This window comes from Hippocampus zosterae, chromosome 2 (assembly GCF_025434085.1).
Source record: "Hippocampus zosterae strain Florida chromosome 2, ASM2543408v3, whole genome shotgun sequence".
NCBI lineage: Eukaryota > Metazoa > Chordata > Actinopteri > Syngnathiformes > Syngnathidae > Hippocampus > Hippocampus zosterae.
In genome coordinates, this window is record NC_067452.1 from 32303334 (window position 1) to 32375422 (window position 72089).

Here is a 72089-nt window from a genome sequence, read left to right on the forward strand (position 1 = left end):
GCCAGCCAATCGCAGGGCACACAGAGACAAACAACCATCCACGCTCACACTCACACGTCAGGACAATTTAGAGTGTTCAATCAGCCTGCTATGCATGTTTTTGGAATGTGGGAGGAAATGTGGGAGTACCCGGAGAAAACCAACACAGGCACGGGAAGAACATGCAAATTTCACACAGGAAGGCCAGAGCCAGGATCGAACCCACGACCTCTGCACTGTGAGGTCGACGTGTTTAACCACTGGAACACCGGGCCGTCTATTATTATTCTTAACACGTGCATATATTGTTTTCGCTTCGTTTGTTATTACAATTTCACTTTTTTTTCACATATACGTAATATGTTATAAGTTCTTTCTTCCCAAACTTGGAACAGCAAATCAGGAAAACTACTCTAGAAGAGGCTAGCACCAATTGCCAATGCACTGAAATGACCCAAACGCATGGAAATGCAGAGTTGAAAGGAATTTTGTCATCGGTGATGTGGCATGACTCCTTCTTGTGAGGGGCTCCACGTCGGCCCTCAGATTACTTCGAAGCATTGTGCATCAAACACATTGTGTGTGCTAAATTAATCTATTTGCGTATATGTTGCTAGAACTTGCAATCCCCGGGTGTGCCAAGGTTAGTAAATCAGCTTCCACATTTGTTTGTGTGAGCATCATGAATTGTACGCGGAAAACGTTTAGTGCATCAGGCCCTATATATTTAGAATAGTAATGGTTAAAATGCACTAACACGGGAACGTAACACACAGGATGTGAGACCACTTACAAATATTTGAAGACAGAGATGCCACCAATGACGTCAACATATCGGCGCTGACATTTAACGAAAGGGTAATTGCCGGAAGACAGAACTCACCAATCATTGCATTTTACCAGTGTTATGGAAGAAGTTCCATTGTGCAAATGCATAACACTGACAGCAATTTGTCTTGAGAGGCATGAAATGATAAGTGGTACGCATGCATTCTCTCATTCCTCTGCCAATTTTCCAACCTATGTTCTCTTGTGTTAAAGGAATTTTGTTTGTTTGTGTGTCTGTCTTTGTGTTTGTGTGTGTGTGTGTGTGTGTGTGTGTGTGTTTACATCTGATATCAAATTTGCCGCAGTGAAAAACCCTGTTGTGAAAAATTTCTTGCTGCAAACATGATTTCGTTGTAGAGGAGTTTCACTGTATAGCAATAATGCAACCAAAGCTGTAGCTTTGTGTCCAACAGGTGACGCCTGTGATGCAAGCTTTTTTTTTTTTTTAGCTTTAACACTTATAGTTGCTGGCTCTAAATGAGCATTTGCCTGACGGAATCGTCATCAGGCACTGTTATCATGCTCTTACTGTTGTCTCTCTTCTTCATGCTTATTATTTCTGTGTTACATTCTTTGCGCATTCACTGTCAGTGTAGATCCAACTTGAAAAAAAAAGGTCTGATATTACCAGTTCATTTTGTTATATTTGTGTTCACACGTGTAGTTTTATGCCCACACAATGAATTTGGTTTCAGGTATGCTTTGTCACGTTGAGCTCAAAGCGACAGAGTAATCGCTTCGTGCGCAACAAACTGGGGATAAGTGGATCACCGAAATAGCAGACATAGAAAGTAACTTTGTCACGAAAATGATATTTATTACAACACAACCCCCCCCCCCCCCCCCGTCTAAACGGATAACAGAAAACGCTGCTCAAAAAGAGGACCAGTAAATAATAATTATTAAAAAAACGGCAAGGAGAAAGTTTAGGCAAAATACGATAATTACACACGAGAGGATGTCTAGGAACGCGACAATTATCAATAGTCTTTAAGGCAGTGTTTAACCGAGAAGGAATAGGCAATAGCAACGGCACGGCGTGGAATACTCCGGCAGTGAGTTGACTGCCGGAGCGCCTAAATTTAGCAGGTGCAATCGCCTACAAATGGGTGGCAGGTGTGCAGGCGGCAAGCAAGAACGCCTGCCCCCTGCTGTCATATACGGAACATGACATGCTTGGTGGAATAATACAGATGAACTTTCACATTTTGAATACATTCTCACAAATTCCCTACAGGAAACAATGGAAATGGGAGTTATCTCCGATACCGAGCGCCCACCCGGCACCCCGTAAAATTTTACACCTCTAAACGAAGGTTTAAAATGTAAAAGCCCCGACACATGATGAGGAACAAAAAACATGGTGTGTGTTTTCTGACCTTGCTGTGTGTGATGACCAACAAAGTTTTTTTTTTGTGTCAAAAGCCAAAGAACAAGCAAATCGCTGGCTAATGTCTGGCTTGATGCTATCTATGACTGCAGCCAATATTTTAGAAAAAAGCAAAGCACAGCCACAGTTTTCCTCATATAATTTCCAAACTGTATGACCTCTGGACAATTTCCTTGTACTTATATTTAGGTTAATAATATTCCTACTTTGGCTACTGGTTCGAAAATAAGGAAGTGCTGTTGTGTATTGCACTATTAAATCACCCAATTATCAACATCTATCCTATTCCATTCTGCCTCATTGGACACAATCCAACAAACTTGCGGTGAATTCTGAATGGGTTTGGTATGTTGAGAGGTTTGAAGTTGTTGATGACGGCGGTGAGAAAGATGTGACACAAGCGCGGAGAATCAATGTCCAACACGACTGTGTGATCCCCGTGTGTGGCCTCAGCTCTGTTCGAACGAGCAAGGGAATGACCGCGGTGTTCCTTTTAGATGTTCTTGCAGTACTCGCGCATTTTGACTGTGGCTGGGGAAATCAGTGTGAGGGCTGCATTCATCCAAGTAATGGTCCAGTCATGTGTGAGCGCGAGTGGGCCAACGATTGGCCTGACTATTTGCTTTTCCAGCTGTTTCCAAGACTCAAGGAGAGAACGTGTTTTGTGTACGTGAGTGTTTGTAGGGTAGAGAGCAGGGGGGGGGGCATTGAAGTGGGATGGAGTGAGCCAGAATATAGTGATGAAGAGTGTTTCACAGAAGCTATTTGTGCTCACTTTAAAGCCGGGGTGTCTACTTTTCCTATTATAATGAAGTTTATTTACACTAGGGAAACCACATATACGCAGGCTCAGGAAAGGATGAGAAGCTTGTCGTCCTGTGTGTGTGTGTGTGTGTGCGCACGCGCACGGGCATGCTCTGCACATAGACCCGCCCATATGCCTGGCTGCCCCTCATATAGTCTGATCCGCCGCTCAGACACAAAGCCACAAGGGATGGCCTAGATTCCAACACATGCACACACAGGCTGCAGGCTGCAAAGACACACAGGATCACGCAATCTAAGACTTGACGGGTAAATGTATAGTGCGGATGTTGAAACCATTTGCACCTTTTAGTGTATATGGTATACTCACTGCACTGTGTACTGAGAAAAGTCTGAGACTGGGTGGCTTTGAAAAATTCAGTGATTTCAGAATTTTGCATTCGAATTGCCGGTCGATAGGGTTTGCCATTGAGTGGTATCATTTCGCTCGCAATGTATCCATTTTTTTCTTGGATTTAAATGGACACTGTTTTTTTTTCATTCTATTACTTACATTCACACTGCATGTTGGTATGATTTTCTTCTGCTGAACTATTTTTATTTTGGAAGAAATGGCTCAGGCGTGTTAAGTTGTAGCTCCACCCCACACCTTTCGGTTGGTTTCTGTCAGAGATTTTCTCGGACAAAGTTAAAGAAACGACTTGGCACACAGGAAAATTGTCTTCAATATCGGCGGGAGCGGACCTCTGAGAGCGAACGACGGTTGTTACTCCGCGATCACACTCGGCTCCCTCTCCGCCGGTTCGAACTTTTATTGCAAAATACAAGAAAGACCCTGCCCCAGAGATTAGCATACCGCGCCCCCCGGTCCGGCCCCTCGGTAGTGATCTGATCTTCCCGAATACACAAGTCACAGACTTTGCTGATGACCAATGTCCACCTGGGCGCGACAGCTGTTCCCAAATTGCCTTTTGGTATTCAACAACTCTTTGTTCCCAATTTGTTTATTCCCACTCTGTGATTGAATCTAGCCTTCGCCCCCCTTGCTTTGACGTGATTACTCAAGAAAAAGGCCCTCCACCCAAACGGCCGACACCTCTGCGCTGAGCATGTCCAGACATGCCCAAATTAACCGAAACTTTAAACGTGATACAATTTTGTTCATAGATTTCTCTATCAGCTTTTTGTACATTCTGAAATATAAAAATCAATTTCTCACTCAATCAGTCTTTTGAGCATTTTTTAAATACTGCAAATAAATGCACTCAAAATGACAATATTTCATGAGATTTGTGAATTCCATAGAGATCTAATTTGAAAATATCACACTGATTGTGAAATGAACTTGCATCCTGGATCCAGACGTTATCGCCAAGTGACGTGCGTGCGGCTTATCTACGGCAACTTTGAAGGAGTGTGAAGTGAGATGCTACTTCAAATCTATGTCACGGTTTGACTGCAAACTCTGTTTTTAAATTTTAAAACATTTACGCAGTGTCTCCCAAGTCTGGATAAAACATAAATGGATGGCATGCATCAGGAAGGGCATCCGTGGTAAAAACAAATCATGTAAATGACTTGCTGTAGCGACCGATGATGGGACAAGACCAAAGTTGTACCAACAACAACTCCATATATCCACAGACTATATCATATAAATTAAAGTGATTTAATCAAATTTGCTTGATGCTTTTTGGACACAAAAATAGTGTCCAGGAGATAATTTTATATGTATATATTGGCGTACGGGAGACGGTGGTTCGAATCCCGCTTGGGGCAAAAAAATGAGCACATAACACATCCAGTGTGGGTCCTTGGGCAACATCCTTCACACTAATGCCTACCTCATACAATGATGAGAGACAATAAAACGAATGACATGCCGGCTCAGACGTCGCCCGGCCAAACAAGGTCTGCGTCAGGTGCTGGGGAACTAGAGCACCTTGATGAAAAATGGGCTACTGGAAGAAAGCGGAGATGAGCGAGATGCGACAGCATGGCTCTGTTGGAATGCTACTACTCAAGCAATCCTAGTCAGAGGGGTTACATGCAGAGAATGTGGGCTAAATGGTTACTTCGAAACCCACAGTCGCTGTTGACCGCGAAACAACTAGTAGCTCAGTGTTCCAACATCCACAAACGGCAACTGCTGTCACAACTTGAGATTGATGAGGTACAACGTGCCATGGTGAAGGGCCCCAGGCTGCCAGATCAGAGGAGGAGGTCACACCAGAGATTGGGAGGCGAGCCCCAATGAATGCAGATGATGAGATTGGGAAGGTATGGCTTGTTTAAAACAGCCCAAAAGGCCTTCGTGTATGGCTTGTTTATAACAGCCCTCCAAAATGGCTGCCGATAGTACATTGTGGGTAATTGCTAAAAGGAAGGAGCCCTCTATAGGCTACTACACCCTACCATCACTTTCCAGCATTTGCCTGCATGGAGAGTGAATGCTGGAAATGGCATGCATTATGTATGGGTAGAATCATTAATAAATTATTTGTGCAATGTCGTTTCAAAATACGTTAAATTAACCAGAATTCAACAATGCTAATTAAAACACAAATCTCAAATGCACACTTATTTCTTTTAGACTGCAGAAAGTAATTATTTGTCTCGATGTGTCCGTTTAAAGCCTGCATGTTTGGCATTAAATAATGTGTGTTGTGATCCTTTTTGTCTCCTTTTGATTGTTTAACCTGAACAGGCAGCACGTGACGTCACGACACACCCCTATATGGCAGGGAGACAGCTGGCGACAACATCCAAGATTGAACGGGGTTTCGACCAATGGGAGAAGAGCTCATTCTCCAATGAAGAACCGTGATTGGACGCTGGGGGATGATAGATATGTATAGATATGTCGTGAGGCTCGACACAAGGGGCGGGACATTGAAGAAGTGCTTGTCCAGCTACATTGAGACGTACGAGAAGACTGGACTAATGTTCCGTTTCGTCAAGAAAAATGTAAGTTGTTTAACACGCATCAGCGTTATTTGCAATGTCCAAAGAGGGGGTTTAACACCGAATCCGCACTGGCATTTAGGTTTTTTCTCCTTTCGCTTCTCTTTTGAAGTAGCTTTCGGGGCCAGGCAAAAGTGTGCTAGCTGCTGTCAGCGCTCTCTTCATGCTATATTTTGACACGCCGCTCCGGGCATAATGCATGCTGTCAGCCAGGGTGGCCATTTCACTGCCCCGCCGCTCTCGCTCTATGGAGACGTAACATTCTAGCGGACGGCACTGTTGTGATTTGTTGTTATTGCTAGCCCCGCGCCGCGCGCGAACGTCCGTCCGTCGTCGCGCGCACGCCTGCGTAGCGCCAAATTCTCACTATTGAGAGAGCGGGGAGAAATGCTTTTTTTTGTCCTCGAAGACGTGTTTCAGGCAGAGTGAAGTCCTCTCGTGAACGCTACGAGCCTTCTTTTGAATTCGACTCTGGAGTTCGACCACTACCCCGCGTGATATTATGGCAAAGGTGAAGTGTTGCGTCATGTGCAACTACGTTCCCTTCGGCGTCTAATAACACTTGTGCGCGCGCGCGCGTGTGCGGTTATGTCACGTTTTCTATGATGTTTTTGCATGCATGTTACAATCTCGGGATCCAAGGGGCGTCATCGGGGCTAACATGACTCTACCCCGGACCCACACTCCTCTCCCGCCCCCGGTGACTGACCGTTACTCTGCCTGATTCACTCCCACTTTTCTTCTCTGTTGACAGTTTGGTTTTATACCGAGGAAAAGTTTTTCACTGGGGAGAATTCCTTAAGCCATTGCCCACAACTGGCTTGGAAAATTTGGCCACCACAACATTTTTGCCGCCACCTCTTCTTTCTCCTCCTCCTCCATCTGCTACCGCTGCACAAAGTGAAGGCTGATATGCTACATCAGGTAAGCGAAATCTCGCACGCACACAAACAATCTGAGTTTATAGTGCACGCTACTTCGGCCCACATGGTCCGAACAGCAGCATCACGCAGCCTCCCCTTTTCATTGTATCCACGCTCAAGCGAGAACCGCGCGTGGTATTTCGCATTGCAGATCCACACTCGCACAATTTCCAGCACACACTCTGCTTGCAGTGTTTTGTGTGCGCCTAGTGTTTTTATTGTGTTGCTTCCCTCTACATACCATACTTGTGTGTGTGTGTGCGTGTGTGTGTGTGTGTGTGTGTGTGCGCGCGTGCACGCACATGGTGCGTGGCCGCAATTGTGATTTGAACGTGTGAAGAAAATAAAGAGGTGCTGCTGCCGTTGGCAGAAGCTGCAATTTGACAGGCACATTGTGAGCGCAGAAGGTTGACGTTTCCCTTATTAGGTGAATTCTATTTTCAGACTTCTGATTGAATTGTTACCATGGTCAGATGCTGATGTTTACTATTAACTGGACATCAACGTTTAAAACCAGGTCCGGCAAAGTATTTCCTACCCAGCATTTACTTATTTGAAAATCCTGTAGCACTTGTTGCACGAATTCTGCTGTTTTCCCTAAAACTGATTTATTATAAAACGTATATTTTAGCATCTTCTGCGTATAGCACATTAAATAATTGACCTTTTTAAAAATAGAGCTGTGGGAAAAATTAAGAGACATCGATCCCCCCCAAATTGACTTTTTTTGACCATTTTTCATTTTCTGCAATTAATGGCTAATTTCATTAGTTCATAAAACACAACAAAATGTTTTTTTTTAATTCCCATAAATTGCAGAATCAGAGAAACAGATAATTTTGCGGTGGTCTATCAATATTTGACCGAGCTGTATATTAGGAAAATTTAACAACTTTCAAGAATCATAGTCAGCACTGGACTTCTTGAAAAGCTTTTTGTTTAATGTATTTGTCTGAGTTCATGTCTTTGTTCACCTGTCACTGGTGGGTTACGCGTTATGATTACATCTGTCATCGAGATGATCATTACATCACTAAGCACAAAAAGTCATCTGGTCTTAGCCCCTCCCCTCAGCCCCTCCCCTCAGCCCCTCCCCTCAGCCCCCCCAGACATTTTATGACATTTTCTGTTTTTTGTGAATAATGCATGAATCTCAATGACAAAATTCAGACACTGAATGGGACATTGCAGTTTGGTGGTGATCCAAAGTGGGATTAGTTGGCTTTGTTGCAAGTCTGATGTTCTCCTCGTCGTCATTGTAAGTTATAACAATGCTAAGACGTGACAAGGTGAACCAATGTTGTTTTGTAACAGGACGCACCAAAGTTGACCGCAATTGAGCACAATTTATGCCATAAGAAATCAGGAAAATTCTTCATTGCAAGGTCAAACTGTCATCATCGTTAAAAAGTGCACAGGTAATTTGAATGATACCATTACCTCTCATCCATCTGTAAAAAGAAGTTAACCACTCACAATTAATTCTTAACCGGTCTTCTGGCAGGTATGACAGAAGCTCAGCGGGATCACATGTTTGAGCCTTCTTCGCTGTCATACAAGTCAAAAAGAAGCTAGTCACGGCCTACGTTCCATCTGTCTTTTATCATTATTGGTGACTTACTTTCAGTCCTGTTGTACTGTGAGGCCAAAGATGTGTACCTCTTGTTGCTAAGCTACTTGCATGCTATGCTTGTCATCCCAGTTTTCCTCCTTGCCATCGCTATTGCCATTCTCTGGTGCCATCACAAAGGAGTCCAGAGACAACTCTTAATCACTGTGGCGGTAATCTCTTCAATGCAGTCAGATAGATATGCCAAAAATCTAGCTGGATGGTGCCTCACTTCACGATTTTTTTATAGTCAAGATTGTTCCCACGCATCTGTTAATACATGTACAGTGGATACAAGAACACCGCAGAGACAGTTTTAGTGCTGACTGTCAAAGTTTTAACAGTTCTTTGATTTCTTATGGTCACCAACAGAGCCGGAAAAGAGGAGGGGGGGGGCAGTCTTTTTTTTTTTTCTGTCGACAATTGTTCTCTTTGTCCCGGCAGTGTAATGCAATGATGCAATTCATAATCACGAGAAGGTCAAATAACTTTTGTACTTGGAGGACACTGGTCGAAGCATGACTTAGATTTGTTCTTGGTTTTACTGTTTGGTGCTTTCTACCGCGTTTATTACCGATTTGTCTTACTGTTTAATGTGCATGTTAAATTGCTCCATGTACAGCACTTTGTATGCTGTTTGAAAGTGCTCTATAAATACTGTTGACTTGACTTGACTTATTCAGTAGCGCAACCAAAGTAACTGATGCGTTCAGTCATCTCGACACAGCCAATCAAGTTTGTTCAAAAGATATTTTTGACAGTAGCAGCTGCATAATGTGTCCTTTTGTATCGTCATCTGATGTTCTGTTTTCCACCTCATTCTTCTGGGCGGAAAGTTTGGGGAGAAATGAGATGACTCGCTCGCAGTTCTCTATGATGTGAAATGTACAAAGTGGTCAGATAAAAAGTCGGGAAACTGAAACGGGAGCTGATTGACACGAGTACAGTCGTTTGCACAAGAAAGATCGTCATGCATGTCGTGCTTTAACGTGTCTAATTATAAAAAGGTGTAGCCTACTTTTTTTTTTTCTTCCCCGTAAATCACTTGATCAAACGGATTTCAAAATGCCAAACCACAGAGAGAAATTTCTTCCCTGTCGTTCTGATTCGTCGTTAGTGTGGGTGTGAACATGGACACACTTGCACATTTGGGTGCATTTGCATGATAATTAGTTCCCCCCCACTTAAACAATGACACCGCGTTGGTTTGTTGGAGCTCGACAGAGCGTGGAAAGCCAAATTGGTTCACAGTGAGTTCACTGTTGAACCAGAACTGAACACCAGCCCAACCCACGCTGAGGTTGCTTGAATGGAAAAGATTTGTGTTGCTCAGGAACTTTGGGCTTTGCGCAGCTCCAGGCAGGTTGTAAAATGATGGCAGATCGCTTTGATATTATTCCTACTTGCCAACAGTGTGTTGTGCACACATGCACAAATTCACGTCCTGGTGGGTGTGGCTATAACCAGAATTGGAAATGCAACTTCACATGGCAAAGTGTCTAGCTGCTCAGTACAATATGAGTGAAACATCTATGAATTAAACAACTTTCATATACAGTATTTTTTTCTCCCCCCCCCCCCCAAAAAAAAATCTTATACTGACATATGACAGCTGTTATACACGACACATTCCACAAGGTGGTTGACGCCCACTGTTTGTCAATCCCATATTGACGGAAGTCAAAGGTTGTTTCAAAATCTCTTGTGAGGATTGATGAATCAGATCAATCTTCAAAGTCCCGTGCCATTGGGAGAAAAAGAAATGTACTGTTAAAAATATTTAATTTGGATGCCCTTTGCAAGATGATAATGTTGGGAAATGGTAAGGATGGCCTTTTTTCAGCTATTTCCCATTGGTCACAAATGTCTGACTTTGAAAGAGCGTTTTTGTTTTGAACATTAACCCTTTCATGCACCCTATAACCTGATAACATGACAAGCTGTCCACTGTCCCTGAGAGGGTTAAAAAAACACCCATTCATTCATCTTCTGATCTGCTTATCCTCACAAGAGTTGTGGGGGCGTGCTGGAGACGAGCAGTAGGGTGGGGACACCCCAAACCGGTTGCCAGCCAATCGCAGGGCACACCTAGACAAACAACCATCCGCACTCACACTAGGGACAATTTAGAGTGTTCCATTAACCTTCCACGCATGTTTTTAGAATTTGGGAGGAATCCCGAGTACCCGGAGAAAACCCACGCAGGAATGGGGAGAACATGCAAACTCAACACAGGAAGGCCGCAGCCGGAATCGGACCCTGCACCTCTGCACAGTGAGGCAGACGCACTAACCAGTGGACCACTGAGCCGCCCTGGTTCAAAAACATTCAGGATGTAATTAAGCTTCACTGTGTTTGGGTGTTCCCCTTGATTCAATATCGAAAACGGCTTTTATCCGATTAATTCATTCCCAATGTGTGGGTGTCTTTTAGCCACCAAGTCTTAAGTTCACACTGCAGGGCAAGATGCTTATTTAGGATTTTGTTGTTGTTGAATCCAATCTTTTTTGTAATTGTTGTCATTACAAAAACTTTGATGTGACTTCTAATATGAAAAGAATGTGTCCGTGAAGTGAAAGGTATGTACACAAAACACGTCGTCACGTGGTGCAGTGTTTACGCTAAACAAGTAAATATAGGCAGCATGTTGGGGCTCATCTCGGATGGACGGAGTGGCGATGATGAGTGAGGCCGGAGTAGGTAGAATTATTGCAGAGGAGATGAGACAATGCTTCTCGAGCTCCTCATTTAATGTCGATGAAAGATGATATCACGTCCTTGCTGCGCGTAACAAGTGCACCGTCTGCGTAGATGAATTAACACCACCACCACAAATGTCCACTTTGGTCCTTTTGTTTCAAGTGGGATGAACTTGAAGTCAAATGTAAAAATGAATGCGGATACTCTTCACAACTTTGCGGATGCACACCCTATTACTACAAAAACTAAAGTTGTTTTTCGAGTACTCGCCCGTGAGGAGCAAATATTTGTTTGGCTTTTGTGTGACATTTTGATCGTATGAGTGCGCCCTAAGTATCCATACAGCAGTTGCATTGGGTCCTTATCTGATTTATATCCACGTACAAAAAAGGCCTGGGTCTGATTTAAAAGATAAATAAATGTATCTATAAATAAATCCGAATCGTATTGTTTACTATTCACTTCGCATAGGGCATGGGGTGTCGGGTAGGGGGGGGGTGTCAAATCTTAAACATGTCACAGATACGGGCCACAAAATCAGAATTGCTCTGCGGTGTCAACAAAGTCCAAATGAGTCTCTTTGTTGTATCGGCTATGTTGAACTTCAGCAGGCTGCTGGTGTAATTTTGGCTGGCTACAATCCATTCTGAGGAGCAGCGCACTGACCGGGTCTGGAGGAGAAATTTCCTCCTCCCCGTGGTGACGTCCGACTACCTCGAGGTTGTCAAGTGAGCACCCAGAATCAGACTGACGGTGTGAAGTTGCCGTCTCCTGCTGGTTCTCAGTTTTACTCAGATTTTTTTTTTCATTGTTTAATCTACCTCCATGGTGATGCTGCGCGACTTGCGGGTACTGAGCACTGTGTGTGTGTATGTGTAGCTATGTCGACTAAAACCCAGAAATGTGTCTGCAGTGAAAGCTTGCGCTAGCTTTTTCAGAGAATGTGCCCTCCGAGTATGGCAGCTGATGCAAAGTTTTAGCTTTAGACATAGATGTGTCCTCGCTATTCGAAATTTTCCTGAGTTGCGCGGGTGTGTGGCAACCGCGAAATGGGCAGGCGCTTGGATAAAGAGCCTCGAATGGACGTCGCACTGATGCTGAAGAACTTCAATTGTGCTGATTTCGCAGTCCTTTGCCTTTTCAATTGCTATAGCACGCAAAAAGCAAATCACAAAGACGTTGAAATTAATAAACCACGTTATAGATTCATTTTGACCTCTGATATGCTTAAAACTGGAGAAAAAAATGCGAATTATTAACAGGTGAGGATGTTGATTTGCTAAAATTTAGCTCTCAATAAGCCCAGTTTTGCAGGCGAGTGATGAACACGTCCTAGTTTTTGCTGTTCTGTAGTGATGGCCATCCTTCCTTGTCACAATCCATGCATGCTGAGTCATTGGCGAGGAATCTTCTTTTTTTTTTTTTAATTCGCTATTTTGCAAGTCACACAAAGTCCAAAGGCTGGCTGGCGAAATCGACGGAAAATGTGCTTATACTGCGCACCCTCCCCTACCCCTCCCGTCCCTCTACAGGCATTCATTGAGCTATTGTATGTGCAAAGGTTCACTTACACCATTCGGCCATTTCCCAGTTCTGACAGACTAGATATTCCAACAAATATGACAAAAAACATCATTTTCGATTGTCGCAAAGCGGAACTATTAACTAAAGGACATCTTTGTTTCAGTTTGTGGGTTGTGGCTTTTTCGGCAGATTAAAACGCTTCGAGCGGAAACGGGAGACCAGCGATCAAGTTTAGCGCGAAGGTAAAAGGGGAAGCGGTCAGACTTTAAATGGCAGATGATTGTAAAAGCTGTGGTTACAAATAAACCACGATCATTACGTACAGCTGTGGCTATTCCTAGTCCCTACAATACATAGAAAAAAAAAAAGAGTTGGCAAGTTTTCAGTTACTTGCAATTTATTTTATTCATGGTCCATGTGCTTCACAGCAAGGTAGACACGTTATTTTAAGTCACAAGCGTCAAAGTCAAGGCCCGGGCGCCAGATCTGGCCCGCCACATCATTTTCTGCGGCCCGCGAAAGCAAATCAAGCATGTCAAGTTCCAAGTTTCAAATTGTCATATGAAATCCACAATAACAGTCATTATTCTTGACTTCTGATTTTAAAACTAGTTCTTCATCAATTTGTTGTCCGCTGCGTATGTAATATGTGGAGGGGATGAAACATTTATGTTTTGCCAAAATTCATTACCAAGGGAAACCATAACTACAATGAGTTTGCTTTTGTGGGCCACATCAAGTGGTGTGGCGGGCCAGAACTGGCCCCCCGGCCTTGAGTTTCACACCGGAGCTATAACTCTGGATTTATTAATTTGTTTAATCATTGATGAACCTGTAATTTTAATGAATTGATTAATCTGATTAAAAAAAAAGACGTTCTTCTCCCTTCATTTTTCAAAAACAACCAGTAAAAGTGGATTTATCCCATTGGCTGCAAATATTCTTGCAAGAATGTATTTTAGTGTTGTGTTCGTTCTAACTTTTTTTTGCGGAAGCGATAACTCACTGGTCCAAGTTCTCCTCGAAAGGGATTACTGTACTTATATTACTTAAAATAGTTATACGTAACAATAGGGATGCAGTTGGGAAAATTAGACTCACCCGCTTACCAGAACAATTATGGACAAGAGGTGTTAGAAACGTCGAATGAATTCACCGACCACACACTTTTGCACAAATATCCACCAGTAATTATTGGCCAGTGATCAATTAGAGCAAGTTAAAACAAATTCTTGTGATTAATGATGTGATTTGTTTGGTGCAGTGTGTACGCTATCGTTGAAACTCGTGTGCACACCAAACAGGTGGACAAAGACTGCTTGAGTGTGACCTTCCAACCTGATTTTTTTTTTTTCTGTTGGTTTGGTCAGCTGACTGAAAAATAAATACATAAAAATTAAAAAAAATAGAGCGCTAAACATGTTGGACAAAAAAAAGTATAAAGTGTGTGTATGAAATTGTTTTAGTCTGGGCCTGACCAAACATTGGCATTCGATTAAAATCTTTCCTTAATTTTTTTTTCACACTCTTTTCCACTTAATTATTTCAACAGAATGTTGGGAAAATGCATATACGTAACCCAGGCACATGTGCTGTGAGCACATGCAGTTTTTCAAGCCTTTCAGGAACCGGCCATCTTGAGTGTAATCAATAAGGAAATAAAGAATCCAATATTATTCATTGCAGTCACATGTTCTTGCTAAATCCTCTCTGAAAAGTGTCTAATGGATTCCTTATGGGAGGCAATTGTATGGTAACATCATAAATGTAGCTGAGACTCTGGTGTTGTGGCTGGTGGGATTAGGTCTCCTTTCAAGCGCCGTAAGGGGCTTGGCCAGATAAACTAAAGTAGCGGCCCACCTAACCATTTAAGTACACGGCCTGCCATGCATGAAGGGCTTCCAGAATCTTCAGCTTTAACCTTGAACAGACTTGCGGTGGTGCACAATGCCAAAGACCATGCATACGGACGGTCCAGAGCAGCTTTAACGGAAGAGCTCCAGTTGGGGGATCAGTTCCCACGAGGCCAAGAATGCGTTCATCACAAAAACCTCTTTAGCATGCTGAACAGGATATGCAGTGCTTCCTTAAAGCACCGTTGCGGTGTTGTGCCAAGGTGTTGGATTTCATCTGCAATTTGACATTTATCACATTTGATATTGAAGCCTTTGTTGTTTTGTTTTTTCATATCCATTTATAAGCATCAAATAAGTTTCTCCACAAAATGGCCAACTGCTTTCCAAAATTTGAGAAAATAAATGTTACTTGGCTTTACAATATGGAATGCGTGACATTGTAAATCATACTTGATGTCTGACATGTTGTTGCCTGATATGTGGAATGACACTCATCTAAAAATCTTCAAATTTTTTTCTTTTCTTTTTTGCCAGGGAGGGTTGGGGTGGGGGGTCTTATTAAATTCCTTTGACCAGATGAGAATCTAGCTGGGGACTTTCTGTACTAAGGCCATCTATTCTGCCCAACATGGCAGTTGATTTTTTTTTTTTTTAATGTGCATTTGACTGCTGCACGGCTCACTTGGTTTATTTGTGCTGCTACTCATTATGCGCGCGCTTGCACTCAACTTTGCAGGTTTTTGAGTCTGAATAACAGAACTTCATGGAAAATTTCTGTCAGGGGAACTCGGTTTCTCTTGAACAATTGGGGGCATGATGATACTTGTTTGACAGACTTGACCGATAAAATGCATAGAAAAACATTGCATCTGTTGTCGTGTCTGTTGGCATGCATTTACCTGACGGGTTGCCGAGTGATTCCTACGATTCTGGCTGTGAGTGGGAGCTGTGGTCCACAGCTGTTTGTATTTTTTAATGTTCTCCTGGCATTCAGTTAATGTCTGAAAGCTGTATCTGCAACTGTCTCTCCTTACCCACAACCAAGGGCATTACGGTACGTAAATATACTAGAAAAACCTCTCAATGGTTGCTTAAAAAAATGGATATACTGTTTGTTCAAATGAAGAATGGCTAACCTGAGCTGGAGTCCTAGTTCCTGACTCACTAGGCCACAGTTTTTAAATGCGCACGCCACACGCAACTATTATTTTGGATACGCTGCCATTTTATAATGTCTGTGAAAGCTGTTCTAGATCACCCAAGCAGTTAATTCTGGTGTTAAATGGTATGTCAATATTAGGTTAGCTTAGTAAGGAGACCAGGAAACAAGTCCAAAGTTAACAGATGCACGTTGCACACGTCACGGTGATAATTTGTTTTCAGGGAATAACTGAATCTTCCTTTTCTCCGTCAAAGATACAAATATATAATCAATGTACAGTCAAACCTCGGTTTTCGAACGTCTCTGTTCTCGACCAAATTGATTTTCGACCAAAAATTTTGAGTTTTTTTATGCCTCGGATTACGACCGAAAATTGGATCTCGATCAAACTCGGTGCACTTGAATACGCCACTTGACTCCTCTCGCCTTCCTTACACGAGGAAGTGACGCTTCCTCGTGAGCAGACGTGTTCAATCAAGATGTTTTGTTTTATTATTATTACTTTTTTTTTTAAAGAGCGTGGTTTCGGTTTTCGAACAAATCGGTTTTCGAACAGCCTTCCGGAACGGATTATGGTCGAAAACCGAAGTATTTACAATTAATTATTTACTTTTTGCCTACCGACACTCATGTCTGCCTTTATATGGCACAAAATACAATCCAGAGGACCCAGGGTAGCCTTGTAAGTCCCAAGACTTGTGAAAATAATATGATTAAAAAAAAAAAATAGAAGTGGAAGAAATACTGCATTTTCAAATCAAAGAACAATCTTTTTTTAATGATTTCATTCTCAATCAAAATAATCATGATTATTTTTTTCCATAATCGTCAATCCCTGAGTTAAATTATATCCACTGCGCACGAGAACAGAGAGTAACTCGAGTAACCTCCTGATGTTTCCTAACACCTGAAAAATGTGAACACTGTGATTCCCTTTAGTGGCCCCCTGAGAATGTACTTTTCACATTTCTAGATATTGAAAGGAACTGGCAGGGAGAAAACCGCAGGCAGGACAAAAAAAACAATCAAATGACATTCAGCCGTCTCTCTTTCCTAATGCCGAGCTCAGACTACACGATTGTAGCCCGATTTGGACCTCTTAGTCTTTGTGTCAGTGTGTTGAGGCCCAGTGTAAGGGTTTTTGCTGAGCAGTAAAACCCTCCTTCCTGAACACCACCGCCCCCGCCCTCCATTCCATTCCATTCCTCTCTTCCCCCCCCCCCCCCCCCCCTGATGCTACTGTAGCATAGAGAGGGTGAGGGAGACGAGCCCACTGAGGTGATTGGTTCAAACTCAGCAGGCCTCCCGCATGAGGCTCCACCCATCGCTTCCTTGGACAATTAGACAACCACAAGGGATAGAGATGTCTGATCGCTCATCTGCGTGTGCAAACACTTAAGTATACACTGTAGGTTTATTTGGATCATAACCTTAGCCCCTCTCTGTGTTGTGGCTTCATTCATCCTGTACAAGGGCCGGCAGGGACGATCAATTATTAGATGCGTTGTGATGCAGTGGTAAATTCTGAATGCGTACATCAATAATCAAACATTGAAAGACAGAAGTGCAGCGCTCACTTTACAGTCAGTGTGGTGCCCACAGAGCTGTGGTACGATGAGCAATCATACCGTCTACAATATTCTGGTAGTCTTTAATTGTTATTATTTGTTTTCTTTTTTACATCATGAAGAAATGTAATCACACTGATTTTATGATACTCCGGTCGCTTATTTGCATTTTAGAGACTGTTGTCACAATACACAGATTTAGACTTTGATAGGTACTAATCCTAATCAAAATAATAGTCTAAGGATACTAAGAATACCTTTTGCAAAAATGAAAAATTTAAAACATGTAAACACTACATTAAGCCATTTTGGGTGGCTGATTGCCGTGTTGTGATGGTTCTGTCAGAACCAGCACTGACACTTCATAGTCATGATATATATGATAATTAGTTTCAATTATTATTTCATGTTCAGAATCTTTATGTATCCTTTAAACCTTTAAGAAAATATGACTTCTGTGTTGTCGCTTTTTGCATGTTTTTTTTCTCCTTTTTTTGTAATATATCTTTCAGACCATTCCTAATAGAAGGCCATGTCATAAGAAAAAATGACACTTATGAGACAAATGATGATTGATCATTTTACGTGAATGAAACGCAAAAGTATTGCCCAATAAATATTGAAAGAGAAAGAACAGGTTGAGTTGATCAGATTTTTGGAAGAAATGTGTACAGTACTGGCCAAGTCCAACTTCCTGTTAGGAACAAGTGAAGAAAAATTTTCATTCATTTTCAAACACTACAACAAATTTTATGGAAATATGGCTGACGGACTGTTTGACAGTCATGTAGAGCAATTGTTCCCAACATTTTTTGCTCCACGGACCGATTTAATCTCAGAAATATTTTCAGGGACCGGCCTTTTAAGGCCGGATAAATTCAACAAAAAATTATGATATGACCTGCATGAAAACTGGTATTTTCGAAACATAAATACGAATCATGACACGAGGAACGTCCTATCTGGCCGCAAGACTCTCTGGTCGCTATGGTAATGTCTGAATGTGCCTTCAAAATAGGACACATCATAAATAAAAAGTGCGTGAAAAATACGACTCACCATCGCCGCATATTATGCAGAGTAGGCTTGGTGCGTGGGAATCTCCCGTTGGAATAAATCTGTATCTTAAAAAGGACTCCTTATACCGTTTTATTGAATGTAGCCTTCTTTTTCTTGGAAGGCTCCTCTTCTGTCTCCTGGCTGGGCCTTTTCCCCTTCCTAAAGAAACTTTCCAAAGATGTTTGTTTTTCACTCATTTTGCTAGCTCTGGGGTTTCATTTTAGCGGTAACCTATCACGTGGCCGACAAACGCGTCAAGAGTGACATATTGTAGACCACATGTGTGAAACTCAAGGGCCGGGGGCCAGATCTGGCCCACAACATTATTTTATGTGGCCCGTGAAGGCAAATCATGTCCATTGTGACTTCATGTTTCCTCCCAATTGTCTTCACGACACTGACTTAAGAGATACTGGAAGGTTTTTTTTTGTTCAGAATCCCCTTTTAAAATAAACTGAAACAACGTTGAACAAACAATTCATTGGTTTCAGATTTCAAAAAGTGGAAATAAAAACTACCAACAACAAAGCAAGACATAAGTCTTCATCAACAGGCACGTTCAGTTGCTTTATCGCCTGTGTCCAAAATGTGACTTCCCTTTATGTTCAAGTTGCTTTCAAGATCATTTGCTATGCATATACACTGACACTGTGTTGGAAGTAGGACAAGTGCAGTGAGCGGACACGCGGATGCTTCAAAATGACGTATGTGGCGTGGAACAAAGTGTTCACACTGCCAACGGTCGTAAATTTATTCAAGGCTGTCAGTTAGTCGTCTGATGATTAACAATTGGAAAGTTTTTGAAATGTTTTTTTTTTTTTACTCAACCCCTCAAGCAATGTCAATGTCCTTCTTTGTTTCACACTTACTCAACTCAACTGTATTTATTGAGCACTTTCAAACAGCCATTGCTGATAAAAATGTGATTCAATTCAGCGAATGAAACTGTCGTTTTTTGAAATGGTGGAAAAAGAAACAGAACTGACACTCCTTATGTGCCTTATTGAAAAGTTGGCTAGTGTTATAAATACAGATGTGCCCATAGTTGCTTAAGAATCACAAGTTGTCCGATTTGAAACTGTCTCTGGTCACTTTTGTGCCCTTGGCTTTTGTGTGCGTGTGTGTTCGGGTTGTTGTTTTTTTAGCAACAACAGGTGGCGATGCACAATAGTTGATCCTCATTTGCACGCACATGCGAGCGTGAGAACTCCGCTTTCTTTTATGGGCTTGAACGAGAATACATTTTTTGAGAGCCTGAGTGTTTCACATTCACAATTACTGCTAAATGTTAGCCCGCCGTCTTACACCCTTCTACAGGATGTTGCTTTACAAAACGGTCCACCCTGCGGTTGGACACTGAAATATACGGCTCACCAAACTAGTGGTTCGTTGTGGTACCACGGTCGATCTCAATCTGTTTAACTCATTCACTCCCAAAGACGTTTTTAATCGTCTTTTCAGACTTAGTCTAGAATTGGCTTTTACTGTTGTGTTCATATTGTATTTAATTGAAAGATGTTTGTTGTTTTTTTTTTCTCTTTCTCCTTTCTTCTTTCTACATACATTCTTGCTGCTGGAGGCTGTAAATTTCCCCATTGTGGGACAAATAAAGGTTATCTTAACTTAACTTACTGAATGAGTTAATTCTCCCCTTTGTCTTATTCCAGTATATTTTTAGAGAATGGTCCCTCTTTTCAATTTCACGACCTATAAGGCCTTAGCCATTCCAAGTTCAAACATACAGGAAATTGTCCCTTGTGAGGTATTTGCATGCACGTTTGATTTTCATCTACGTGAGTGATGCCTTGATTCCTAGGTGCCTTTGTGCAGCATTGGTGTCAAAAGTCTGCCATCATGCGGCTGCGCTCGTTTGAACAAGCTGCCGCACCTTATCTAGCATGTGGGAAATTGGAGATTATAGTTGGTGCGTGAAAGAGCCCTGTTGGGGTGCTCTAAATCAGTGTTTTTCATACTTTTTTGAGCCAAGGCACACTTCTTTCATTGAAAAAAATCTTGCGGCACACGACTAGCTGAAAATGTGAACCCCCCCACCCCCCCACTTATTTTAACAAGTAACGTGTTGTATTGTTACTATAACCGTTTTTAACATTGAAGAATTACGTTATAACGGCTTGAATTGGAATCAAATGGAATGGAATCAGTATTTTAGCATCTTTCATTTTAGGCCAAACAAAAAAGATAACATGAAATTTCAGCATAGGGTAGGTAGGTTGGACAAAGTATTTTATTTTTATTTTTTTCCCCCCATCAAAAATGTAAACAAAATAACCATCAAACATAAAACATAGAGACATTGAACCCCCCCCCCCCCCCCCCCCCCCCCACCCCTGCTCGCCAGCCAGGACTAGAGTTGCGTAGAGTCCGTAGACTAGGCGGACGGTGCGTCGACGAGCGTGCGGACGCGCGGGTTGGCGGGGTGGGCGTTGGGGGAACGCCGATGGGCGCCTGACCGGGGGTGGGGGGGACGGGGAGCGGCCAGCCGCACGACACGCACCGACCGACCGACCCCGCGCCCGACACCGTCCCCTACTCCCCAACGCCGCCGCCGCACCACCGCCTATTTAGTTTTCTCCCTGCTCCAGACTTGGAGGGGGGGGGGGGCGCCTCCGCCGTCCTCCTCCGCCCTTGGTTTTTACTCGGCCTGTGGTGTTCATCAAATAGTTCGCAGAATTTTTTTCGATACATCAATGGATGCTATCTTCTTAACTGTAACACAGAAAACGCGGTTTAAACTGTCGTCGGAGATCGCGGCCGCCGCCATGATTCAATGTTGTTGACAGACGACGGGGCAAGCGACGCACGCGCTCAACTCGAATATCGCGAGAGTTTGCACCGATGTAAATCCTCTACACAAAAATGTAGAGGGTTGTTTAGGAAAAAAATGTCGACCGGAAACACAACTTTTTTTTTCTCCGCCTTATTGTTTCACCGTCATCCCAAATTCGCTTGTCTCTGGTTGAAACACAAGGCAATTGGCTAGCTGTTACTCCTCCCTAGCGGTATGGGAGGGTACGACATGATTACTTTCTGGGCGAAAGACCGCACAGGCATACAAATTGGATATTACTGTATACCGCGGCACACCTGACAGTAGTGCGGCGGCACAAGGGTTGAAAAACACTGCTCTAAATGACAGGATGGCAACCAGTCGAAAGTGGAAATGTTATGCAATCAAGTTTCAAGCCAACGCCCTCGCAATCTTATGAGTCAGGTTGACACTATAAGTCGGTGGTTTGCTGCACGATTTGTCCCTTTAGCCTGAGTGGCTGGATGTGTTTAAAGGCTGAGAAGTCAAACAACATGACCCCCTGCAGTGCTCCGTGCCAGTCGGTAGATAACAGCATCATCTTCGCCACGTGACGATGAGTCCTGCGGTGCTTCCTCATGTGTCCTGAGATGGCTGAGAGCTGCTCCATTAATGATGGTAATGATGATGGTGGTGAGGGCTGTCGCACAGAAATCTTTTTCCAATCGATTATCCAAGCGATTTATTCCATCGATTACTTGGGTCATCGAACATCACACACGCGCGCCACACAATTAACAATTTTATTTTATTTTTTCACATTGAAACGTATCTGCTACAAAATTAAATTTCAGACATTAAAGTTGTCACAGAACCTGAGAAGTTATTCAAACACAACCCCCCCCAAAAGTGAGGCAGAACATTCAGTCGACAGGCTGTTAAAGTATTTTGTTGTTGTGTTGTCAGAATAGCAACATTTTGCCTTCGAGACCACACCTGTATGAAATCCCTTTGATACTGGCACTAAAATGATACCACGAAAAAAAAAAAATTAAAACATCAGTAAAAAGCGGTGCTTCAAACCTCGGATTAATTCCAAAAAATGATCATAAGGCTACTAATTAGAATCATTTTGATGAAAATGAAAAAATAAATAAAATGTTAACATTTTTCACACATTGCTGATATTTTTATGTTTATATCCAATCCCGTCCAAAAGTATCACTGTCGAGTTTCTATCCACTGTAAATCCTTTGTAAATCGTTCTATTGTCCGTCTATCACCACCGTGTTGCCGTGAATACCAGTGACAGCCGGTTGACTGTGTAAAATTGCTGATGTTTGAATAAATGTGTCTGCGTTTTTGCAACTGTCTGTATTCAGAGAGGCGGCCCGGTAGTACAGTGGTTAGCACGTCGGATTCACAGTGCAGAGGTACCGGGTTCGATTCCAGCTCCGGCCTCCCTTTGTGGAGTTTGCATGTTCTCCCCGGGCCTGCGTGGGTTTTCTCCGGGTGCTCCGGTTTCCTCCCACATTCCAAAAACATGCATGGCAGGCTGATTGAACGCTCTAAATTGTCGATGCAGGCGTGCGTGGTTGTCTGTCTCTGTGTGCCCTGCGATTGGCTGGCAACCTATTCGGGGTGTCCCCTTACTACTGCCCGAAGACAGATGGGATAGGCTCCAACACCCCCCAGCGACCCTAATGTGGATGAAGCGGTTCGGAAGATGAATGAATGTATTCAGAGAAACCAGCGGGGCTGGCTGGGTGTTGTTGTCTGATCAATTTATTCGTTAACACAAGGAATTCTGTAATTCTGTGCAAACATACTGATTATGCGAAAGGCTCTAACCACCGTGGAGACTGTCTTCAATTTGGCTTCTGGGGAAACGTGTACAGAGGAAGTAGTAAATTAATTATTCATTCATTCATTCATTCATCTTCCTAACCGCTTGATCCTCACTAGGGTCGCGGTGGGTGCTGGAGCCTATCCCAGCTGTCTCCGGGCAGTAGGCGGGGGACACCCTGAATCGGTTGCCAGCCAATCGCAGGGCACACAGAGACGAACAACCATTCGCACTCACACTCACACCTAGGGACAATTTAGAGTGTTCAATCAGCCTGCCATGCATGAAACCGGAGCACCCGGAGAAAACCCACGCAGGCCCGGGGAGAACATGCAAACTCCACACAGGGAGGCCGGAGCTGGAATCGAACCCGGTACCTCTGCACTGTGAATCCCACGTGCTAACCACTGGACTACCGGGCCGCATAAATTAATTATTCTTCTTTAAAAAAAAAACTTTTTTTCTTATGTAAGAAAAAAATACCAGACCTGCTGAGACCGCTCATCTTGCACATTTGAATGAGCGTGATGATCGTATTCCTTAAACTCCTGCTTTTCTCTGTCAATACGCTTGCACAAAGTGAACGATCAGCAAGCTAAACTTTGGTTGTATCCTCGGAGTGCTGAAACATGTTTTGACAGTAGATAACTATTTGCCAACTGTCACCATGGAATGTAACGACGTTATTTGCGATATTGCAGCCCATCTAAAAAAAACATGACTTTTCACCCCCTTCAGCCAAACACGGTATTATTAACACACACACACACACACACACAGACTGCAAATTTCCCAAGTGTGGGACAAATACAGGTTATCTTATCTTATAAAGGATACTTTTTTAAATTGTGCATATAATGAACAAGCCAGTAATGGCCAAGCGGGCATTTCATAACTAATTGACACATTGAGTCGGGTGTCTTATCCTCCATGGCAGAGCGGCTCTGTCGTACCCCTGAGACTGATTCACCGAACCCATAATGGTTCGAGCGAATCCAGGTTAAGAACCACTGATATATCCACACGCCAACATAACTCGGTGTACCCAGTCCCCTGGATTCCATGTTTTTGTGGCTGCACTGGTCACTATGCATTGGAAGCTGTCGCTTGGAATCCAATTCCGTTTTCGAATGTGGTGGTGACCCAATCCACTTGTTCAAAAAGAAAAATAAACGTTTTCATGTTTACCAGATGTGGATGTGTAATGGCTTCCGCAGAGATTTACAAACCTTTTCCTGTTTGTTTTGAACATGTGTTTGTGTTGTAATGGTGAAAGTTTGGTCTGCGAAGGTTGTCGTGTGGTTCTTTGGTTACCAAGAGGTTTTGGCACTCTTCACTGGTTTTTCAAATTCTCGGCCTTCATATCTGGACCATACAATTATAAAACATGAGTATAAGCACCATTTTGTGTGATATATATAACTATTTTTTTCAAAAGACGGCCAAACCTATGGAACACATTTCATTTCTGATCAGACGAGTCTGCAGTCAATTCACCACAAATGACGAAAAATAGTTAAGGCTGTTACTTTCCGTATTATTTTCCCTTTTTGGAGAGGCCAGGGAGGTATACCACCAGTGATTTAGATTTGCATTGTATCAACATGATTAGACTGTGTGTTCTTCACAGTTCTCCCCCACATTTCAAATGTGTTAGATCAATATACTGTAATGCATTCCCTACATTTTTTTTTTTTGGTTTTGCACATCCGAACGTACAATGTTTGTGAAACGGACTAGATAAATTCCCCATAGAAAATTGGTGGATGAAGCATGAAGTGGCACAGACGAGCACAAAGCAGAGATTATCAAACCGGCAGAGGTTGGAGTCATGTGGTTAGCGGGCTTCGCTACAGGCTCGGGGGTCATTTTTTAACGCGTGTGCACACAGATGCTCAGGCACACAAACTGCAATTTGTAATCGGGCTGAATTTTGGAAAATAATCTAATTGGAATCCCCTCCCCTCCCAACTATTGCCATTAAGATTTTAAAATGATATTTTTTCTTTTCAAGGTGTTTTCTAATGTATTTTCACCAAGCCAAAGCAATGATTTAGTCGTTATTACAATAAATGGTACCTAGTCATGTAAATGGATGTTTTTAATATTTCAGCCAGTCCAGGCAAATATCTCCGAACAGAAGGCTGAGCTTGTTTGTGCATATCCTGTCGTTGGTCAGGTTGGCTGTTGTTGTTTTCAGGATGTTCTGTATCTGGTAACTCGACTGGCGCGAGAGAGGCTGAATGATGGAGATTCAGAGCAAGATGAGTCATTTTTTCTGGTAGACACTGTTGTTTTCCACTAAGCCTGTTATTTTCTCTCATACAAGGATGCCAGGTAGTGGGTAGTGGTTTTTTTTTTTTCAACATACAGTCTAATTTTATAATTCAGGAAACTGTGGTGAAAGTTGAGTAAAGACTCCTGATGAAGCCGTTCAAGTAGTCCTCTGGATAAGACGACTTTTAAATGCATGTGTGGATTAATCTGGAGAATGAATCTGTTTTACCTGCTCAATAAAAGTGTTTCAGATTTTAAATGGGTAAAGAACCAAAAAAAAAAAAAAACAAGAATCTCTAGTGGAAAATTATATAGTCTTGTTAAACGTAAATGTCTTTATTCATGTGGTGGCTTTTCAACTTACCGGTAATTGGGCAATGCTATTTGGGTAGTTCCAACTATTGCTGTGAATCATTTTTTGATTTTATTTTTTAGCATGTTTGCAATTGGGCGGACCCGGTGGTCCAGTGGTTAGCGCGTCTACCTCACAGTGCTGAGGTACTGGGTTCAATTCCAGCTCCAGCCTCCTTGTGTGGAGTTCTCCCCAGGGCTACGTGGGTTTTCTGTGGGTACTCCAGTTTCCTCCCACATTCCAAAAACATGCATGGCATGGCAGGCTTATTGAACACTCTAAATTGTCCATTGATGTGAGTGTGAGTGCAGATGGTTGTTCGTCTGTGCGTGCCCTGCGATTGGCTGGCAACCGGTTCAGGGTGTCCCCCGCCTACTGCCCGAAGACAGCTGGGATAGGCTCCAGCCCCGCCTGTGAGGATAAGCGGATCGGAAGATGGATGTTTGCAATTGATTATTTTGTCTTTGTCAACCACTAAAGCGCTCACACGGACATGTGGAAAAGATACTCAAAGGAATTAATGTCTGCCTTTTAAAAGACATTCTTAAGGCAGAGTTGCATGCCGGGTGCGTTTTATCCTCATATTAGACGTGTCTTTGAATACACGCACGCCCCCTCAATGCTCTGCGTTTGAACATACATATTTTCCTTCACATGCAAATCTTGGGCAAGGCTAAGAAATGACTCGCATGAACGTAAGTCACACAAATACGACACCCATTAGATGCATCCAGACCATTAGATGAATAACATGATTTAAGAAAACCGATTCCTTGCAGAATGAAAATTTGTAGCATTGTGCTGCAGTTTTAGGTTGGGGTAAAACAAGGCTGAACGATATAGACAATTTGAATTCATGCTTGTGGAGCACGTGTTTTGATAAATGGCCACATCATTCTTCAAGCTTTTATGGCTCGAGTGGGAAGTGTTGTTTTCTTGTTGGGCTGAGTGGAGCCTTTTACTTCCTCAGGTTCCGCTGACACTGCATCCTTTTGTTGGCTTAGCGCTAGTAGAGGGTTTTGTGGATCATCCAGAGTTCCACACCCTCAGTGAAAATTCACCAAAAACATGTCACTTGTTTTTTTTCTTGTTATTTCTGCTTTGGTGCTGTGACACCTGATCATCCAACCTGGAGGGTCAATATTTTTATTTCTTCTTTAATTATTTATCGACACCATTTGGATCAGACTCTCAAAAAAGGCTAGTTTTCTTATTAAGAGCCTCAAAGGGCTTCAAATGCCCATATTTTTCACCAAAACCCATGATCTAGGCTTCCATTAGGGCAAGAAAATTCAAAAAAATAAATTTTAGGCAACCCCACCCAAATAAAACACCCCCCCCCCAAAAAAAATGCTGTACAATGCTATTATTATTATTATTTTTTTTTAACGACGGGATTGTCCTTTTCTTGAGACAAACTCCAGGGAAGCTGTTGTCCTTAAGTCCTAATAGGAATCCTCCATGCTGATGCCTCTGGAGAAGCGGTCCGCCTCAGGTGTTGTCCCTCTTGGTTGATGTTAAATCAACACAGCAAAGCCCCCAGAAAAGGGGAGAAGTGGCAATAAAACAGGCCAAAATCCATATCAGTAGTTGAGGCAGGACGAGAAATGAGTTGTCTATGAGGTGTGGTTTAACCCAGTGCGAGAGCGTAGAAATAAGTCCAAATTAAGATTTGAAACATTTCTGCAAGCATGAGATGCTCTAATTTCCACTGGCAGGACATTCCCCAGTGCTTGAGTTTGAATAGAGAATGCTCTTGAACTGCCTGACTTCGTTTTAGCTCTTGGAGTCACCAGAAGACCAGCAACATGTTTGGCTCAGAATGAAACATAAGGCTCCACGATGTCAGCAAAATAGGAAGGTGCTAATCATCCCTAGCTGGTCATTGTGACACTTCTAAAAATGTTAATTCAATAAGAAGAGCAATTTGTAGAGACAAGACCAAGTTTGCTTGCAAACATCTGAATAACTACATTGGCTGATGTCAAGCCAGTAAGTGTTGTACAAGTCACACCTGAAGGTGATGTCACCATGCATCGGGTTCTCTGCACGCGGTCTGCCATGACACTGTGGGAATGTGGTCACACTTGCAGCAATAGGCCAAGGTTTGGTGAGTTCTGTGTAAAAAGCAAGGGTAGCTAAATGCATTTTCTGAAGCGCCAATTTTGTGGGATTGCTGTGTAAACTGACTTGTAATTGAATTTTATTGTTTTTTTTTTTTTTTAACAACCACAATCCTTCCCTAAGTCCTCCCAGGCCATTAAACTCCTCTCTTATCAGTTGTGGCTTTGTGCTGGATGTGTGCCGTTTGTTATTTGCCTGCTACCCTGTTTATCAGGTTAATAATTCACCCACATGCTTCACCTTGTTTGCCCTTTGGCCCGATTCCATGTAAACAACAAATATCGCGACAGTGCTTTTTTTTGGTTTGTTTTTTTTGTGATAACGTATGTTACCAGCTTTAGATTTATTTTATAAAAAAAAAAGAGAGAGATGGACATTTTTGGTGTGGGATTAGTAGGTTGGCTGTTCCCTTTATATGGAAAAGTATAATATAGAGCAGTGGTCCTCAACTAGAAATGCTGTCGGTCCACTTTTTTTTTAAATTAATTTTTTTATAAGACCTTGGTCCGGTCCCATGCACGGCGGTCATGGGGAGCACGGCTATATGGCCATTTAGTATGGTCAAGCCAAGCTTATACAAATCAACACTCCTCACAACCAACCAAGAATGGGGTGCATGAAAATAACAATTATTCACTTTATCAGTACACAGCAAATAATGAGAAGTATTGTGTTGAGGCAGAGGAACTCTTTTATTTTGTTAAGTTGTGTCTGCTAAATAATAGAAATAGCCCTTTTAGGGAAATAAGACATTTTTACTTTAACTGTTAAACAGTAGTTGTCTTTTTTCCCTTACTTTAACAAAAGCAAAACAAAATACTCATTTTACCAAATATAATACTAAACATGAAAACAAAAATATTATTTTCATTTGTACAATTCCCCTTTTCACATCCCCTCTGAAATCACTGAAAAATATATCAGAAGAGGAGTTAAGAACCATTTTAAATACTGACACAAGGGAGCACAGGAATGTGCAGTGCTGTTCTTCCACTAAAGGTGAATGCAATGTCTGAGGCATGCAAATATTATTTGAGGACGTCATCGGGATGTTCATTTACCATGTTGCGGTGTTCTGCTGTTAAACAGCTGCAGAGATCCCCGGGTAGACGGGAGCAAAACTGCACACAATCGAAACCTCCCGTGATTCGTCTTTTCTAATTGTCTGTGTGTGGCTCTCCTGTGCTGAAGCTGTGAACACATTGTGGCGTCGCGCATGCGTCTGTTTCCTGACACAATCATCCATTTTGAATGCGTGACGGTGATGTAATGGCACACCTTAAGTTCAGAGGAGCCAATCAGCGCATCGTTATCGATGCCCTGCTCAGCCTGCTCATCTCCAGTTCGTCAAACATTATACACACACAGTCGCGCTGCTGCGTCTTCTGCAATACATCTGTTCGTGCCCGCAAATAATACAACGGATAATTTTAACAAGCGATCATGGTAATGCGCAGATTATAGCCCAAAAATAGAAAATGTATAACGTAAAAATCACTTTATAATTTATTATTTTATACAATTTGCCGAGGGTCCGGACAGAGGAGGCCGGCGACCCGGACAGAGGATTTGGCAGTCCGGTCGTGGATCGCGGTCCGCCAGTTGAGGAAGAGGGATATAGAGGCTATCATGGATTCGGTCTTTCTTTTTAAAAAACATTTATGCATGTGTATAATTATAAATTCATTACACATACTTAATGCAGCTATCTATTAGTTCCATTAGGTGAGCGCACAAAGAAAAATCAAGGTGTCCAATTTATCGAGGCATTTGAATCACTCTTTAATTTGGTGATACTTGATTCTGAGCCTAGACAGCCTGCATAGAGTGCTGAATTTTTTTTTTCTCATCCAGAATGTAGCGAATCATTCTCATATTCCATAAGAAAAAGTTACGAGATGTATATTTTAAGAATAGTGGAGCAGCCAGCTAAAATTTTAAATCAAGCGCGCCTCAGCATCAAGAGAAGGATACCACTTGTCGTGTTGCTGTTCATACCCAGTCATAGTTTAGAAGGTCAGAGTTGAGTCTATGTACAGGGGACGGAGGCATCCTTATGCAGAATGATAAATCTTGATTAACCTGGTTTTGTGATGTTCCCATTTCAGTTTTGATTTGATTCACTGACTATGTTATAAATGCAATCAAAATCGTTATTTTTTTCTTTCTAGATGAGCTACAAGTTATGATTGTTGATATGGCGAAAGGAAATGCTGAATGGCACACCTCACACTCACTTACACACTCGCTCACGCTTCCTCTTCATTTCCATCCCCTACTTAAAAAACTGTTGTTTAAAAACTGGATTGCCAGGATAAGGCGAACACGGGAGGCCCGGCAGGCCATGCAAAGTAAACTGACACAGTCAAACCAAACCGTTGAAACTTTTTTTTAAAAGCAGTTGAGAGGTTTGTATGTGTGTGAGTGCCAACTCTCCCTGCGGCAAGCAAAGTGACTGACAAGAGTTGGAACAAAGCAGCATGACTGACTGCTGGTGACATGAAAATGAGAAGTTCGGGGGTAGATATATCTGATATGTCTGTTTTATTAATTGAGCGATAAATTGACATAGTAAGTATCGTCAGAGGTGTAATTACGATCATCTGTAGCAAAGAACAGGTGCTGACAATCGAGTAACCACACTTGCAGATTGTTAAAATAGGGAAAAGGCGACTCAGGCTTTTGTATTGCGTGTCGGTGTGCACCACACTGAGCACAGAGAAAAGAGCAAAGAATTGTCCGAGGATTTGAGAAACAAAAGGACGACGATTGTTGCGTCTTCAAAGCGTACTAATTATGCCTACCAAGAAAACTGCAAAGTCTGTCCATCCAAAACAATGCACGTTATACAATCGTGTATTTTCTCTCCTGCTTGGAATTGTGTATTTGCATATTTTACGATCTGTTGAATTCTGAAGCCCGCACACTGTGGAATCCCTAAAAATAGCAGCCAATATTGCGCTGAGGCATTCCTGGTCGCTGACACATATGAAATATCTGTTTGTCTACCTACGATCTATCTTTGTCATATGGCTTGGCAACTTCCACTGCGTACAATTCAATAGACTTTTAAACAACCAATGTTCTGCACTTGAACTTGAACGTGCTGTGAAGTGAGTTCAAAAACATCTTGTTAATTTAACTAACTCGGTCAGGGATGGTGAACGTAATTTTTCAACAGTGCTACTGGGGGGCCCATATAGGACCATGCAAACACTTACTAATCAGATGTATAACAAAAATTCTGTTCAAAATATGGACAGAAAACAAAAAACAACCCTCCCCCCCTTTTTGGACCATCTCTCTTACCAGCAGAAATCACGACTGTCATGTTGAAACCAACTCAATAAATTGTGGTGACTGTAAATGTGTGACGTGGAGGTGGAAAGAACAGTTACGATGACACAAAATACCCTCAGTTCCACTTGCGGTTTTCTACTTTGATTGAAACAGATTTGACTTGCTGGGTGAGAGACTACTTTTACCAGACGCTCGTTTTTAAGCAAAGTAAAATTTTAAATCAAAGGTGAAAAACTACAACAGAAATATAGAGCACCCTCCAGTTGTACGATTAGGAATCCCCCCATTTTTTTAATCCCTAAAGAGCTAAAACTGGAAGCTTGAGCGGCCATTGTGTCTGATTCCAGATGAGACTTCCGCAAATCTCGTGAATATCTCCAGGATTCTAGTTTTTTCTTTGACTTTTTGGATGAACATGCCCCCAACACTTCCTGTAGCCATACCCAACCCCACCCTCTGGAACTCTACTTCAACACATCCGCAACTGTACTGACCTCCAATCCTTCAAATCATTTCTTAAAATTCATCTGTTCCACAATGCTTTTAACACCTTTTAATCGCTTTGACCCGGTTTTGCTTTGTATTTCTTCTTTGAAATCTGTTTGTTTTTGAAGTGTGTAAATTTTGCTTTAAGAGGTCCGTTTTTAATCATGTGTTGCTCAGTTTTTTTTGCAAAGTGTCTATGAGTATGATGAGAAGTGCTTTCAAATAAAATGCATTATTATTATTGTTATATAAAATGCTACACGGTCACATACAAGCACCTTGTTCCCTCTTCCATGTCCCTCAGGTTACTTCAAAGTATGAATCATTGCAGGCTAGTTTTATTATATAGAGTTGACCATTATTTAACAGAGATAACACACACTCGTAAAATTCTGCGCACCCCAAAGATCACCTTTCAGAAGCTGATTGTTCTTTTTACTTACCGTATTTTTCGACTTATACGTCGCTCCGGATTATAAATCGCACCAGCCAAAAAATGCATTATTAGAAGGAAAAAAAACATAAATCGCACTGGGGAAATTTATTTGATAAAATCTAACACCAAAAACATAAATGTCATCTTGAAAGGCAATTTAAAATAAAAATAAAATTGGAGAACAACAGGCTGAATAAGTGTACGATATGCTAATGTTACATGATGCTTAAACAATGAACTTTGAATGTGCCTGGGATGTTCACGTAATATATCAAGAGTTAGCGGCTATAGCACAAAGAACATGCTAACAAATTTACCAAACCATCAGCGTCACTCCAAATCACGAAATCCATTGAAATCTTCATGCTCGGTGTCACTTTTAAACAATTCCGCCAACTCCGGAGGGAGAAGTTGCAGCGCTTTGTCTTCTACGTCGCTTACGTCAGAGTCATTGTCAGTTGTTTTTCTCAGTTACCACCAATGTGGAAAGTATCAACACAGGCCGAGAGCACCCTCTTGCGGTTTAATGTGAAAATAACATGTGATGTGTACAATGTGTTAATTATTTCACACATAAGTCGCTCCAGAGTATAAGTTGCACCCCGGCCAAACTATGAAAAAAACTGACTTGCAATCCGGAAAATACGGTAATGTATAACACGTTATTTGCTGTTATCCATGCTGAAAAGTTGAAGTATTATCTCCATAGTAATTTGAGAGGTTGGGATTTCATTTGTTTATTATTTTTATTATTTTTGGTGTGTAAAAAGAAGTTGTCTAACCTTGCTAACAGTTTCGATCATCCTTACACAAGCCTCTGCCGGAGTTTGTCCAAACAGAGAAAAGAAGGTACTTCAAAGTCGGCTCATGGATGTTGTATTTTTACAAAACGGAACATCAGATTTATGATAGCTGCAGCACAAAATACAAGACGGTAACCTCGAGGGGGCACAGGTAAGGTTGGAACAGAAAAGCAGATGTGTGCTATTTGCGCCAAAATTAGCTCTCCCGCGCCTCATGTACTCCCAACTAATGAAAGGTAATGCAGGTTAATTGTTTATCCACAAGTTCACTTCTCCCACCTCCTCACCATTTGCTCCTCTGTCTTTGTCCTCGTTTGACATGCATCAGTGGAGGCTCTGATGCATTTCAGCTGCATCCTGCAGCCACGTGAATGTTGGGCACGCACGTTCATCGCATGAATCCCCCTCCTCTCTTCGCCCTCATTTGCTTGTCCTCTCCTCACATGACTCCTCTCTCTCGCTCTCTCTCTCTCTCACAAATTTTTTATGATGTTGTCAACGGTGCGCCAAGATCGTTTTCTGTGACCACGACTGTACCGATGTTTTGACTCACGTTTTGACTCAACGATGTCTTTTTATGTCAATTCAAGGAACGTTCTGAATTCAAACTCGGAAAAACAAAGGTTGTGGCGAATTTGGTCAGTCGCTTTTTGCCCTTGGTTGAAGGCCCAACTTGGTGAATAAGCTGAATTACCCAATATTCATGTTAATTTCCTTACATCCTACTTTTAATTTCTTCCAAATGCTGTCCTCATTTGGTAAATTCAGATGAATAAAATTGACTGTCTTTCACGGCTGTGCAGTGAATCAAAGTGTAATTGTGATTTGGATTGTGGCTTTTTTCGGATCTGGAAAAAAAATTATAATCACAGAAAAACAAATTGCAAAAGTGTGTGTTCCCCACATTTTGAAAGTACCCTGACAGCACCATGTCACTTGAGCAGCAAGCGCGCGACTTCGTTTTGTTTTATTTTGCTGTCCTTGAGTGTTTTAAACAGTTTGACATCCCAGTTGGAGTTTCCTGTGTGACTAAGCACACAGTAAAAAGAATTACAGACATTTTATATTTAAAGACAAGACTCTCTCCATTTTAAAAACATCGCCAATGTCAGTCAATAGGGGTGTTCACACGGCACACATTTGCTCCGGTGCTGCACCGATGTATTTTGTCACGATATATCTTACACCGGAGCATATTTTGTGGAGTGTTCACATGTATAAAGCCGCTGAGCGTGTTGGCACCGGTGCAGCGCCGCTACAGCCCCACTTGGGTTCACACGGCAGTTTCTGCAGCGGAATAAAACAATAGGAAACAAAGAGCTGTCGTGTTGGTTCTTTTTTAAAACATATACAACTCAAGCAACTACTGTACAGGCACGTTCTTCTCCTTCTCGGTCTCCGTGCCTTCTGCTCGAGAGGCATTCAATGACCGCCTGGAAAACGTAAATCAACGATGATTTCAATGACACTCAGAAAAGCAAACATATAATGCGCCAAACAGAAAATCAAGAGAGTAAATCACAAAATAAATTCAATGCGGGGGGGGGGGGGGGGTGAACACACAACAGAGGAACAAACTACTCTAACAACTCCGAGACAGTCCAGTCTCCTACAAAAGGAAAGATGATGTTTGGGGACTGGGGACTACCCCCCCCCCCTCCCCCGTTCTAGTTGACATGGTATAACCCAAGAGAGGCAAGATGCCGCTTGCTACTGTCATTGCCAGTTGCCATTCTACTATTATTGCCAGCCATCATGTCTTGTGTCGTTATTAAACAAACAGATGACGGAAGTACAAAGAGCATGAAAGCAACACATTCTAGCCGTACGTAATCAACTCTTCTCATGCGTCGCGAAGGCTACTCCCCCCGCCGCAAATGACCATTTTCTCCGGAGCAAATTTGACCCACCTCAGTGAGGTGGTTTAAAAATTTGTAAGCTGTTTTCAGGGGCTACACTGGTGTAACTTTGCACGTGTGAACGTTCTACTGGGGTAGCACCGTTGTAGCACCGGAGCAAATGTTGCCGTGTGAACACCCCTAATGTAAAATCCCATTGACATGCTAACGGGAAATAACCTTTGATTTCCGGGCATTATATACCTGAAAATAAAATTCACGCACGAACACTGTAGTAGTAATGCATGCATACAGGTCATTAAACAAGAGTCGGAGGCAAATATTCTTTCCAATCTGTAAAAAAAAATATATATATATATATATATATATTATATATTAATAGAATTCAAGCACAAGTTTCTTACTTTTCTTATGTTATTTGTGTGTACTCCACGTATGTGCGCCACCACACTTTGCCAAAGAGGCCAACTTGTCGGCATTTATTTTTATTCTTAGTTTTTTTTTAAATTGATGTAATTATTTTATTCTTAATTCACTTTGTCACAAATTTATTTTCTGGTTGTTCGTTAAAGTTGTATTCAAAGTTGAGTTTGCAAGGCGTTTTTATTGCCCTACCAACACACATTTCCGCGTGGTATGGCACGAAATACGATACCAGAGATTCCAGGTTAGTCCATTAAGTCCCAAGCCATGTGAAAATAAAAATAGAACCACAGAATAAGATAAAATACATATTTTAGAGATGAGGAAAATCCCTATTCACATGGTGAAAATGTGTAATTATTCAATACAGCAAAGTTGTGGCGGCAGCAGAATGAAAATGCCAGAGGCGTGACTTCCACATGACATTTTAACATCATTTTGTACTTATCAAAGAGAATAGGGTGTTCAAAATGCACCGATGAACAACAACATGTACAATGGTAGTTTTGATTAGTTGAGTTGTGGTCGCTGAATAAATACTGAATTAACTTATTCAATCCCAGCCACTTTTACTGGAGCAACCCCCTCAATCCCAGTATTTTACTGGATTTTGACTGATCTTGCAAGGCCCACAGAATATTTGGTTCTAATACTATTTAAACATGGAGCCTACCAATATAAAGTTTGGACTCTCTTCTTTCAGCAGAAAAAAATGTTCTCTCTTTTTCCATTCTTCAGCAATCGGCATTACAAAATGGCCAAGTTTCATGAAAATGTCGATTCCTGGGCAAAAATCGGAGAAAAAGAGCTTTTTGTAAAAGCATGCATATCAAGCACGTGAGGCACCACTGCCACCTACTGGTTGCTTTTTTACATGATTTACAATGCAAACAGGCTTATTCTCATTCACGGTTTGCATCAGATCCTCCTCCTCTCTATGATGCAAAAAAAAAAAAGGGACTCAGACGTACAAGTACGACTCAGACGTACAAGTACGTCCTTGGTAGGCGGGGCCTAATTTTAAAAATACGTACAAGTACTATTTGTGGAATGAAAGCGTTAATTCATTTTGAAAGGAATGAATAATTGTTTTTCGGGCTGTCAGAAATGACTCTTTTTAGATCGTCTGTACCGTATGTCCGTGTGGTAAACATAGAACAGGCTAAATGATTCTGGCCATTGCCAATATGGTTTTGAGGCAGAATTGTTTTTTTTAATTGTGTGTGTTGGCCAATTTTTGTGAATGATTTAACCAAGTTAGCAGACTCCCACCCAGCACTAGATTTTGTTAATGATGATATCCATATCAACGAAAATAATCGTGATTATTTTTCCCATAATCACCCTGCCTTGTCTTTATATTTCAAAAAGGTGAAACATTATTCGACATAATATAATCCGATATTTAGTACTTTTCTGAGAGTTTTGTCATGAAATCATTCATTGAATATCCAGTTTTTGTAACAGCATCATTTACTTGTTTACACGTGTCTCCGCTGACTCATTCAGGCAGTAGCAGGTTGCGTATCGTGAGACTCATTGCCTCATACTAAATATGCTAATACCCCCAACACCTGTCTTTTTATAAGGGGGGGACAACGTTGGAGCATCTGACCAGGCACATCCTTACAACACACTGCTAACAGGAAACCAACTGATTTGTTATCTAACTTCGGTTGGTGATGTTCATAGTTCACAGGAACATAAAAGCTTTTACGCGTTCTTTTTCTTTTGACTACTCAGTAGTCAGTAGGATAAACAATACCTCTGAAATCTTCTCTTTTGTCTTACACAGTGATGGAGCCCATGACGGTTACTACGTCGGTGGCGGGATCAGATGATTTCGATCGCAACGCCCCGCGGATCTGCGGGGTTTGCGGTGACAAAGCCACCGGCTTCCACTTCAACGCCATGACCTGTGAGGGTTGCAAGGGCTTCTTCAGGTCAGTCATCATGTTGGACCAGCCCATGTTCTAACGTTCACTTTGAATGTATGAGTAAGGAGTGGGTTAGTTGATTGTGTAGTCTAACTGTATGTTGATTGTGCGGAGGCGAGCGTCGATTAAGCATGTCTTCAAGCGATTGAGGACAAAGGGAGTGAAGTACTTGGCTGGAACCCCGCCAACTTGATCACTCTTGATTCACTCTTGACCAATTTGCGTTTGAATAAAACTGCGTAATTGTCATAGGATCTCATTAATTCATTGAAATAGTTACTTAACAATTCATCGATCCTTGGTTTTCTTCATCGTTTCATCAAACACCTGTTCCTGATAAATGCCAGTTAAAAAAAATTGTTTTGGCTGTGTTCACACTTGATGAGTATCCAAAATGATCCTTAGTGTACAAATTTGGTTTAGTTCGATTTGGCATTCACAGACATTTTTGGACCAAAGATGCCAGTAAAAAAAACAAAAACAAGTATGTGAAGACCAAGGCTGCAACAACAAATTGATAAAATCGAAAAAAACACTCCAATTGTGTTTGTAACAAATAAAAGTAGCGAATTTTTTTTTTTTGGGGGGGGGGACGCTTCGCGCTTTGATCATGTCAGTTGAGCTTTATTTCCCATGGCGGCGCACACAAGTTTAGGCGGTCACAGTCAATGCGGATTCGTGTATACACAGAAGCCCCCCCCCCCCAAAAAAAACGACACACATGGAGCGTTTCAGGGTGTTGTATATTTCTTTTTGTGTCGGGTAATTATTAATAAGGACACCGTAAACAATTGCATGTCAGCATTTAATATAAAACTCTGATAACCAATGTGCGTTCCTTGCAACCACAGCGACCAGTTTGGGGTGGAAGTACAAGAAGCCCCGGTGACTTTTAAGGACAAACTTTGATGTGTGTTGCGTCGATGAATGACCTCAAAAATATATGAATACGGAGTGTTAAAACGTGTGTAAGAAATTGACTTCAAAAACAAGAATAATGTTCGGCATGTGCTCATGGCTGTATTTGGTACAGTATGTACTACTGTGTAAGTCGTCATGTTACGTCATGCGTTGAAATAGACTCCATGCAAAATTCAGTTTTTGCAGTCTGACAGACGGGACATGGCGCCTTCTCGATATGTTCCGATAGGAGAGAAACACACTCTCGTTGAGGATTTTTCCTGGCTCAAATTGAGTCCGAGGTCACCACTCGCCATGACGTACACATATTCTATCAATTTAACGGACTCCCTTTCCTTTGCAGGAAACATACTTAAAGTTAAGAGTTAAGAATATGACTATAATTTTCTTACAGGGCTCATTTATTAAAACTTGAGTAGAAGAACGATGGGCTCATAGCTTGTGTGGTGGGGCCGCTTTTGTTTGAGACAGTCATAGATTATTTTGAAGCAGCCTTCAAGCGCAATGTGGTCCGTGTCCACCTGTGCTGCAATAAATAACATGCTGCAGTTTCCCCTATTCCAAAAAATGAAAAAAAAATCTTAAACCATATTATTTTAGTGATTGTAACCTTATTGGTGGGCAGTCCGGTGGTCTAGTGGTTAGCGCGTTCGCCTCACTGTGCAGAGGTGCAGGGTTCGATTCCGCTCTGGCCTTCCTGTGTGGAGTTTAAATGTTCTCCTCATACCTGTATGGGTTTTCTCTGGGTACTCCAGAGTTACCACCTTAGACTGCCTTTATTGCACACTGGGTTCCAGATGATACCCAGTGGCACACACCCAAAAAAAAAAAGCCACATTTTCACCACACCCAATCCAGCACAGTTCGTTTTCAGTGTGAACACAGCCCGAGCATCAGAGTAACTTCTAACCAATGCATGTTTGCCACTATCCATAATTACCACCGTAAAATTATTGGTATGTTGGAAAAACTACACTGTAACATAATAATCAGCGACTCTTATCTGCATTTAATGTAATCGAGGGGTTTTCCACCCGTTTCTCTAACATGTAAGCCTGTATGAGCTACATTATTCATTAGTGTAGTGAATAGATTCTTTTTATTTTTCTATACTCGTTCAGACGCCGCATCTTTTTCACTGAGGTATCTTATGTCCTTCCATTATCATGGATACGAAATGTGTTTTACTAATTAACCGTGTGACATTCATTGAAATTTTACCTAATGTTATTTCATATGTTGTTCACCCCCCAAACGGTAATGAATGACTATTCATGAGTGTAACCAATCTCGTGTTTCACCCGGCTAGGCGCAGTATGAAGCGTAAAGCCGCCTTCACCTGCCCATTCAACGGCAGCTGCACCATCACCAAAGACAACCGACGTCACTGCCAGGCCTGTCGTCTCAAGCGCTGCATTGACATTGGCATGATGAAAGAGTGTGAGCACGTCTCTTTTGACTTGGTGAAACCGTATTCGTGCGGACAGAACACGTCCTTTCCTTTAAGCACCTGAAAGAAACAAGTATATGTTAAATACTTGAAGTCTCATTGCGTTGATGTTGTGGTTATTCTGGCTTGAAAGACTTAAAGTTAATAAAAACTGGCATTAGCAGGAAAATTATTTTCTTCCTGCGTAGCATTAAAAAAAAGCATTCTGTTTATCTGCTGTAGGCTTTTTTTTTCTTCTGGGCGTCGTCAATCTCAGAATGCGAAGTAAACATTTAAAATCAAAACTCTGCAGGTATGACCACAGAAGTTGGAAAATGGCTGCGATTCTTGAACAATAAATGCTCCATCGCATCGGTCATTTTGTTGTTTCAGTGGCACAGTGAATGTGTGTTGAAAATGATACTCGATTACAGGTATCAAAATTGAATTGACAATTACTTGAATATCAATTAAATCCAACTATTTTGGTGAGCGATTAATCGGGGAGAGCCATTGTTTAACTTGTCCAAATTCTCAGATTTCAGCCTTTCATGAGTAAATGTTCTCAGATTTTTCTGTCGTCCTTCATGAAACCAGACTTTTTCTTTTTTTTATTTTCATCAAAATAAGATTTACACCAACATCTGCTTTTACTTTGGACAACAATGATCAAAATTTCCCCATTTTCTGGCATGTTACAATACGAAGCCCCCAAAGTGATATCGGGAGGGCTGGGGTGGGGTGATAAAATATCTCTCGTCGGGATGAGGAAGTTTCTCATTCTTTCGTGTTTTCGTACGGACATGTGTCACAGCGAACACTCTTTTCTGAGAACAAATGAGACTCCTTTAGACGGAAAAGGGAGAAAAATATGGTTTTGTGTATAAAAAGATGGCTTTCATGTATTACTGTAGACTGAGTGGAAATTAGCGTTTTTGGAGGTGCAGGGGGGGGGTTAATTGAGTAATCAATGGAAGATCATCAATCGGATAATCAATACTAACAACATTCATTTGTAACAGCCCTACATATTCGGTTTAGAAAAGGAAAAGAAGCACTTATTTGGGTTTAAAAACAATCAAAGTATGAGCACATTTAGGTTTTTGCAGGTGTGTACATGGCACCTTGCTGCTATTCTGTTTTGAAAGGGTTAATTCACCCCCTCCTGTTGAAGATCTCCTGTTGAGGCCTGCACTTGACCACATCCAATTAGTCACTTTACAAATCGTAAATGTTTCTTTTGCCAATAGCTGTGGGACTGCTCAAGTTGTTGGTTTGGTTCTTGTAAAGCAATGCCGAGACAATGCGGTTGTGGATTCAGACGTGGCTCGGGACCAACTGGCTCAAACGAGTCCCTAGAATAGGCAAACGCGGACCAAACTGTGCCTATTCACCACTGTCACAACGAGGTTTCTTTTTTTGTTTGTTTGCTTTTTTGTGTGTGCTGCTGGCATGAGGCTGCATCGGTGAATTTGGATGGGCAGTCAAAGCCTAATTAATGAGGACACATTCAAAGAGATGAAAACCAAATAAATTCGACGGCCAGATTCTTTCACAAGCGTTTTAAAAGGCTGTGTAGCCAAATTGTTGATGTTCTTGTTTTTGACATCCACATCATGTGGTTATGTAATGCCGCTTCTGTGGTTTCAGAATCCGGAGAGCAATCATTCAAAAGCCACTTCAAACATTGTTGTTTACAGACTTAAGGAAAATTACCAGTATTTAGTGAAAATAGCAAGACCTGAACCAAAAATAATTGTCACCCGTGCCAACTCCTTTTGCAATATATGTACTGTAACTTCTCGAGAACAGCACACACTTGTATAACACGCCGCCCCCCCCTCCCCTAAAAAAATAAAAATAAATCACCCTTCCAAAACACTTTGCATGATGTCACAGAATTGTAAAATCAAAAATGTAATTCAAATGTGCTTAGACTAACGAGTACTTGTTGGATAGTTTGTGTTGAGATAACAAACAGACAGGAGGCCACCTCATAGGCTCGCGCGGTATATGCGTAAGCTGTGCCCTCACACCTCGAGGCCTTCCTCTTTTTGGCACTCATGGCCTGTCTGGCAGTCAGACTGTCTACACAGTTGAGCTCTTCATTGGGTAATCTGTCACCGTGGCAGAGAGTCAAAAGGATAAAATGGGCAAAGCCATTCAGGGGTCAGTGCGTTACTCCCTAAAGCGGCCACCCGAGCTTTCGAGCCAGGCCCTGGCTGTCAATTTCTACTCTCTTTGTAGCAAGCGCCTATGTGTGTTCATTGTCTGTGATTACCTCATCAAGCTCATCAAGTTTACCTTTTCAAAGGCATAGACTAAAAGTATGAGGATGAGTTACACAAAGCTAAGTAAATGTAAAATGCAGTTTTTAACTCATTCACTCCCAAAGACGTTTTTAAACGTCCTTTCAGACTTGGTCCAGAATTGGCTGGTACTGAATGAGTTAAATGGTGATTAATTTTTTTTTAAGAGAAATTTATTCAAAACCTACCAGGCCCTGTTTGAAAAAGTACTTGCACCATTTTTCAAATTACTTCTGTTTGCCAATTGTTTCCATTAGGGCAGGGCTCCTGGCTAACCTTTTTTTATTATTTATTTTTTTACAAAGAGCCAAGTGGCATCTAGTGGCTGATGTGGAGCAAGAGTTTCATGAACAAAAAATAATTAACAATACTAACTGAAAAAGAAGAACATTTCAGCAATCATTGGTATTTGAATCGATGCAAAAATGTATGGCATCATATTTTGGAATTGAAAGATGCTACGCATCATAATTCTGTTAATATAAATGTCAACATAACCTGAAATTAATTTAACGATCAAGCCACAGACAAATAATAAGTTAACATGATTGGAACTTAATTGCCCTGAGAGCATTTCCGCTCTATGGTTACTCATCTTTTCTTTCGTTATGTTGCAGGCTTGACTGAATGATTGGAATCGTGCGTATAAGGTTCCAAAGTATATAACGCTGTGCCGAATGACACGCAACGCCAGCAATTTCCCCAGAGAGCCCTTCATCTTGTCCAACCTAAAATAGTCACCATAAACACTGTTTAAACTATTCGACCGTATTCTCCGTGCCGCTCTTGCCGTTGCATGAATAAGGCAAAAGGCACTTCAACATCCAACACCAGCCGTATCACCCACAGGAAGAGACGGCACACATGACACGCCTTCTTACAGGAAATATATGCTTCTGACATTGAAAACAAGCCAAAGGATCAACTCAATCTTGGTTCTCTTCCTTGAGCAAAAAAAAATTAAAATAAAAACCCTGATAAATTAGAATTCCCCAGTCTCTTCTCCAGGATGTGTGGTTATACATTTTTAAAATGAACAGCCAGCTGTTTGAAGCTATAATATGAATACACACTCAAACAACAGCCATTTAGTACATTTCCTCATTGTAAGGTTATTGGCTCTTGTTGTGTAAAGTAGCTCCAATTTGGGCAGTGCCAGTTTTTTTTTTGTTTTTTGTTTTGTTTTGGCAGCCTGCCACAAAACAAAAATGATGAAGATTTGAGTTTCATCTTTAATTGAAAACCGTGATAATGGCTGGACAGACACCAATGAATTCAGCCCGACTAGTGTGCAACTCAAAGGGGGGCGCTTTAAGAAAATAAGCTAGCACATTTCTAATAACGGTCTTTCGAAATATAAGAGTTATCTTTCCAATGAATCTTTCGATATGTAGGAGTCATAAATTTAATGTTTGACAGTTTCGGATTGGCTCGTCTGCGTTCCGTTTGGTTTGTCCTTTTTCATTTTTCCCTGTAGTTAGCCAAGATGGTGGCGCGCATCGTTATGGTGGCGCGTCGTGATTTGCCCTGATATCCTTTTATTGTTCTGTTTTGTTTTTCAATTTGCTAATATCTAGTTTGTTGTTTTGTTTAGCCATCTGGGTTTTTTTCCATTTACTGTGTTTTACTTTTTGTTGTTTTGTTTAGCTATTTCCCTTTGTGTTTAGTTATTTGCTTAAATCATATTTTGAATGTTATAGATTGCAAAGGCAAATCGCCGAGTGAAAACCAAGACATCTGCATATTATTGTTTTTATTTTGTTGTTGTTGCTGCCTTGCAGTCATCCTCACAGATGAAGAGGTACAGAGGAAGAAGGAAATGATATTGAAAAGGAAGGAGGAGGAGGCGGCGAAGCAAGCGTCAAGGCCTCGGCTCAACGAAGAGCAGGCCCAGATCATCTCCTCCTTGGTTGAGGCTCACCACAAGACTTACGACGCCTCCTATTCAGACTTCTCCCGCTTTCGGGTGAGGCCACTGCTAACTTTTGATTCTGTTACCAAAGCTACCATGTTGGCGTCATGAGCTGAGAGTGTTTAATAAGCCCTATATTTAAAGAAAAAAGTCAGCGTGGTGTTTGTTTGGGAGGGCAACTCAAGGAAATGTGCAAGGATGCAATGGCGTTATTTGTCAATGAATAAAAGTCCCCCAGAGACATGAAGTCCTTCTTCGCTCGTCACTTTCATAAATTGCACAGTGATGAGATCAAGGAATGTTGTGGCCAACGCAGAGCATCTGGCCTTCAAAGTGAGCATGAGTCACAGTCGCATGAATCACACTGCGAGGATAAAATCGGTAAACGGCGCTGTTTTCGCATTGTCTTCAGCAGAGCTACCTCCCAAGGTCACTTTCTTTTGCAATTTTCAACTCCTTTTTTTTTTCTCAATGACAATCGGTGTTTGCTTTGCTGAGACTCCAATTCGGTCGGTTTGTATTCTGTTCTCGTTTTAATTTGTGCTGAACAGAATTGCACCTTGTTCTAATGTCCGGAACATGATTGAAGAGGTTATAGAGGTGAGATTTTCATACTCGTGTTGAAGTGTGATGGAGATGTGTGTGTCTGCATTTAGCCTCCAGTGCGTGAAGGTCCAGTAACACGCAGCGCCAGCAGAGCCGCCTCCCTTCACTCTCTGTCTGATGCTTCCTCCGACTCGTTCAATCACTCGCCTGGTATGTCCCATCACAGTTACTCCCAATATGCAAAATTTTAAGGTATAACCTTAAATATTATAGTCGATGGGAAATGGGCAATATTTCAGTTGTTTAAAAAAAGTTCAGTGTTGTTGTGGCTGTTGGAAAACCAAAACCACGCTCTTGTCTGTCTGTTCACAATGCAACGCTACACGAGGAAACGTCACTTCCTCGTGTAAGGAAGCCGAGAGGAGTCAAGTGACGCATTCAAGTGCGCTCAGTTTGTTCGAGAACCGAAATTTATTCATCATCTGAGGCATAAGAAACTCAAAATTCTTGGTCAAAACCCGAATTGGTCGAGAACCGAGACGTTCGAAAACCGAGGTTTGACTGTATATATTTATTTTTATTTTACTCCTCTTACTTTTACTTTCTGCTAGGTCTAGGCAATACGCCTTAAATAAAAATCTCAATTTTTTTCTTTTTTGTTTTCCAATAATGTTTTTGCATTTTTTAAATTTAAATTCTCCCCCTTCTGTAATTCATCTATCCTAAAACCAAACACACTTTCAAATACTTTTTTTCATATTAACTCTATCAATTTACACAGAAAGAACGTACAAGAATATTGTCTTCTTCTATTTTTTTTTCTTTTTCCCCTCCAAGACTGTGAAAAATTTCTCTCTTAGAGAAATGGCCCTTCAAAAAAATCCTCAATTCATTCCTAACTTCTTCGTTCTTAACATCTTAAGAAAGATATTCCTTTTGGTGTTAATATGAATCAAAGTTTCTCTGAAGAGACCATTATTTAAAGGTGCTGCTTCCGTACAAAATGAACTTTTGTCCCTGAAATCGTAAATGCAGTAGTCCTGCATACAGTAAGGGCTGCACGATATTGGAGAAACATGCCATATGAGTGTTGAATAATATGATATGAATACTGTGGTTTATAGCGAAAGTCATTTTATCGTTATTAGTCATAATTTTTTAGTCTCTATGAAATAATAATTTTTTTTATGTGGCAAATACAATTTCATATTAAAGTATGAATTTACCGCAAGCCTTTGCAATATACATATTGCAGGTGCCATGATTGCAGTGACCATATTTTTTAGATATGGTGTGCAGCCCTAGTATATAGCACTTCACGTACGTGCCCAGTTTTCATGCAAATTTCTTTTGAGGAAAATAAGATTAGCTACAAAATGGATCCTCAGCCGTGGGAAGTCAAACTTTGTTACAATGTACTACGAGGGACATAACAAATGTGTACTTTGTCAAGGTAGTTTGTTGTCACCATTTCCCCAAAAAATGGCCGCCAACTTCGATTTATAATTCAGTATGAACATTTATAAATGTAAAAACATTAATTCAGCAAATGAAAAGTGCTGTCTCCAGTTCAGGGTGTGCCGCGCCCCGATGTCATTTATGATCATCTATCAATCTGTTGGCCTCAAAGTCTACCATGATTTTGGGTTTGGTCACATGACAGCTCCCACATGTTGAAGTGGGGAAACAGAAGGGGGCATATACCCTTTCATAGCACTGTATTGATTTTGGTCTTTTGCTTCAAAACTATCTTGATTGCTGCAATTAGTCATTCTTCTGGTAAACAAGGAGTTCTGATCTATAAAATTCCCTTGGCTTTCCCGTGTTTAAATTGTTGTTTTCCGTGAATTGTTTGAATCACGTTGGTACAATATTCTGCCTGGCCTCTTAATCCTCTCTCGTCACAAGCAGAGTCGCTGGACACCAAGATGAACTTCACCAACCTGATCATGATGTACCACGACGGTGCGAACAGTCCAGACTCTAGTGAGGAGGAAAGCAAGCTCTCAATGCTGCCCCATCTGGCTGACCTAGTCTCCTACAGCATCCAGAAGGTCATAGGGTTTGCCAAGATGATCCCAGGCTTCAGGTACATATTGCATAATCGAAATTATTTTTCTGTACTAGGTGCTCACCATTTTTCAGCCAAAAAAAAAAAAAGAGTCCTCAATAAATAGGGACTCTGTCAATACACATGCTACAGTACATCCTGTGGTGTCATAAATCATTCCCCGAGCAGCAACAGGTTTCAAAGGCTTACATACTCAATTGTTGCTCATATTTAAGTAGAAGGCAGTTTTATCACTGCCTAACAAACAAGGTCTCCCCATAAAAAAAGGCTGGAACACACACTGAGCTTGAGAGATGCATACGTTACTTGGCAAATGGACAGAACGAACCACTATGTGCGTTACAGCGACTGAAATGAACACAGAATTAACTCATTATGTCGAGTCAACTTCATATTTAGATTTATTCCTGTCGCTGGCCTTGTTGCAGTGTGTCATGAATATATGAGTCATACTATTAGGATGAAAAAAATTGTTTGAAAAGTGAAAATTTACATTTATATCATGGCCGAAATCAAGTAGTTAATTGAAGCTTAGTAACAGGGCGTGGGCATGAAGTGAAGTACTTGCTGCAACCAGCAGGGGCACACTTTATTCAGTCTCATGTAACTCGCGGTTCGACACGACTCAACGTATCTGAATAGTCACACAATGCGCGTGATTCTGCAACTAGTTTTTATGAGTGACCAACTGGGCTCATTCCGATTTTTGACAAGAAAAATAAAACCTACCAATTTGATAATTATCGACCCATTCTTTAAAATAACATTAGCCATTTTCCCGGATTATTTTTGACCGATGTTTGAAAGGTCCTAATCAGCCGATTTAATCAGTCAGGCCCTAGTACAGGTGTTGTGAAAAAGGTGTATTTTCATTCCGATATGATAGGTAATGTGTATAGTTACAAATCTATATTTTTCAAGACGTTTGCAAGTTCTGTAAAAATTGCACGTGAAGACTGAAATGCTGAATGAAAAAATAATGAAAAAAGTGGAATTTTTGCTGTGTTGAAAATCTATTCCAAGGTGAGCTGAATGTGCTGCACAATTCAAATTTGTAATGGAAACGACCAAAATCTGTTTTCACTGCTCACAAAGATTCTTGAAGGCAAATGGGGAGGGGGCCGAGGAACAATACAATACAATACAATACATGCTGGTTTATATAGCGCTTTCAGAACAGCGGCAGCTGTAACAAAGCGCTTAACAAAACAGTTAACAAAGTAAAATAATAAACACAACACATAACATAAAAACACAGACAGTCGTGCAGTCCGACCCACTTTTCCGTCACACGCTTTGTTGTTTGAAGCAACAACAAGTAACAAGTAAAAGTCTTAACTCTGTTGTGTTTTGTACAAAACTGGGGGAACCCAGAATGGTTTCCTTTTACCTATCTGGTGCTTTTTACGCATCTATTGCCCCAAAAAAAAGTTGTAGCACAGAGTACATACTGTATGTTTGAGGCTCACTTGTTTGACAGATGTTAAATTAAACACCAAGTATGGAACAGTTTTAGAGTTGTGTATTAGTCTGTTCATTTTGTACGTAAAATTACAAGATTAACAGTTTTTTGGTTTCCTCATACAAATGCTCAAGGCCATGGGTGGGGAACCTGTGGCACATAGACGAGAACATTTGATGTGGCCTGCTTCTTTTAAGACTCGGGGGAAGTAGTGTGTTCGAAAAAGCCATAACATGTAACCGACAAATGATCATAATTTAGTGTTTATAAAAAGTATTTGTTTGAATTATTGCATCCTGTTCTTTTAATTCAGAAAATTGAAATGAGCCCATTCATAGAAAAATGGCTATGCCCACCCTTGCTGTAATTCTTTCAGCACTTGGGAAGGCTGACTCATATTTCTGTTGGCGATGGTGAAAACAATCTTTACTTTATTTAAAGAAATCAAAACCTCAACTCCTCTTTTCAGAGCTGGCTTGTAATTTGACTTTGGACTGACCAGCTTGTGGTTTGATGTGATGTCCTTCATGGTTTCTAAGAAGAAACTCTTTGACTGCATGGGCAGTTAACGCAGACTTGATATGAATCCACTGTGGTTTAAGTGGATTGTGCGGTTTGTATGCTTTGTCAGCAATTACAGTTAGCAGGTTTCCACGCTAATATTATATCTAGTTGTGATTTTTTTTTTGAGAACTGTATCTGATAGTAATAGTTACCGTTATTTTCCACACTGTAAGGCACTTCGGGTGATGAGGCCCACCTTCATTGAATGAACTTTTCATACATAGGGCACACCGTATTATAAGGTGCATAGAAGTGACAATAGTAATTGCATTATGCAGCCACTAGATGGAGCTACACTAAAGTGAATACAATACAGTACCGGTTTATTTATGTAGAGCCTCCACAACTGCTGCGCCGCTAACAAAGCGCTTTACAGAACATTTAAAATACGACGTCCAAGAAATCAGAATATTGATCCATATATTAGGCGCATCGGATTATATGGCGCAGTCGGCTTTTGTGAAAATTGAATGCGTTTAGGTGTGCCTTATCGTGCGGAAAATATGGTAAATTTACTGAATGGATCTAAGGGGTCAAAATGTCATTATCTCAGCTGCTGTCATCCACTGCTCGATTTTGCTCATGGTTAAGCCTTGGCGGAAGCACAGTACGATACCTATTGAGCGTGTGACAATGTATTTCAGAGAACTGACAGCAGAAGACCAGATTGCTTTGCTGAAGTCGAGTGCCATTGAGATCATCATGCTGCGCTCCAATCAGTCTTTCAGCCTGGAGGACATGTCCTGGAGCTGTGGAGGACCTGACTTCAAATACTGCATCAATGATGTCACAAAGGGTTGGTTTCCAATAACATGTCTGCGCCGTTCGTGGCATGATTGAAGTGCAAGCATTGACATTCTGTTCTGTTGCTCTGTCGCAATCCAATTGTGTAATTGCATTTGGAGGTCAATCAACCTTTTGTTGTTGTCTTCATATGAGAGGACATAATTAAAACTCAACTCAACTTTGTTTAAAGAGCACTTTCAAAACAATCACAGCTGCATAGAAAGTACATCAGCCTCAATCACACAGTAAAAAACAAAACTGTGAAAACACTAATAACAAAAACAGATAATGACTTGAACTCTTAAAAAGTTTTTTTTTTATCTGTGACAGAGCACACAAGGAAAGAAAATTAGGCATTTAACAGTTTTGTTTTATTATTGTGTGTTGTGTGCTCTTATAATATCAGCACCGAGCATGACGCACATTAAGAATCTGTCCCGCCATCGACGTCAAAGTAAAAACCTCTCATGATCACATGTGATGTCTCCACAACAAAGAACCGTATCCCATGAATGTGCATCGATGTTAACCAAGTGCTTCCGAAGAGAAATGTCCACATTTGTCAAGAAAGAAATTGCTGTAGAAAATATTTCTTGCCATATGAAGAAACTCACTTTGATCCAAAAAACAACATGGGATACATTTACTGCCTGTCTTTGTCTACAGGGCGCTTCTTTGATTGGCTAGATTCCCTTCCTTTCACAGTCCAGGAGGCCACTATATTGTTTCATAGTGGTCGGCTTTCCCCTTACGCATGAACATTTTTATTGTAAATATTGACCTCGGCTGTCAAGATTAGTTGACCACAATTGTTGACAATTGTTGTTTATGCATTTGCCGCTTTGTTTTTCTCTCAAACTGCCTTGTCTTGCGCTTTTCCCACTGACTTCTAAACACTGTGCAATAAAAACCTCCCTTTTCAAGGCAGCACAGCGGTGAAGCAACCGTCTCAAAAGGAAACATTGTGGCAAATGCCTGATTTCATTTCTGACAAAAGGAATGTGTGGAAGCTAGCATTAGCACATACAGGTTCCTGCCTGTGTTCATCGTAACTAAATGTCCTTATTGCTACGCTACCATAATGTAGTGTCTGTTATGGTTTACAGAGGCATTAGTCAGTGTGAACTTGCGTTTATTAACCACCAAAACTGTTTGTTTTAGTGTTCTAAATTTAGCAAAGTGTATTATCCTAATTTTTACTCATCGGTTTTCGCTACCTTCTACATTAAAATTAGGCTAGTGCCAAAGAAGAGTGAAATATGTTTACCAGTATTTTGTTTTTTTTAATTTATTTTTTATATGTACAGTGTAGTTTTGGTTCCATTTTTTAATCCACCAAACCACTGAAAATTTTAAGGCCCAAGTATTGCCTTCAACTGAAGTTGCTCTGTCATTTATAAACATATCAGGAATGCTGTTACAAGCTGGAAAGTTGAAAGTACCATCGTCTTAATTGTTTTCATTATTATTACATACCTTAGCAAATTGAAGCTGTAAGATAATGACGGTTATATAAGAGCAAATGCTTGCTGTGGCAATATGCTGCAATTTACATCTCATCCGATTAGTCGTCGAATTGCGATTAGTGTTGGTAATTAGTTGACAAGCAAAATTAATATTTTGTGGCGGCCTTATATTGAGCACGTTTTAATGTTTAGCAATCCGATCTGTATCGTATAAACAAGGACAAATCAACTATTAATACACCTCAGACATAAGTATATTGCTATTGGACAATCTTATACACAAATTTTAATCAGGCATTGGACAGGCATCGGCCATCAACCGTTTACCGGATTTGGTCACGTAACACTCCCAAGCTCAGCCCTTAGGCACTGTCATGTCATTTCGATTCAACGGCAAGCGGCAAAATGGCTACCTCCAGAGATGGACCAAAACGGGTGGATTTTTTTTTTGCTGCTGAATTTGTATGCCACAAACTTAAAAGAGCAGGGAAGCAGTCAGGATGCCATTAACACAATACAATAAATGACAAGCGGCATATTATATGAGCTTTTCTATCAACAGAGTGTTTTAGTGAGACAGAGCTTCCAATAAAATAGACTTGGCTATTTTGGTTGAATGTCTGCTTGCATTTTATCACTTGAAGCCTTGCTTTATTGCAATAACAGCAATTTTAATGTTATGCTGTGCAGCGGGTCACACTTTGGAGCTGCTGGAGCCGTTGATCAAGTTTCAAGTTGGCTTGAAGAAGCTCAATCTGCACGAGGAGGAGCACGTCCTGCTCATGGCCATCTGCCTGCTCTCCCCAGGTACTTTTTTTGAGTTCCTTTATGTTCACGGGGTACTTTGATTTGAGCCAAGACTTTGTGAATTGATCACGGCCTTCAACATCACCCTGTTGAAGGCAACGTGTTCCCACTCTACTTCAACCACAGATGGGCTCTTTTGCAACAATGATATATTTCAGTTGTCACAAGGTTTCTGCTTTGATGGCTGCACTTGGCACAATATATATTTTTTTTTAATCCGAAAGCTGCGCCATTTGGACTATAAATTTGCTGTTTATTCGTTAGCGTGCAACAAGAAAAAAAACATCAAAAAGCGTTTAGTTTAAGACAACACAATTGATAATTTTCAGATTTTTGTTGTGTGTATGAGTCAGATTTTAAGAGTCAAAACAGACAACAATCAATTTTTTTTTTTTAAAGAAATGGGCTCTTTGCTTCCCCCCTACCCCCCGGCATTGCTGAAGTAGAGTTTGCTCCGTTCCTTTTTGAAAAAAGGATTATACATGCGACAAGTCCTTCTCCAAATCACAGTGCATGAAATTAGGGAAGGGCTTCGAGACGTATGCCTTTTCTGACATCACGGGTATGAAGATTTTAGTCAATATTGGTGTTCACGTAATACTTGCCTAAGTCAGTGGTCCACAACCTTTCTTTTTGTTTCTCTATTTTTTTTTGTCAGAGACCGATTCATGGTAGAACAGATATTCAATGACCGGCAACTTTTTGTTCATGTTTGGAAAAGGATAGATGGATAGAATATAGAATAGAAACACAAAAAAGCTCACAGTGTAAATGTTGGGCCGCTTTTTCTCCCTCTGATCACAGATTGAATCTTGTGTTGTCATCACCTCTGGCAAATCTTTATTTCTGTTTAGTTTTTGTATTTACTTCTTTAACAAATGTATGTTTGCTTTTTATTGAATATTTTCTTGTGGTGTCCAGGAAGGTGCAATAAATGTCCAGTGCAATAAATGTAATCAAGACTGAGTTCAACATTACTAAGACACCAGAGGTAGCTTAAAACGCAATTTGTAATGTTTTTTAAGACTCATAGAGTCAAGACTGGGCTGTTTACTCTAAACTCATTATGCGGCTACGATATTGAGCAAAACCGAAAAATAGTCCACAGTATTTTCCCCAACGGATTTGCCATCACAGCATTATATGCAAAGAGCCCCATTGAGGCAAAATGGAGTTCATTATGTGGTTGCAACAAACAGAGGAACAAGTGATTTATTCTCAACTTGATCTGTCTATAAAGCAGTTCTACTCAAGAAGTGGGGGAGGGGGGTCCACTGGACAGAGGGTTGGATGTGCAGGGGATTCCAGGAAGAGAAAGTGTCATCCCAGGGAACATGCTTTTTTTTTGCCCTACTAGAACATAGTATGATTGCACATCCACTACAGTAGGTGGCAGTGGCGCGCTCGTTGTCAGAGTGCACATGGAAAATTAGCACCTTAAAAGAAAATGAGGCTATTTATAGTCATGGCGGAGAATTGGGAAGGGCAAAAAAGGTTTTCTTCTACTTGGGGGGGGCTTCAGAGAAAATAATCGAGAAGCGCTGGTCTAAACAGACCCACGTGACTTAGTGGGATTAAATCCTACACACGCATCCTACACACACATGCTTCTCACACCTGATTTCTGAGTTCATAAACACCATTGACAAAATGCAAATCAGTCAGTTTGTGAGGAGAGTGAAGAGATGGCCTTTGAAAAAAATACGTGTGTGTGGTTGTCTGTTTTTAAGCTGTCAAAATACGACCAGTTTAGAAAGACATAACTGCTCTAACTGATGTTTTCTATTCTCCAACCCTTCTGACATCCAAACGTGTACTTCACATCTGCTCCCCGTCTTCCTTTCCATTCCTCCTCCCTCATTGCAGATCGTCCTGGGGTACAGGACCACGGTCGCATCGAGCAACTCCAGGACCACATGTCGGAGACTCTTCAGGCTTACATTCGAGTCAACCACCCCGGCGGACGCCTTCTCTACGCCAAGATGATCCAAAAGCTGGCAGACCTGCGCAGCCTGAATGAGGAGCACTCAAAGCAGTACCGCTCACTGTCCTTTCAGCCCGAGCACAGCATGCAGCTCACCCCGCTGGTGCTGGAGGTTTTTGGCAGTGAGGTATCATAGCAGGAACATACAAACGCACGCTGATTGCCTTCACCCTCCACCCCCGCGCCCCTATCATGATCACCTCTGGAAAAGCCTTCTCTTTTGAAGGCTACTGACATGGGCAGATTCATCATCATATGCCTCACTCCTCATCTAGACCTCGGCTGGCAAGAATTCTGGGATGCAAGAAGCTCAGAACTGACGGATGCAGTGGATACCTGCAGCACTCGGATAATTGGATAACATCATGACACTTTCTTCACACCGCTCGACTCCATCCACAGTTCCCCATAACATTTGTCAACTGAACTTTGCTGGATGGATGGTTGGAACGGCCAGCCCTTGTCTCTGTCATCTTTCGACACAGCTCGCTGTTCACATGTCCAAATTTTAGAGGAATACACAATTGCATCATCTACGCTGTTGGCGCAACCTAAGGCATCCAAACAATGGCGGTCTTACAAGAATACTTGCAGCTTCCAAGCAAGCTCTCAATATAGTGTGCAAAGATGAAGAGGAAAAAAAGACCTGTCAGGATTGACAGGGATGGAGCCGGGGAGGTTGGTGGTTGGCTACCTAAAGAGAGACTCCCCCCTAACAGTTGGAATTCCTTGCTGTCCAGTCAAAAGGGAATTATGCAGGAATGTACCTATGTACAGGTATAACACTATAAAAATGAAATGTATAAGCTGACCTATATAGTTAAACACAATTATATATGTATTTAAGACATTGGGTGCTTCAAAGGAGGCCCAACTGTAAAGTTGTTGAAAGTAAACCGGGGTTTCCCAAACTTTGCCTGCTAGGTTCCTCCATCAGAATCAGAATCATCTTTATTGGCCAAGTATGTCGAAACATACAGACTTCCCAAACGACATTGAATTACTGTACATAAATTAATGATCAAGAACAAAGAAGACCTGTACGAATCAAACACGCCACAGATAGTTTGCGTATTTGATGATCAATATAAAAACAGTTTCACCCTGACAATCGGGTACTCAAAACAAAACTGACCCGCAGCCCTGTTTGGGAAAGCTTTTCGTAAAGGATTTGAAGGCCGCCTCTCATTGTGCGGTGCGTCCCTGTAGGAACACACTCTGAATAGTCCTTTGATGTTAATGTGTGTACAGTACAAAAAATATATATATATATTGGTGGACCACAAGGGGGTGATGAGTTCAGGCCCTGTCTGAGGCCTCATATTCTCCCGTTTTTCCTTTTTCGTTTGTTTTTTGGACCTGTGAAGTTTGTAGACTGACAAAGAAGACGTCACAATGTGGCGGATCGCGGCTATCCACCACATTTTAGTTGGGCTGCTAAGACAGTAGCAGATAGTTGCTCGCTGTTACCTCAGGGAAAAGTTCTGTCTGATAGTGTGTACGTAGTGTTGGTGTGTGTCAGGCGTAAGCTTACAATCAGAAGACAACGTTTTCAAAACGGCATCACTGTGATTTCTAATCGTACCAGATAACAGTCACTTTAAGCTAAAAATAAACGGAATCAATGAATCAGAAGCAACATAAAAGCTAAAGTACATTTCCATCCATCCATTGGAGGGTTGGGGGACCTTGAATCCTCAACCTAGGTTTGGTGTCACTTGATTTGATTCAGGAGGAATACTGAAGGAAGCAATATAGATAAAGACACGTTGGCTTCGAAATATGTTGACGCTTTCAATAGCACGGCGAGTGATAAAAAGGACCGTTTCACCGTCGCCCTGTCACTTGACAGCCCCTCGGCAGGCCTCGAGCTCCCCCTTGTGGACATACTTTGTAAATACCACTTTCTCGGTGTGGTCTGTACATATTTAGAATTTCATGTCGTCAAAACGCTAAAAGAATTCGAGATGCTCTGGAGTTACACACACTATATGTATTAGCAGCAAAGGAGCCTTGTGTTTTATTATTCAACTCTATGGGTGGAGTCGACCCTTCTGGTGAGCGCATTTGATTTGTTGAAGGAAACACAACAAAGTGTTGTGCTTTTGGACACTTCACAAACCAAACTGTTGCAAACTACTCACATTCGTGGAATGTATTAAAACCATTGTCACTTAACATTCCTATGCATGAAACAGAAGATGTACAAATCAGTGTGTGGTCGACAGCTAGTGTCCTCTCCATCCTTCCCACGCGTCTGGGCGCAAGTATTTTCAGTCTCTCCCACAAATAGGGGGAGAAGCTTTTTGACACTGTTAAAATACTATTACGACTTGGGTGGAAGTTCTTACTCAATTGCGCTAATCTACATTGCCTAGCTTGCGCTTATTTGCTGGCTGAGGACTTCTGGTTTTATGGATTAATGACTAGCTCGGAGGACTACTTGGTTTCAACGGAGCAACTATATTCTTCACCTTTTGGGCAGGGAAACGACACAGTATTCTTGCTTTTCTGCCAGAATATGTACAAAACTGAAGGCCGTATCAACAACCTCAATGGAAGGAGCGACATTTTGCCCCGATGGCATCATGTTCAAGTCCCACCGTCTTAGTATGACTGACAGGAGCATTAGCCAATAGCAACCAGCATGGGCGTGCCTCTTCACCAACCAGCCAACCTACATACCGCCTCATCTTCTGCAGCAGCCAATATTACTGCCGTTGGTGACTAACAACAGCTTTAACCCAGCAGCCGTCTCGGCTCTGCTTCTTTGGTGCACCAAAGGCCGATGGGAACATCCGCCGCGGACTGTCGCTTAACTGTGAAAACAAACAATGCCCAAATTACCTTTTATTCTACCCCGCTTAAACCTTTACATGGACCTCCCTCCACGAGACTTATGTACAGAAATTTTGGAAGGAAGATCGCCTCAGATATGCAGTGACTGATGACGACTAGTCACCTCCTGATCCCAAAGTGTGACATTACCTTGCTCATTTCGCAGCCTCACTTCTTTGCAGCTCTCAGAATTTACAATCTTGGGGGGGGGGGGGTTTGTTGTAGTTAAAAAAAAAACTGGACTTGCATAGAAATACCAACATCACCTGCTTGAAAAAAAGGATTGCAAATTGGTGGAGGAAGACCGCTCAACTTTTTAGGTTTCGGAGGAAGAAAACATTTAACGTTCTCCGTGTTTGGTGACTGAATGAACTGAAATTGTTGAGTCCTCTGCCCACTCTAGCCAGGTTTTCAGCTCCACCTCAGTAGCCTTACTGGTGGTTCTTTCACACTTGCTTTCTTTGGTCCCTTTTACTCTTTGATTTGATTGAACCCCCAATCCCACCCAAACATTTCTACACAAAAGCCTAAATAAGAAACAGAATAAGAGATCAATATAGCAGACCTCGTGTTTTTATTTACCACACGATCATCTTTCAGAGACATCATCTGCAAATCTGGCCTTTGCTGACTAAAGCAAGCAAACCTCTCAAAAATGGACCAGATGGTCAGTATGTGTGTACCTCGCTTGAGATCTTTATTACTAATTGACTTTGAAGTTTTAGAAAACACGACAGGCCTCTGCTGAATTCCCGTGTTCCCTGCGAGAAAGTTCAGCCAACTGTCGACATCGCCAACAATGACTCGGGGAATGAGTTGAGTCATTCTGCTTATTTCTATAAAGAAGAACCCAGCCAGGCGGAAACGCGCCAAGTTTATAAACTTGATCGGATTGAAACCGATTGGGACCAGAGAAAAGCCATCTCATGAGTGTGAAAGCACCCTTCCAGAAACCCCCTCCTCCTCGATACACCATCGAAACACATACCTCAATCATATCCGAAATGACTTTTGACATTAATAGCCTAGAAGGGAACCAAACATCAGCTCATCCGCACACACGTGCACTCTCTTATCGGATCGTTGTTGTGTAAAAGATGGTTGTGGAGTCACAGTCCCGTTGCCAGTAGACTGGCGTGCGTGCGTGCGTGTGTGTGCGTAACCGAGTGGATCCCAATGCTTGGATGTTTTTACTCACTTTCTGGTTTTCTGGCTTTGTCCTCATTTCTGGATCATTACACTTTTTTTTTTTTGTCCAGTGTTTTCAGCTCAGCTTTAGTGCCGCATTAACCAAACATTACTACCTCTCCCTTCAGCACATACAATACATTCAGTCTCGTATTTCTTTGTGTCGCAACACAGGTGGTCCTTTTTAATTTAACACTAACGGAAAGGATATGTTTGTCGTGTACAGTCGTGATTAGTCCCTGTTTGATCTGATCAAATGCTGGATGATTTCTTTTACCTCAACATATCACGAGATAAGCTTAACAGGTCTACAGCCGAGTCAGCTACGTCATCGCGTCACCATTCACACAGGTGTGCGCCTCCTAGCGGTAACGAACAGCCAATTATTATTCGCTTAATGTCAGGTGGAGGAGATCAGTAGGTTCAGGCGCGTTAAAATGATTGTTTCATTTTCAATTTAGTAGATTGAATTATCTGCGGTGGGCAAAGCGGGCCTGATATTTTATTTTTTACAATTCAGACAACCTGCTGTGAGGAAGAAAGACTTGGTTGTCACAGATGTTTTAGAAAGGAGCCTCTAACCAGTTTTTGTTTCAAGTGTGTGTATTCCCCCACAGTGTCTGGATGTGGCAAACGTTTGTTTCAGCCTGGGTAAAAAAAAAAAAAAAGGAAACCGATGAAATAAAATGAGCATCAAATTGGCATGGAAATACCGTTTAACATAACTAAATGAATGTACAGTATACGTAAATTGCAAACACTGGTTCAGCGCAACGGGTGGTGATTTCTAAAACTGAAAATGCTCATTTTGGCACCAATTGGGAAGGAGGCGGGGGGGATCAAGGGGATGTTGCAAATGAATGTACTGGACGTATGCAGATGCTGCCAACTTGCCAAGAGGTATTAAAGCCACACAGGTTTAAAAAAAAAAGTGAAGAAAAAAGTCACAGGAATGAAGCTAACTATTACAAAAATAGTCATATTGTTAGAATCCATATTTAAGTTGTATTTTCGCAAAGCTGTAATATTTCACCCATAATGGCATGCTGTGAGAATTTTGATACTCATAATGTCAGTAATTTATTTGAACATGTTAAAAAAAAAGTTTGAGCATTGAATATAGTAGTAACATCACTTCTGTTACGTAGGCGCATACCCTTATCAAGTATCGAGCGACTCAATTGTCCATTCAAATATTTGTATTGTTCTTGGAATAGTCTCACAAATCTGTGACTTCCCAGAGTCATTTTTGTCTTTTCTGTATGGCCCTAATTGTCTTGTTAAATGATTTGCTCTTGTATCGCTCTTATTCTTCAAACTTTTCATGAAGACATTGGGATCCCGTTTTAGATCACAGAGATTTTTATTATTGTTTTTTTTTGTTTGTTTAGTTCTTGCTACTCCAAGAGGACACACAGCAACTTTAACCCGACCTCAGCAAACCACCTTCTTTTCGTGGAAAAAAAAACAACAACTCTTTTCTCAACTGTGAACAACACATACTCACACTCACCCTCAGCCACTCTTGAATTTTATCAGCTGATAGGACAAGTTTTCTCCCGTTGACCAAACCGCATCAGTTATTTTTAAATATGATGCCACAATCTTGGCACGCAAATCTTTGGGCTGTTTTGACCATTTCTCTTTGCAGCAGCATCTCAAGCTCCATCAGTTCGGATGGAGAGCGTCGGTGCGCAGCCATTTTCAGTCATACAATCAATTTGAACAAATATCACAAAAATGGCAAACTCCCCCTCTAACGTCTTATGTCACCCTCTTCGTCAGCATTGTATTTTCTTAATAGATGAAGTGAACTTTTTTCATATTTCGCTGACAAAATGCGGATCTTCTTTTAAAGTTGTTCAAGGATGCGAGTCTGTTTTTCTTTCTGAGACCCATTTTGCTTCTCAGCACCCACAAAATCTAGCAAATGATATACTTGTTGTGATGTACGAGGCTGTAAACGTTTTAACAATTGTGAGGACAGACCGGCCACATCTTTCTTGTTTTCGTGTGCGAAAAGTGGCTGGATTGTGACGGATGGCTGTGTTTCTCCGCTACCTCTTTGAAATGTTATGTGCTTGCGCTTGCCCGTTCGCTTACACACACACACACAGACACACACACACACACTTTTACTAGCAAAGCCCACCGGGGAAATGCAGACTCCCAGCCAGATGCCGCACGCGTCATTGTGCACTTGTTTCTCCCTCACCAGCAGTTTTTTGCCAATGATGCACTTGTATATATATATTTTTTTGCTTGTTTTTTTTTTAATGTCGATATCAAGGCTCCGTGTCCATCTTAGAAGTCAAAACCTTTCAGCCGATGCACATAATTGCTCAGCTCAGTTGTACCTCGGTGTGCCTACAACCCACAGCCTTATTTTGGGGACAATATCAGGGCTCTTGAACGCACGACGGTCTTGTCTTTGTAGTGCCCATGTTGACGCTGCCGTAGCTCTTCACAGCTACACTTTTGTTTGGGGGAGGTTTGTTTCTCCGAAGTCGTCGTCATTTTCAACAGTAACTGGGAATCGGTGTATCATACAGCCTCAAACGATATTTGACGAAAGTGTAGACGAGCTATCAAATCATCTCTTCTGATTTGTATATTTTTTCAGTTTCACTTCTTGACGGAAAGTTTCATGTGCTAAGCTCAGCAGACTGTGACCTTTTGATCTTTTGGATATACAAGCGATACAGTTGTAATGTAATGTAGCCGCATCTCAAGAGTAGTACCGCCATGCAGTAAAGCTCGCCAGACCTCATTGCTTCTCGTTTTCTGTCATCATCACACAGTTGCCAAACTTGCCATGCCGTCATTGTCGATGGCCCCCCCATGACTACAAAACTTGCTTTGACAGGAAGTCCTTTTATGCATACAGGAACTCAATTTCTCTGGTCGCTGGTCTCCCCCCCCTTCTCTTTTGTGCTCTTCTCCCTGCATTTTGATTAATTGTACTTTGATTACATGCATTGTATCGAGTAAAAAAAAAAAAAAGAAGAAAAAAACCAACTAAATGCTGATCATGTTTGGATCAAATCACAAATAAAGCAGCTGTACATAATGATGCAAAACATCCACGGCGTTTGTGGCTCTTTCTTTTAATCTGCAGAGGACCGTCATGTGTGGAAATAGGTAACGCAAGAGTTGCACCCATTTTTCGAATACTATATCATACCCATTTATGTTTAGGTGTGCTTCGCACATCTGCTTCACAGCTAATAAAATGTAATAAATAAATAAAAAAATAATAATTACAAAAAATAAATATAATTTGTCAATGTCATTAAAAAATGTTTGCAATTTTGCAAAAATAGATAGGGAGAGAAGAATTTTAGACAAAAAAAAATGTAATTCACAAGACAATCACACACAAATGATCATAAAAATCAGAAATATTATTTTCAGAGTGAACTGGATCAATTAAAAAAAGGTACATCAATATATTATCCTATATAAATCGTAGTTTACTACATGGCATGTATAATAAATCGAAATAAATATCTTGTTTTAATCAAATAAAGTAATTCCAATTATTTTCGTCACAGGTTGCATGTACAGATTATTGGCCAGCAGAGGGCGCACAGATCCTAGGGCACAAGGAAATCTTAAGGCAATCTGGAGAGTAATGTGCTGCCCGGAAAGCTTGTTCTCAGTTACAGGTCATGTGTTTTCCAACAGGATAATGACGCAAAACACAATGCTACAGACACCCAAGAATGGTTAAGAGCAACACATTGGACTGATAAAAAATGAAATGAGTCTTAAAACATCTGTGGGAAGAAGTGAAATATGCCACCTGGGAAAGGCACCATTCAAATTACTACACGAGTCTCACAAACCAATTGACTGCAGTAATTCATTCAAAAGATTTTGCTACAATGTATTAAGTATGGAGATTTTTGTCCAGGCCTGTTTTATTAGGAGCGGCACAGTGAATGACTGGTAAAGCACGTCCGCCTCACAGTGCAGAGGTCCAGGGTCCGATTCCGGCTCCGGCCTTCCTGTGCGGAGTTTGCATGTTCTCCCCATGCCTGCGTGGGTTTTCTCCGGGTACTCCGGTTTACTCCCGCATTCCGAAAAACATGCTTGGCAGGTTAGTGGAACACTCCAGATTGTCCCTTAGGTGTGAGTGTGAATGGTTGTTCGTCTACCCCAAGGGTCGGTAACCCAAAATGTTGAAAGAGCCATATGGGACAAAAAACCCCAACAAAAAACAAATATGTCTGGAGCCGGAAAAAAAAAGTCTTTTATTAGACTGAAGAATGAAAGAAACACATGCTGTATGTATGTAGGAGACTGGACTGTCTCAGAATTGTTTGTTATTCATTCCTTTATTGTGTGTTCACAAACGCCCCCACAGAATTAATTTTGTTATTTCCTTGCTTGATTTTTTGTTTTAGTGCTTTATTTTCGCTTTTCTTAGTGTCAGTGAAGTGATCATGAATTTCCGTTTTTCGGAGGCTGTCTTTGAACGCCTCTCGAGTTGAACAAGAAGAGAGAAGGCACGTAGTCGGACGCTGACATGTCTGTGTTTGTCAAGACTGTTAAAAGCATAAAAAAAGTGTACGTTTAAAAAAAACAACAACAACACAGCTCTCCTTTTTCGGAGCTGCAACATGTATCTATATCTATTTGAGCTATATTAGCCTACCATCAAAATCTTTTTCCATTTTCAAACATTTTTTATAAAGCTCCAGGGAACCACTAGATGTCGATAAAGAGCCGCATGCAGCTCTGGAGCCGCATGTTGCCGACCCCCGGTCTACCAGAAGACAGCTGGGATAGGCTCTAGCGCGCAATCCTTATGAGGATAAGCAAATTAGAAAATGGATGGGTGGATGTTTTTATTGTATTTTAGAAAGGATATTGACCTACGGTTTAGCACAAGACGGCAGTACATTCCCTTGTGGCCCAACATGTTGTGACTGGGTCGTCCTCTGTCATGGTTTTCGAAGGCCGAAATCTGGACACTGTGCAGCTTTTGAGAATGACTGTTGCACTGGGAGAGTCAAATGAAGTTTCCATGCCTTGGCCTGATCCAGTGTTGGCATCAGGCTCACATCTATACTATAAAACCGCTCAATAAATCTTTGATTCATTTCCCCATCCCAAAAAAAGCCTGATGTGATAACCACCACCAGGAAAATAAATAGAACAAAAACAAAAAAAAGTCAAACAAAGCACTTTACCTTTTTATCACAAATTGATTTTTAATCATAGTTAACATTTGAATGGGAATCAGTAATTATTTCCCTAAAAAGCATTTCACATATTACCGGTACATCCACATTTGACTATTTATTAAAACATCTGACCTGATGTCAATTTCGCCAATCAAATGTGGCACTTGAACACAAAAGTTTTTTTTTTTTTTTGTCAGACTTGACAAAGAAACTCAAGCCTTCCCTCGACATTTCCTCCATGTTGTCCTCACTGTGGTTTCAGTTGTGTGCCACCACAAGCCACTCGCTCACTGCACTGTGTAGATTGAGTGCAGATAGACTACCTATTACAGTATCTCTCTGGCTTTTTCAGCTCATAAGAACAGAGAGGTTTTTTTGGAGCCCTGGTTGAGACAGAAAAAGCTGTCTGAAGTGTTCTGGAAGTCACATTCCTGCATAATACGCTGGAGGCATGCACAGACATGAAAACACACACACACACACACACACACACACACACGTGCCTTGCACAGTCACATCCAGCTCACTGTGACACATTCACTTTTACTGGAATGTTACAGTATGTCGTAACACTGTTACAAATTTGGGTGTTGTTTGGGGGGGTCTATGATGCAATAGTGGAAATTTAAACTCACTCCTGTCATTTTCGAAAACACCAGCTATGTTCATAATATTGACCAATGCAATCTGAGAGCCAACAGAAGCGTCGGTGAGATGAGAGGCAATATGATAATCAATGAAATGCAGTTGGCATCAAAACCAGAAGGGTAAATGTACCGTTTGTAATAAATGTACGGTTTGTCGCGGCTGTCATCATGGCGCATATTCTCCCTGGTGCTTCGGTGGAAAGAAAAAGGCACGCTGCTGCCTACGGTTTTGGCTGTGCCATTTATTTACCGTCAATTTACTGTAAGTGTGCCACTTTTGAAAGTTCAGGATACGCACTCTTGGGTGGAAACAGTGGACATCAGGGCATGCCGCTGACAAATCTGTCAGTGTGCGCATTCTCCCATGGACTGAAGCGTCTTTTGGCCTCTGCACACCGGAAGCTGTATTAAGGTCTAGCACCTCTCAAAGGCAAAAACATCAGATTGCACATTTTGAGCATGGTCGGTGTGTCGGAAGTGCGCGAGAAACCTTCCTAAGGAATTGACGATGGTAATAGGAGAACATGCCATTAAATTACAAGTTCGAATAATAGCGTTTCATACCGGACCATTTGGTTGGTCGCATTTTCTGATTGTTGCAAAGGTGCGTCCCATTTTAATGGAAGATAAGAACATCCATACATTTACAAATCCTCACGAGGGTCGTGGGGGGCTGCTGGAGCCTATCCCAGCTGTCTTCGGGCAGTAGGCGGGGGACACCCTGAACCGGTTGCCAGCTAATCGCAGGGCACACAGAGACGAGCAACCATCCACACTTACGTTGACACCTAGGGACAATTTCGAATGTTCCATTAACCTGTCACGCATGTTTTCAGAATGCGAGAGGAAACCAAAGTACCTGGAGAAAATACCAGGGTATTAATACATGCAAACTCTGGAATCGAACCCGGTACCTCTGCACTGTGAGGTTGACGCGCTAACCTCTGGGCCGCTTGTACGAATGTAATTTTATTTTATTTTTTTCGGAACGGAACTTACTTCATAAGTTCCCTTTAGATACTTTGTATGGAACACAGGCGTACCGAATGTACCCTTCCACCCTAAGTGCAGTATTCATGTTTCTGACGCGTGTCTGTCAAAATAATGACTTCTTTATGATGATTAATATTTCCCTGTACTGGGGGGTCTTCATTTTATTACGAAGTTCTGCTCCTCGGGCTAAATTCTCCCATTCGCGCAAGTTATTTTATTATGCGTCTGGGCTTGCACACTTTTCATCAAAGTGTATTCTCCCATCCTGACTTCTGACACACCTGCTACACCTAACCAGAGAACGAATACGCAAACACTTATTGAGTCAATTAATCCTCAGCCTGTCTGTAAATCACGTCATATGGAGTTTTCCTGTAACTCGTGCATGTAATTGAAATCCATCTCAAAAATATCACACACTTCAAGTATGAAAATAAATTTAAAAGGCATAGGGGATGCGTTGTCAGCTTACACATTACACAAAAACAAAAACTAACATTGTTTTTCATTTTAAAAATAAAAAATAGCGGTAAGAAAGAAACGAGAAGAAAATAATGGAAGAGATAACAGAAAATGGAGAAACGAATCTGGAGAAAAGTGGGTCGAAGATCGGCCAGGTTAACCGGCAGCTGAGGAGAAGTTAGGATGTAATTTCCATTTCAAAAACCAGAAGCCATTCATTTACGAATGTGATTGCACTTCAGATTTGAATGAGGAAAAATAACATGTTGTTTCTCTCAAATATATTGTTATAATCATTTGTTTCAGATGTATAGTAATTATTTTCTGTATAAAAATGAATTTGGTGTTCAAAAAGTCTTTTTCCAAACTTGAGTCTTGAAAAAGAGGGGGGTCGTCTTATAATCAGAGCCGTCTTATACTCGGGCCAATACGGTAAATGCTTTTCCATGCGATGACACGGAGTACACTTATATAATCATGTACTTTGTGCTCATCTAAACAGGCCCAGATTTCAACTGTGTAAATTGAGACAAAAAAAATAATAATCAGCATGATTTCAGTATATACACAGTAGTTTTTGCGACATTATAGTTTTGGTGGTGCACCGCGAGGTTTTTGTGCCTCAGCACAATAAAGCTTGGGAAACATTGTCTCAGTCATACATTTGACTGATTGCGTGTATTTACACAAAATGACAGCGAAGGGAAAAGACCGTCTGTTTACCAAACAGCGTCTGTAAATTGAGTGCGACGCAAAGCAACCACACACATGCAAGCGAGGTCGTGGAGCAGGGGTGGGGGTAGACCAAAAAAAGCAGAGGGTGGGGATGCTGGAAAACGAAGGAAGGAAGAACACGGGAGAAGGGTTGGTGGCGGCGCTGGGGAGGGCTGGTGGGAGGTGGGGGTGTTGCGGTATCATTGCTGACGCACATGTGAAACATGGAGGGGAGAGAGGGATGGAAAGGAATCTCTGGCTGCGATCGCCAAACCTCCAGACGAGGTCAGAAAGCCACTGGCGACATGACGAACACACACACACACACACACATATATGCAACAGCACTCATTGGAGTTAAATTGTTGCTATCAATCAGGAAGGAGGCTGCGGAATCCTTTCAACTACATGTATTCCTCTCACAATTTGACAACTGTTTCCTCACAATCGGGTCATGCTCTGTCACCAGTTTGTTTCTATGCAGACATCAAATGTGGGTGCCCTATATCTGCAAATCAAATTTCTTTTTTTAAGTGTAGAAATACATTTGTGTGTTTATGCACACGCACGTGAGACAATCCATTGTTATATGTCCAGAGGTCATTTATGGGTGGAGTGCAGGCACGCGTGTGCGCGCCCGCTCTGGACTGTCGGAGCATGGGAATGCGGTAAAGGATTTTTTTGGTATTTTTAATGTTTGTTATTAAATATTACCACAAGGGACTGCGAGTAAACCCCAGGCACTCCTCCGCCGCCTCTGCCTCGCTCGCTGCCTCCCACATCTTCGAAACAACAATGCAACCAAAGAGACTCGCCAGTTGTTTTAAATAAAAATGACTCTTGTGTAAAAGGCAAAATAAACTCGGTGTGGCTTTAAACCATTTTTTTTGGTAATTATTTAAAAGAAACCAAAGCTCATTTTAAAAATCTCATAGGGATGTTAAGAGTGGGGAAAAATGGAAGTGAAGGAATTCGGTACTGGCTGTTATGATTGGCAGCATGGTGAATGGCGATTAGATCATCTGCCTCACACTTCTGAGATTCGGAGTTCAAATCTCAAATCAGGCCTGCGTGCCACGCGTGCCACTGCGTGCTTTTTAAGTGATATGAGAGGATGACAACCATTGTTTTTTTGGGGGGGGGTGGCGGGGGGGGGGGGTGACATAATGTCCCATCTGAATCAATGAAATCTGCAAAACCACACTGTCGCTGACATATATGAAGCAGTTGAAGCTGAACCTTCTGGAGAGACATGAAGGCAAATGACATTCTCAACATCCAGCAATAAATGATTTTGTGTTTGTGACATCTTCCTTTTCCGAGACAGTCATTCTCTCTTCCGGCTGATGGCCGGTGGACTGCAGATTCCAAAATTACCGGTGCTTTCCATTGATGAGTCTCATAGGCGCAGCTATGTGGTGGCCAGTGCCAAGCCACCCCATGGGCCACCACACCCGCCCTGCAACTGGGAGATGATTGACAACCATGGGTAGGTGTTGCATGTTGTAGAATACAAGTATTTGTTACACTAAAATAACCGCCGTTTCCACATGGACCCATTTCACTGACTGATGAATAAAATTTACCGTGGGAGGAGCCAAGAGTGCAGCAGAGCAGAGCTTTCAGGACTGGTTGTGGCAGCTTGCAATATCTGGTAGGTTTTCCATAATGACGTTGGGCAGTTTTGGTCTCAATTTGTTGTGTTCTATGAAATTTTGAAGCATTTTACACAATGACATCCTGTAGCCTCTCTATGGTAGCAAAATAGCGGAAAGAATCTCCAGACTCCTTTTTTTCTCAGACAGACTTACTAATTTAGGTGACTTAAGTGTGTATGGTTTGTCACCGTGATTTTAAAAATGAGCCATCCTTTACATTAACACACAGAACCATTTCATTATAGGTGACAATGTTACACACACACACACACACACACACACACACACACACACACACACACACACACACACACACACACACACGTACAGATCCCTGGGATTAACCTGCAAAAAAATTGCTCCTAAAAATTGTAAATTGGTCCTCAAAGCAAATAATGTGATTCGCAAAATTGCTCCTTAAAGAAAAAGTTTTATCGAGCCTTGCTACATGCTCCAAACCATATCTTGAAAAGACATTAAACCAGAGGTGAGCAAACTACGGCCCGCGGGCCAAATCCGGCCCACTGGTCTTTTTAATCCGGCCCGCCGAAGGTTGGTACACAATTAAGGTTTGATGTCAACGACTACATTCATTTCATTTGGACTTGTAATGACAGGCATTTCAACGCCAGGTGTCACAGTTACTTGAAGTTGCAGAGCATAGGGAGGAAGGGGGAGACGATACGGAAGCCCGCAGTAGTGCCAAGTCAAGCAAATCCTGTTCGATACGATGGCATAATGTACTCTTTAAAGTCTGAAAAACGTGCCAAAAAATGCAAAATACTGCTTTTTAAATAAAGAAATCCAATTAATATTATGTCGAATTTAGTTCACCCTTTTGATCCGGCCCTCCACAATATTTTCTGGTTCTCATGTGGCCTTATACAAAAAATAATTGCCCACCCCTGCATTAAACGGTATAAATGCTCACTACTCTTAAAGCAGCACATACTGTGTTTCCTGGTTTGGTGTCTGGTGAAGTGCTAAAGCGTTTATTTCATCGTGAGAGTCTGACTCACGAGTTTGTCAAGGTCATCCTCATGTTTTTGCTTTTTGTCATAACCTGACTAAAACTCGGAAATTCTGGACGGCAAATAGATTCTCAAAAATATCAACAGGAATAACTCACTGGCGTTACATTAACATCCTTTTTTTGAGCTCTGCCTCAGTTGTATGGATTTATGTTTTGTGGTGTTACTCTGCATTCCTCTGGCAGCAGTAGGACTTGCCTGGCGTTGCTGCAGTGGTTTGTGGGGAGGGTTCAAGATGGACGGTTCATACCATCAAGTCCAATCTTTTTTTTGGACTATGACGCAAAACAAATTTTCTTTCAAGCGCTCACACTATCTCCAACTGGTGGGTGTCTGTCCTGTTTGCGCGTTTCTAAGGTTTTATTTTCAAGCTATCAAAGAAAATATCTCAGATGGGACATTTCAGTAGTGTCAATTCTTCGGTAATTGAAAAAAGAAGGAAGAGGACAAGTAAAACCAGAATTCCTAACAGAGCCGCATGGAAAATTGACTTTTCAAATATCTATCGAGCTATCGAGCTCGGTAGATATTTATCTGGCTATTTATCTAGCTATTTATCTGGCTAGCTAGCTAGCTAGCTATCCAGCCATTCGTCTTGCTGTATTACTGTTCAATTTTAATATGACTAGTACATGTCGTAAAAAGGAATACACACACACACACAGACACACACGCGTGCAAAACATTCTCTGTCGGGAATAACACAATATGAATTTGAGCGAACGCTCTTGCTCTTCTGCTGGTTCGTCAAAGTTGATGTTGACATTTATTCTCTGCCAAGACACACTGCAAAGCAGATTAGAGATCACATAAACAGGAATTTATAAATACGCTCCAGGAAGTTCTGCTTTTAGTTTCATGTGTTTCTATTTATTTGTTTAGAAATGACTGCTGGTAGAATGCAAACAAGATCAAAAGTAAAGCTTGTAGGGTCTGATTTAATTTATCTCTTCATGGCACCATGTTTTTAATTCCAGGAAGGAGCTCCAGTATAATTCAGGCGGATGAGTTCTGATGAAATAAAGAGACCACTTCAGAATTAACAGTTTATGGTCACAAATGCCAGGCCAAGAAACTGAAGTGCGTGTTTGTCATTCTCTGCAAATGTCAACGTGATTAATTTGTGACACACGCACAGCAAGTCCCATCCTTGATTGAGAAATCCTTTTGTTTTTCTTTTGTTTGTTGATCTAATCTGTCAGGGTCTCATTGTTTCCGAGCACTGTGTATTCAGTACATATACATATTCCCAATGTTGTGGTTATATTGAACATAAATCCACCCATTCAGTTCCCGGTTTTGTTTTTATTCCCCTAATTACATTCTTCAAACTTTTTCTTCCTTCCTGTTTGTGCTCCGTGTCTAGAGTATTCTGCCTTTCTCTCGCTCCATTTTTTTTTTAAGCATGCAAGAGCACAATTGTGAGCTTTTCCATACAAAAGCAGTCATATTTATCCTTGCGGTTTTCCAAACATTTATTTTTGGTTGTCTTCAGGGACAACACATCTGCGGGAAAAGCGAGCTCGCCCGCAACTGGTGCTTTCCCTGCGAGAATCATCTTCGCCAGCGTAAAAATAGTAAGGTCTTTTCTGGGCAGTGGAATAAAAAATTGGTGAGTTCCTCCTGTGGATGCTGTTTTTGCTTTCTCCTAGAAGGACAGCGGACAGATGGACTGTCATTCATTTTCTTTGTTTGTTTTTGCTGTCGTGTCTTCTGAATCTCTTCTGAACCATTTGCACCGATCACAACTCTAGAATAGCAACAATTTTTTAAAGTGTTTTTTAAAAAACTTTTTTTCCTACAAAATATTTTCCCCTCCCTTCTTAGAAACAGTTTGACCGTTCGAATGTATGCTTCAGATTGTCCGACGAAAGGTCTGTTGACTGTTGTACCGCCACTCTGACAATTAAATTCCCATCACCCACACTGTAAGGAGTCGGCAAAAGGGATTTTCAATCTAAAGTGGTAAATCGCTACTCTCTGCTGGCTCATTAGAACTCCCCAAAGTCCTTGCAATTTAAAGGGCCAATGCATCAGACTCATATCCACCCCTGCCAATGGAAAAAAACCCAAAATGTAGCAAAGGACGTAACTCGACCTTTGCACTGAGTGTTTTGACGCTAATTGTCACCTTAAATTGTCCCCGAGATTTAATGGGCGGAAAACAGATTTTGGTTTGCTACCTGACAACAACGACATCAACATGAAAAGATGAGAGGATGAACAAAATTCTCATTCTCCTGGACTTGCAAGACATTGTAGGATGTGAGTGGGTTGAGAGGAATTCTAGGACTGGCGAGGATCTCCTGCTTTCTTTCCATACCATGGTTTGACCTATTTTATTTTTTACATTCTTCTTGATTTTGCAATCAACTGCTACTACTGTTGCGCCTACAGTCATCCAAGGCTTCGATGACTTTGTAGGGATTCATACAGCCAAAGCCTCTTTCCGTTCACCAACTCAGTTTGCCGCATTTCTTGGCCCTATTCGCCCCAGTTTTGGAATTTGACTTTTCTTGACAAGAATCGTCCCCCAAGTCACCCTCCGCTTTGGGCATGATTGACATCTAGGTGTATGTACACCTAGATGTACATATCACTTACATTGGCCTATGGCAATGCAGCACATATCACTTATCATTACTGTAGAGTATTTTCTATACATTTTATGTAACGAGTGTGGAAGGATAAACAGTTATTTCTGTTCTTACATGTGATAATACTGGATGTCTCTATATCGCAGTTTTCCACGTAGGTGTCAATAAGGAAACACAGCCGTGATGAGGCGAGCAGATACTGTGGGAAAGGGACTCAACGGCTTTTTTTTCTGGTTTGCTTCAGGGCTGCTTCTACAGAGCAAGCACTGTACCATTTGCAGGGGGTCGGGACACAGCGCTGCCATTAATAGTCAAAATCACAAAGGATTGTACTTGTCTATAGATTTCAAAAGATTGAAGCGGATTTTTTTTTCTGTTAGACTAGACTTGTTCTCCTAAAGCCTGACTAAATGACCGCTTCACTTCATTTCAGAAAGTTCTTTGACCCTGAGATGCTAGAAGTTGGTGGCAAAGCGCATTTTCTTTCCCCGTTAGGCAAGACAATCGATGGATCAGGGGTGCCCGTTACGTCGATCGCGATCGACAGGTAGCTCGCGAACTGGTCTCAAGTCGATTGTGATTTAGTTAACGGGCTGCAAAAGTGAGTCGCATGCCTCCGCGTCAGGCTGTTGCTCATCATGCCATGCGCACGTGTGTGGTAACGGGTCGATCGCGGGAGGTTGGTTGATCAAACAGTAGATCTTTGATCAAAAAATTTTGGGCACCCCTTTATTAGATGCAATGTAGTAAAGGTGCCATGGCTGGTCGACCAATATGCCATAGGCCAGGCATGTCCAGCTCGGTTCCCCTGTCTTGCCTGTTTTCGCTTCACTCCCTGCTGCAACACGCCTAATTCGGCAAGCTCTGAAGAAGCATGAGAACGATCCTCATCCTTTGAATCAGGTGCGTTGCAGCAGGTACGGCTGGAAAACAGGCAGCACAGCGGCCATCGGGGAGCGAGTTTTCGGACACCCCTGCCATAGGCCGTCGAAGGGTCGCCATGGCGATAATCGCAAAGCTGTGGGGTGTATTTAAGGAGTGAATGTGGTGGTGGATCTTAAAACTGTCTCTGCACAAGAAATCTATTTAAAAAACCATGATTCCTCGGAGTCGACAGTTTTATAAGGCCAGAGTTATTTGTCAATGTTTTTTATACGTGAAATTCCAACCTCGTCTCCCATAACGAATCCCTTTAAGAGTTATTTCTTTCCCAATTGTTTATTGCAGCATGGGTGTAGCTGCTGTAAATCCTTTTGCTCGCTGTTGTGGACTATAACTCTTTCTAGTAAATTGCACTTTTTTTTTTAAATTCAAGTGTCCAGAAATATATTAGTAAAAAAGAAAGCCAGCGTGAAGTCACAGATCCAATTTGACCTCTGCCTTGCGCTCATGCCAAGTGAATTAAGGGACTTGACAATGGCTTTTTGGAGACTGCAAAGAAACTTAGTTCTGTCTGAATACAATATCTAAAAAAAAACTAAAAACAAATCTGTCCAGAGCTGCAAAATAACTAAATAAATAAATCAAGGGCTTATAACGAAGGAAACACATGCTGTATGTATCTACTGTACTGTG

The 72089-nt window shown here is 41.5% G+C and overlaps 1 protein-coding gene across 3 annotated transcripts; it reads left to right on the top strand.

Moving 5' to 3' along the window:
* The first annotated feature begins 5793 nt into the window (after nucleotides 1-5793).
* On the top strand, nucleotides 5794-58151 carry LOC127596850 (vitamin D3 receptor A). Of its 3 annotated transcripts, none has more exons than XM_052059809.1 (10): nucleotides 5794-5929; nucleotides 6681-6850; nucleotides 36796-36943; nucleotides 39168-39298; nucleotides 43378-43562; nucleotides 44165-44264; nucleotides 45963-46143; nucleotides 48796-48947; nucleotides 51094-51210; nucleotides 53077-58151. In XM_052059809.1, the coding sequence occupies exons 3-10, from the start codon at nucleotides 36798-36800 to the stop codon at nucleotides 53328-53330; spliced, it is 1266 nt and encodes a 421-aa protein (XP_051915769.1). In that variant the 5' UTR covers nucleotides 5794-5929; nucleotides 6681-6850; nucleotides 36796-36797; the 3' UTR covers nucleotides 53331-58151. The 3 variants fall into 3 exon arrangements, with proteins under 3 accessions (XP_051915769.1, XP_051915771.1, XP_051915770.1); XM_052059811.1 differs by having other exon boundaries at nucleotides 45966-46143; XM_052059810.1 differs by lacking the exon at nucleotides 5794-5929 and adding an exon at nucleotides 6052-6437.
* Nucleotides 58152-72089: the final 13938 nt, after the last annotated feature.

What these genes read in the sequence shown, in the direction of transcription:
- LOC127596850 (XM_052059809.1), top strand. Translation starts at nt 36,798, where the DNA reads ATGGAGCCCATGACGGTTACTACGTCGGTGGCGGGATCAGATGATTTC. An exon ending in GGTTGCAAGGGCTTCTTCAG is followed by an intron (nt 36,944 to 39,167) that starts GTCAGTCATCAT and finishes TCACCCGGCTAG; the next exon opens with GCGCAGTATGAAGCGTAAAG. An exon ending in CTCGTTCAATCACTCGCCTG is followed by an intron (nt 44,265 to 45,962) that starts GTATGTCCCATC and finishes TCTCGTCACAAG; the next exon opens with CAGAGTCGCTGGACACCAAG.